Here is a 72,089-nt window from a genome sequence, read left to right on the forward strand (position 1 = left end):
GACAATGTTTGATCACGTCGGCTACAGACTTCAAGGAGTCCTTTCCTATGAGGAATTTGTAGACATCTTCGGCAATCCCTTTCAGAAGATGTCCGACGTTGTCTTGTTCTTTCATGCGAGGATCTACAGACTTGCACAGTTTCAAGACTTCCTCAATGTAAATGGTGCAAGTCTCGCCTGGAACTTGAGCACGCCGCAACAAAGGCTGCTCAACGCGCATCTTCTTCAAAGATGGGTCCCCAAAGCAGCTCTTTATTTCATCCACGGAGTCTTCCCACGGGGCTAGAGTTTCTTCATGGTTTCCAAATGACACGAGCGCCGTGCCTTCTAGAAACAATGGCACGTTGGTCAGCCGTGTGTCCGAATCCCAACGGTTATATCGACTCGCCCAACTGCAGTCGTACGGCCACTATTTAACGTCTTCTCCGACCTTTCCAGCGAATATCTCTGGTGCTATATGATGTTGCCGCGTAGCACCAGACGAAGATTGCATGTTGTCGCCGTCAGGAATCGTCTCCATTGAAAGCGGTGGTAGTCCGGCCAGGCGGCGGCGTTGGCGTCGGCCTAGTTCCAGGTGTTGCGCATCCGTGATCGTGCATCCTGGGTTCCTCTCCTCGTTACCCAGCACCTCGACTAAGACTGTTACGGTGAGATGCGGTCATCAATGAAAATGATGAATGCGAGAGGCCTAGGGACGGAGGAGATCACAGTCCAAACTCACGTCGTCTTCCTTCACTTCAAAGCGTCCCCCGTATCGTAGCTATCGATCGTAGCCCTCGAGCCCTTCGCCGCCAAGCCATCCATTTTGTGCTGCGGAACGCCATCTTGTACCGCCGGAACTATCAGCCAGACGGTCGCAAATGGCTGCTCGTCACCCCTCGCCATTTGCGTTCCGACATATGCACTTATTTCCACGCCGACCCACAACAAGCACATGCTGGCGTCCTGAAAACGTACGAGCGGCTCCGCCAGCGGTACTACTGGAGAGGCATGTATTCTTATGTGCGCAAATACATTCGGTCATGTGCAGCCTGTCAGCGACGCAAGACAACTCCTCATACGACAGGCCCACTGCAACCTTTACCGTGTCCTGCACGTCCTTTTGACCGAGTCGGGATCTACCTTTATGGGCCCCTTCTATGCACTGCTCACGGCAATCGTTGGATAATTGTCGCAGTAGACCACCTAACAAGATACGCCGAAACTGCTGCTCTTGCTTCGGCTGCTGCTCGCGATGTCGCAGCGTTCCTCTTACGGAATTTCATTTTACGGCACGGCGCACCGCGAGAGCTGCTCAGCGACCGAAGCCGCGTCTTCTTGTCGGACGTTATTAATGAGCTACTGGCAGCGTGCCGCACTATTCACCGCTCCACTAAGGCGTATCACCCACAGACTAACGGTCTAACGGAACGGTTCAACCGCACTCTTGGTGACATGCTCACAATGTACGTTGCGTCGGATCATTCCAATTGGGACGACGTCCTCCCTTTTGTGACTTACGCGTACAATACCGCCACTCAGGCTACCACAGGCTTCTCACCATTTTTTCTTCTTTATGGACGTGAACCATCCTCTACCCTTGACACCGTACTTCCGTATCACCCGGACGCCTCTGAATTCACCCCACTTTCAGAAGTTGCTCGACATGCTGAGAGTGCCGTCAACTGGCTCGCTCATTCACATCGGATACCCAAGGCATCCAAAAAGATCGCCGCGACCACGATCAGCCAACACAGTCCTTCGCCGTGGATTCTCACGTTTGGCTTCGGCTGCCATTCCAATCTCCAGGCCTTAGCCCAAAGCTTGCTCCAAAATACCAGGGTCCGTACCGGATCGTCGAATGTACATTGCCTGTCAACTACGTGGTCGAACCGGTGACACCGTCTTCGGACAAGCGCCGCCGCGGCCGCGAGACGGTTCACATCAGCCGCCTGAAGCCGTACCACGACCCCCTCATCGTGTCATCACCTTAGGTCGCCAGGATGGCTCACCTTTGCAGCGGGGGCAATTGTAGTGGGGAATATGCATGTAGGCGCCGTGGGCATTGCCATCGCTTCGGCGCGAGACCCGAGCTCGAGCTACGGATGCCAACAGCTAGGACTGTGCCTACAAAGCTACTTGCGATCCCTCGGACGAGTCTCAATAAATCCCCCTTCCAATATATATATATATAGCCAATAAAGTCAGTTGCGCCCGAAAGGCGAAGCATTGATGGCGATATCAAATTATCAGTCAGCTATATGAAGTAAAGTTAATCGTTTTATCAGCTACGTACACTGCTATAAACATTCACTTACTAACTAAATCAACAAGCACGTTGTCACGCGCCAAAGTGAGTGAGTGAGTGCATAAACTTTTATTGGGTCCACCAAAACGCGATAAAACGCGCACCCGGCTAATCCCACGTCGGGACCGACAGTTCTAGCTTGCCGGCCTGATCACGGGCACGCTGGATGGCCAGGATTTGGTCTTCAAAGGTGGAACTAAGCAGGAGCGCGTCCCACTCTTCCTTGGTGAACTTCGGGCCCAACGATCCGCACTCTCAGAGGATGTGAAACAAAGTAGCAGCCGCACCACAGGCCGCACGAGAACAATTCGGGTAAATATCAGGATATATGCTGTTAAGGGACACCAGATTTGGGTAGGAGTTAGTTTGCAGGAGTCTGAGCGTGACCGCCTGCTGCCTGCTTAGCTTGGAATGAGGCGGCGGGAAGACCCTTCTCATTTAGTAAAGAATATAGTAATTTCATTGCGCGTTGTAGGAGCGTCCATGCGTCCCGATGCCACGCAGAGCCTCGTGGGCAGACTCGGTGAGGTTCAGAGGCCCCGACTTGGGCAGAGAACCTAAGGATGGACTGTGTACTTTCAGAATTTGAACTACCTGCCGGGCTACCTGGAGTTTCTAGAATGTCCTGATGGCCGCTTTATAATCGCTATACACCCTGTCTCTCCGACCGTCTTGCATGGCGAGTGCAATGGCCACTTCCTCGGCCACCTTGGGGTCCGTCGTCCCAACCAAGGCACAGTTGATGAGTTTGCCCAGCGTGTCCACGATGGAAACAGCAAAAGCCTTGCCGTCTCGTTACGCGGCGGCATCAACGAAGCTTGCTTCGATCTTGTCCTTGTAGATTTGCTTTAGTATCGTCAACGCTCTTGCGTTGCGACGACCTGCGTTGTGCACGGGATGAACGTTGCGGGGCAACGGGCCGACGACGAGCTTCTCCCCTATTTGTCTGGGGATCTGGATGTTGCTAGCCAAGTTCTTGGTGGAAGCGAGTCCGATCCCCCTTGTGTATGCCGAGCCGGAGGAGGTCCTCGGTATGCGTTCTAACGGGCAGCACGGGGGCTTTCTTGAAGATTTTTCTAACGAGGGCATTGAGCTTGTCCCGTTTGGCTGTGAGCCAGTTGTGCATGGCCACCGTGTAGGTAAAGTGACACAGCACAACGGCGTTGATGAACTGAAGCAAGTTGTCCTCCTTGAGGCGGCGACGTCTGTTCGTGACCCTTCGCATGGGCCGAAAAGCGTTGTTGGTCTTTGCAATGATTTTGCGCAACGCAGTACCATTGCCGCCACCCGATTCGCTGAACATACCCAGAACTCTGATGGCGTCGACCTTGGGTATCTGGTCGCCTCTCCGAGAAAACAGGTGAATGTCACTTTCGCAGACCGGTTTGCAGCCCTTCAGTCTGCCCCCTCTTTCTTTTCTGTAAAGCAGAAGCTCGAATTTTGTCGGGGAACACCTGAGTCCGGTGGGTAGCAGGTACTGCTTCGTGACGTCTAAGGTCTCTTGCATGGCGCTTTCCACTTGCCCTTCGCAACCACCGGTGCACCAGATCGTGATGTCGTCGGCGTAGATGGTGTGTTTGATACCTTCAACTTAGTTTCAACAAGTCTTTTTTTCCAATGAACCTCCAACACGCCCAAGCTTCCACTCTAAATCACTTCAACTTAGCCCAGCTTCCTTCAGAGGACGACCATGCAGATGTCGAAGAGAGTGGGCGAAATGACCGAGCTTTGCGGCGTGCCCCGTAGACCCAGGAGCACCTCGTCGGAGACAAATTCACCGATCCGCAGCTTCGCTTTCTTCCCCGTCAGGAACGAGCGGACGTAGTTATGCAGTCTGGGGCCCAGCCCGAGGTCCGCGACGGAAGCCAGGATGTATTCGTGGAGAACGTTGTCAAACGTTTTCTCGAGGTCAAGTCCGAGCAGGGCCCTGGTGTCTCTGGTACTACCGTCGATGATTTGATGTTTGATCATCTTCATGGCGTCCTGCATCGAGAGGCCGGCGCGAAAGCCAAACGCGCCAAAGGCCAACACGACAACACATCTAATTCGATGACCGCGGACACTTGCTGGCAGAACGCTGGTGTGAAGAGCGGTAGCAATGGTAAGCGAATTCCCCATCCTGCTGCCTTTCGCTTCAACACGAATGAGGCGCACGGCAACACAGCGCACACGAAGCCGCCAGCTACATCCGGTCGGCTAGCCTTCGAACTCAGCGTAGATTGCCTCCTAAACAGGACGAACGCTCCCGCGTTCAGCCGCCGCAGCCGGAGTAGAAGAGGAGATAGACCCGCAGCTTCGCTTTCATCCCCGTCAGGAACGAACGGACGTAGTTATGCAGTCTGGGGCCCAGCACGAGGTCCGCGACGGAAGCCAGGATGTATTCGTGGAGAACGTTGTCAAACGTTTTCTCGAGGTCAAGTCCGAGCAGGGCCCTGGTGTCTCTGGTACTACCGTTGATTATTTGATGTTTGATCATCTTCATGGCGTCCTGCGTCGAGAGGCCGGCGCGAAAGCCAAACGCGCCAAAGGCCAACACGACAACACATCTAACTCGATGACCGCGGACACCTGCTGGCAGAACGCTGGCGTGAAGAGCGGTAGCAATGGTGAACGAATTCCCCATCATGCTGCCTTTCGCTTCAACACGAATGAGGCGCACGGCAACACAGCGCACACGAAGCCGCCAGCTACATCCGGTCGGCTAGCCTTCGAACTCAGCGTAGATTGCCTCCTAAACATGACGAACGCTCCCGCGTTCAGCCGCCGCAGCCGGAGTAGAAGAGGAGTTGGCACCAAGCTGCCCCCACCCCCCTCTCCCCGTCCCTCACACGTAACGCGTGCACATCTTCCTGCTCCCCGGCAACCGCGCGTGAGAAGATGGCAGGGGAATATCAGTAAAAATACAGTAAAAATACAGCAGGGGAAAATCAGTAAAAAATAACAATCTTGAAAAGAAAAGTGTACAGAGAACAAGGCGCAAAGTGCATATGCAAGATAAAGGAGCAGAAGGGAAGTTGAACAATATGTGAAACTAAGAGGCAGCAACGCAAAGCTCAGAACAGAATAATGACAGCAAGTTGTGAAAAATATTAAGGTCATGAGAGTGAGCGTTATAAAGACTCTGTATTCTGTGGACGGTTGAGTGTTGGTGGTGACAGGCAGCAACATGGAAAGGTCTGTGTTCTGTGGTGATCTTACGCGGAATACGAAACATGATACAACTGAGGAGTTCGGGGCAAATGAGGATACCATAAGGAGTTTGAAAAGAAACAGAAGGACAGCACGATTACGTCGGCAGCGAAGTAAGGGCAATGACATTAACCCGACAATGCTAGAGCAAGGTCCAGCATCCGCGCTAGCAAAGCGGTGATGATATATGCTTAGAAACGTTTTTCTGCATACGATCTATAATGTCACTGTTGGATCTAGAGATGCCGTTCCAGACGATCGACGCGTATTCGAGTTGAGGAAGACAGAATCTTGTGTACAACTTGCGGAACGGTGTAGGAGAATTGCATTCTTTGGATAGTCTGTAAACAGAGCCAACAGTGCGCATACCCCGCATTGCAACGCGTTTAGTGTGAGCTGAAAAGTGTAAGATTGTATCAAAAAGTACACCAAGATCATTGGTCTCACGAACCCTACACAATGGTACAGAATCTACCGAATATGATAAAGAAATGCTTGCTGTTTTGCGGGTGAAAGTCATGACTTTGGTCTTAACAACATTCAAGGATAGGTTCTGTGCACCATAGTATGTGCACCATTTAGAAAATGAAAGCAGGTCAGACTGCAGGATGCGACGTGATCAACAGTGTGAATTGCCTTAAAAATCTTTGTCCTTGGGATATAAAAGGAATGAAGAATGCCGAATGGCAGAAAGAACGTCATTGATAAAAAATTTTAAAAGGAGTAGTCCCAATACTGATCCCTGAGGGATGCCACTAGTTGCCACGTAAGAAGAAGACTTGTACTTAATAGCGCATAAAAAGGGACAAGGAACAGATGGACGACGCGGATTAGCGCTTTGTCCGCGTCGTCCATCTGTGCCTCGTCCCTTTTTATGCGCTATTAGGTACAAGACATGGAATACCAACTCGCCCAATTTTACGCTCGTTCAAGAAGAAGACGTTTGGCCATTGACGTTAACATAACATGATCTATCAATAAGAATACGCCGCAAGAGATTTACAATTGACGATTCAACACCAAAGTGTGTAAGCTTGATCAGAAGCAGTTAGTGGCTGACCACATCAAAAGCTTTGCTGAGGTTACAATAGATGGTGTCAACTTTCCCCCTTTGGAGTACCGGCGAGGAGACCTGGGTCATGAAACTTGTGAGATTTGTGAGAGTGGAGCGGCCGGTGAGGAATCCATGCTGATTCCGGATCAATGCGTTCTTCACAGTAAAAGACGATATGTTGTGAAGAGCAAGCTAAAAAATCATAGACGTGGCACCGAGAAGGGAAATAACAACAACAACAACAACAACAACAACAACAACAACAACAACAACAACAACAACAACAATTATTATTGTTCAGTTGACAAACGTGCCGAATGAAATCAACATCGTGACTTTTGAATATGTGCCATGGGCCCCCGTTCAGAATTTACCACAAACGCATTTCCAAATGAACGTTCACCCTAAGAAGGCTGGTCTTTCTACCTCCCGTGTAGGGACCTGGGTCGGCGGCGCTTTCCTCAACACGACGGCCGAAGCGGTATTCACGAACGGCATCGTCTGGTGCCAGGCTCCTTTCGGCTACGCTCTCAGCCTAATGGTCGGTGAGTTATACAGCCACAGATATAGTGCTCTCTCTTCAAGCGGTTCATTAGAAACCATTGTCTGCTGATTAATGGCATGGAGTTCTTCAGCGCCTTGCTCTGGAGCGTTGCTCTTCCGCACCTGACGGCACACCCTATACCCATGGGTCCGCATTCCCATACTTCTTTTACTTTTACGCAAGATCCTTCCACGATTGGCGGCCTTCAACACCAGCCGTCTTGTTGCCAAGTCGATCGCTACACTAGGTGGCGTATCGGCGGTCAATCAGGAAACGTTCTTACATGTAAGAGAAGTAGTGCGAATACGGGCTCAAATCTTCGGTCTTCTGGTATACCTAAACTATATTGTACCCAAGCCGGTGCCCTTAAATATATGTCGTATTAAACCGCGCTGGTCGTCTTAATACGAACAGAACGCTTTTCTACCATCTTACGTACTGCTAGCTACACTGCGATAATACTGGAATTTTAAGGTGAAAAAATTCTGCGCAAACACCCAGGACAAAGCACAAAGAAGAGACGATACAAGCACTGGCGCTGACTGACAGCTGCTTTATTGTTCTTACGACAACGCAAATATTTACCCTTAACCACGCATACACACTCAAAACAAGAGATATAAATACGCACGTCACACCAGAGCCAATTATACCGAAAACGCGAGCGCAAGAAATTATATTCGGCTGAGTATAGGGACAAGCAAGTATCACTGATACAGTCATCTGCTTTTTTCTTTATGTGGTAAGCTTCCAAGGCAAGCCGCGCGCGTTCATTTATGCTTCTGCCGAGAATCGACGACTTGTCAAATCGCGGTGCACAAGTGCGGCAAGAATTAGGTTGCGCAACAGGATGTGCACCTTTGTCTGCGTTATTATTATTATTATTATTATTATTATTATTATTATTATTATTATTATTATTCTTGCAGAAAAAATTGAAGTTGCTAGCAGGGAACGACCCGTTCCGGACCAAGAAATCGGATGAACTAGTACAGGTTTTGCATGGCAATGAAGATGTTGGTTATGCTTTTTTGGTTGATATAGAATATTTATTCTATTCAGTGCCACAGCATGCACTTTTGACTTCTGGGAATTCATGCATTGAGAAAAACAGTACGATTCTGTTCCATAATGATGTCGGACTGTCAGTGGGGAACTTCCTAAATATATTGGAATATTAAATTAAGATAACTATTGTTTTTAATGACCAACCGTTTTTACAGCGGAATGACATTTGTATTGGGTGCTGTGTTTCTCCAGTTCCCTGCGATATTTTTTACCTAGCGTAGACCGGTCTTTATACCATGTTTTTATGGAGAGGAAAATTTGAAAGGTTTTCAGGTATGTCGATCATTTTTTTAACCTTTGTTAACGTCTGACTCATCCTACTGGGATAAGATTCATCATCATCATCAGCCTATATTTATGTCCACTGCAGGACGAAGGCCTCTGAGCCTTGCGATCTCCAATTAGCCCTGTCTTGCGCTAGCGTATTCCAACTTGCGCCTGCGAATTTCCTAACCTCATCATCCCACCTGACTTTCTGCCGTCCTCGACTGCGCTTCCCTTCTCTTGGTATCCATTCTGTAACCCTAATGGTCCACCGGTTATCCATCCTACGCATTACATGGCCTGCCCAGCTCCATTTCTTCCGCTTAATGTCAGCTAGAATATCGTCTACCCCCGTTTGTTCTCTGATCCACACCGCTCTCTTCCAGTCTCTTAACGTTACTCCTAAGATTTTTCGTTCCATTGCTCTTTGTGCGGTCCTTAACTTGTTCTCGAGCTTCTTTGTTAACCTCCAAGTTTCTGCCCCGTATGTTAGCACCGGTAGAATGCAATGATTGTACACTTTTCTTTTCAACGACAGTGGTAAGCTCCCAGTCAGGATTTGGCAATGCCTGCCGTATGCACTCCAACCCAATTTTATTCTTCTGTAAATTTCTTTCTCATGATCAGGGTCCCCTGTGAGTAATTGACCTAGATAAACATATTCCTTTACAGATTCTAGAGGCTGACGGGCGATCCTGAATTCTTGTTCCCTTGCCAGGCTATTGAACATTATCTTTGTCTTCTGCATATTCATCTTCAACCCAATTCTTGCACTTTCTCGATGAAGGTCCTCAATCATTTGTTGTAATTCCTCTCCATTGTTGCTCAATAGGACAATGTCATCTGCAAACCGAAGGTTGCTGAGATATTCGCCATCGATCCTCACTCCTAATCCTTCCCGGTCTAAGAGCTTGAATACTTCTTCTAAGCATGCAGTGAATAGCATTGGAGAGATTGTGTCTCCTTGCCTGACCCCTTTCTTGATAGGTATCTTTCTACTTTTCTTGTGGAGAACCAAGGTAGCTGTGGAATCCTTGTAGATATTTGCCAAGATATTCACGTATGCCTCCTCCACTCCTTCATTACGCAATGCCTCTACGACTGCTGATATCTCTACTGAATCGAATGCCTTTTCATAATCTATGAAAGCCATATAGAGAGGTTGATTGTACTCCGCAGATTTCTCGATTACCTGATTTATGGCATGGATATGGTCCATCGTAGAATACCCCTTCCTGAAGCCAGCCTGTTCTCTTGGTTGACTGAAGTCAAGTGTTGTCCTGATTCTATATAAGGTTTTAAAGGTTTTAAAGAATTTTAAGCAACATGGACAAGGCCTTGTTTTCACCCACGATCTACTCCTGTATTATGTTTTGCATTTTTGTACCTTAGGCTCGAGGTCCGCAAATGACATGTGTGTTGGCCTTACCAACCACGCGCAATAATGGAACTCGTGGTGTTGAAGTCGGCTTGTTGCAAAGCAGTAAAGAGAGGAATTTCGTACTCATGTATGGAATCGGCCCTCAAAAAATCGTGTGTGCATAAGATGCAGGAAAGCTTTGACAATCACGGGCGCCGACTTTTGGCAGCAGGCTTTCCTATGTCGCTCCTGACAGCAGTTGCCGAGGCCTTGATTCAAAACAGAAAAATCAGAAAGAGGACGGCGGCTGAACGTGAAAGGTTAAGGCCTGCATTATCTTCATAAGGTCACTCATCAACTCAATTTAGTTGCTAGCAGGCATGGTGTCCGTTTGGCGATTTTTTCACCGAACAGGCTTGCTAAGCTGTGCTCCCGCTGTTGCGGTGACGGCAAGCGTGGATGTCAAATCAGGCACAGAATCTCCGACATCCCACGCACCACCGGTAGAGTTTATGCCTTCCCTTTCTCATGTAAAAATACTTGCATCGGGCAGACAGGGCGATGTTTAAAGAAGCGACTCAGGAAACGTGTGAAAAAGTAACTAATCATGCTAACAAAGGTGCAAATCTTGTTGCCGATTTTAATTCTTGCCGCACTTGTGCACGGCGATTTGATGAGACGTCGATTCTCGGCAGAAGCACAAATGAACACGTGCAGCTGGCCCTGGAAGCTTTCCACATATAGAAAAACAAAGCAGATTACTGCATCAGTGATGCCTCCTTCTCCATATACTCAGCCGAATATAATTTTTTGTGCTCGCGTCTTCGGTAATTGGCTCTGGTGTGACATGCTTATTTCTATGTCTTGTTTTGCGCCAGCATGTGTGGTTAAGGTTAAATATATGCGTTGTCGTGAGAAGAATAAAGCAGCTGTTAGCGTCAGCGCTTGTCTAGTCTCTCCTTTTTTGGTTTCACCTGGGTGTTTGCGCAGAATTTTTTCACCTTAAGATACTATGTACCAGCCCCAGCCGAAGTCTTATTGATAATATTGGAGATTTCTTTTGAGTGTATAGTATAACAAACCGCACACTTGCAATTGCAAAAAAAAGAGAACGATTGACGTTTTGGTCCCCAATACGATTGTCTTATTTTGTTTTCTACATGTAATTTTTGGGTAAACACTTGAGAACGTTTTTCACGGTAAGTTTAATGGACCGCTAGAAGTTCTAGATGTTAAATAAAGCATTAAATTGAATTGAATTGGCTGGGGATGGCGAAGAATGAGACACTTGCCCACCTGGCGGAGCATCTGCAGTGGCCATCTACGGGGCAAGAACTATTGCAGCACCTTTCCCGATCCTTTCCCTCTTGCAATGGCAATATATAGCTGGAACTTGTTTGCTATTGACATCTTACTGACGCGGCGCAATGCAATGATCCGACGCACACACACACACACACACACACATACACACAGACACGCACTACATGCATACTTACGTACATACATACGTACATGCATACATACATGCATACAAAACCCCCGTGTCGGCGTTGTAGGGCACGTAAAGCACCCCAGGTCGTAAGAATTAATCCGGAGCCCTCCACTACAGCGTGCCTCCTAATCAGAACTGCTTTGCACACGTAAAACCCATAAATAAGAAGAGCATACATACATGCATTTTTACATACATACATACATATATATATACATACATACATGAGTTTATCAGTTTATTCGTGCACGTTGGAACATGGCTAGGAGATGTGAAAAAAGGGGACAAGCTCTGCTAAAGGCCAACATGCCGGGGTCTAGATTGGACAGTCAACGGTTAAGCAACGCAGAAATATAAAAAAAAACATTGCTTTATAACAAGTGCATACTGTTCAGTTAAATAATAAAACTAGATGAGATAGATGCATAGCACCACTACAATTGGATGACATGCTTTGTCAGAAATTAAGAGCTGCATACCTCCGGAGTATAGAGGATTTGCAGGAGCCGGTTTATGCAACTGAAATCAGATGGCGCCACCGGAGCGCCGCGCGTGTTGGACATCTCTGGCATTGGGCGCGCAAACGAAACTACCATTGCTCAGTCGCGAAAGCGTAGCCAGCGGCGTTTAACAAGCGCAGTTTGTCAAACGTCGAACAATATTCTGCTCCATGTGGAGATTAAGAGGGAAAACGTGTGCTGTGGTCGGATGCAATAACTGTGATGGCGACATTAAGCTGTGGAACACGTCGGTGTGTGAAATACACGCGCCACAGCTGCATCAAGACTGCCCGTGCCCGAGGCCGTTTTCCATGCGCCGATTTCTTCAAGGAGAGAAAAACAAGCTCACCCGACAATGCTGGATAGCGAACCTACAGAGAAAGAACTTCAATTAAGGCACATCGGCAAGAGTAAGTGGCAGATCATAGTACCGAATAAGCGAACGCGCTCGGCTTGCGGAATAGTGTATAAACTGTTCCCATCTTGCGCTTGCTGTGCATTAAGGTCACCGTGCGGTGTTTCCGTGGCAGAACACAAGTATTAGCGATATCGTATTGGAACAGTCACCTGCTATCAGTGATGTTTATCCTTAAGCGAAATTACACGCCACGTGCGTATATGCGCCGGGATCGGTGTCAATTAAGGCGTACTAGTTGTCGCGGTGAGAACTCCTGCTGAAAAGATTGGAAAAGTGCAATCTGAATCGCATTTTTAAATCGTTAAGCCTGACGAATTCCTGCCTGCGGGTCTGATTTTACATATGTTGGTTTCGCTGCTGTATCGGATGCACGGTGTGATCAGAACGTAGACCTGGCGTTGTTTGTGGCCAGCAACAGGTGCGCGAAAGCTAGCTGTGTTGACGCTGTAGCACAAAGTTATTGTTTCAAACAACGCTAGAAGCGTTGGTTGCGTGTTTATCGTAAAGTGATATACAATAACGTCACAATTTCGTGATGTCAAGAGAAACCAAGAAAATAAAAGTAAATAATTTCAAACTCACCAGTTTGACAATATTTGATTAGCTGCTTTTTAAAGCAGTGGTACCTACAAATCAGCTGTTTCCTTCTGCCTTGTGTCTTTCAGGGTTCCCCCAAAGCGCATGCTGAATATATATATTATTTACTTTAATTTTTAAAGCCTCTTTTGACATCGCGAAATTGTGGCATTATTTGACACAATGAAATTATGACATTATTTGTGATTATGGAAAAGACATTGGCAGCACATTGCTATTGCCTTTTTTGTCACATTTGTGGCAGTTTGCAATAAGAACTACATGCGTTACCCATGTGCGTGCTTTTTATTTATATGGACTCCTTTATTCTTACGTTCAAATAAAAGCAAACCATTGTAAATATTACATGAATCACCCTTTTCTTTCAGGTATGTTCTATTCACTTTGTTGATGGGCGTCCAACCAAGGACTATCCCTACCCAACACTGCAGCTTGGAACACAGCTTTATGCTGCAGATGCCATCCTTGAATTGACACAAAGCTTTCCCAACATTGCCACTGTCAAAAAAATTGATGCCCTCTGCAAACCCCCTGTAGTCCTGTGCAGGCTTCCCATCTTGGTCGATTGCCTTGACCATGTAGTCGTAGACAACTGAAATAGGGGAGAAACATTTGTATGTACAGCGGGAATGAAAAAAATGGCAATGAAAGAAAGCTGATTTTTTATTTACTCCTCAAGACATCTGCAGATGTTTGAAAGAACTAAAATAACACGATAGATACAGTCGGATATTAAACTGATCGTTTGGATTTATAAATTATAGTTCTGGAGTTTCAATAATTCATACATATTTGATTACTAAGCTGGTGTTGCTCTCCTATGAAGAGTTTGAAAAGTTGAAACGGGAGCTCTCATTTATAAAACGCTTGAGTTACAGCTAGCCAAAGTTATGCCCCTGTCACATGGCCACTTTCGATCGCGATCGAGCCTCGATCCGGCTCGGACTTTCGATCGCAATCGAAAATGATCGCTACTACACAGGCCAAGGATCAGGATCGTGTTGTCTGGGCTCTAACGCTTTAAGTGTAACTAAGTCCGAAGCAAATAATAAACGTGCCTAATAGGTAGTAAAGCTACGTACAAATCAATTTTCAGAAAAATCACTTTTTCATTCACTATTTTAGGTAAACGACGTGCCACGTCCGCCGATTCTGATCGTCTGCAAATCTCAGAACTACGTGCATGGCGTCGACGCAGCACACAGAGTTTCAAAATTATACGTGCATAAAAAATAAAACGGCCTTTTTAGAGGGTTATTTCTTCGGTTCTCTTTCTTTATCGTTGTACCTCGTTTTTCTGTCACACTGAGCTAGAAGCTGCTTACGTCGGTCTCCGATCGAAATCGGACACTTCGATTACGATTTGCGGATCACGACCGACTGGATTCGGATCGAGGCTCAATTGCGATCGAACATGCCCGTGTCACAGGGGTTTTACTATGAAACAACACCCGTTCGGGGACATTCAGTTAGTACATCCAACAAACACAATCTGCCGCTCTGAAGTCAACTACGCGAAATTATTGCGTGCCCGCCGCACTGGTGAATTCTGCAGAGATCAGTGCACCAGTATCGAGGCAAACGCTTACCTCAACGTATGTGGGAAGCCAAAATACCAGCGAGCGAGACGTCAACACAAAAGCGGACACGGATTTTTCACTCGGCGCTCAAGCATACACATTCGAGGCCGTCAAGCAAAACGCGAGAGGCTGGGCAACCACTTCAAACAGCTCAGATCGTAGCTTAAGTACACCGCACTAACCACACACACAAAAAAGAACTAGCGAACTGACGTGAACGCCGCACAAGAAGCCTCCATAAGCTCGAATCGCTCGGCGCGAACGAGCAACGCGCATGCACGATGATCGAGCGCCAGAGCGCTCCGGCGCGAGCACATGCAACGTTAAAATGACAAACAATGGTTCACTTACATGATGGTTGAACCATGGGCCAGAGCTTTGTGTCGTCGATCCAGCCGCTGTCCATCGGTGGACCCGAAACAACGCCGCTTGCCGCACCGTCGCCGACGACTACAGCAATACGGCTCCTTCGCTGGCCTTCAACCCAAGGCCAGTCATGCCGGCGCAATCACGTGATCAAACATGGCCGCGCCAGTGCGCCGCTGCTGAAAACCGTCTATAAACTGTATACGAGGGCGGGACAAAAGAAAATGGACTGTCTCTGTATGAAAACATTATTTTCATTTAGGACAAAAAACACCGTATAGACGCGTGTAAGGGCCTCACTTTTTTACAATTTTGACGAGATGCGGCCCTTGCATGGGACCAAACTTTTTGGTCAAAATGGTGCCGGCGCAGTCGGCAAACCCCGGGTTTTGTGCATACCCTGGCTCTCGCCATATAGTAGCGGCACGGGGAAGTACGCAGCGCGCGCAAATTCGCCAATACGCGCGCGCGCGCCGCCGGAGCACCGAACGCAATTGCTTCTCTGTTGGAATTTTTTTCTCCAATTTTGGGCTGCCAAGTTTGGGATGCGGCCCTTACACTAGTCTATACGCTAATTAAAATTAAAATATTCTCAGATGGCTCGGATAAACTTTTCGCATTACTACCATCACCGCGATTCTAGCAATAGCGCTATTGAAAATGAGTGAACATTTTTGAAGCAGCAGAAGCAGTACACCTTGAGAAGAATGAGTAAGGACGTCTTCTCAACAACGGGTAGTTTACGAATGCGTTGCACAGATACGGAGAAATGTTTATGTATCTAGTTAATTAGTGAGAATACCTGTGTCTGCATGGGGCGGGAGGCTTAGCCTACATGCCTTGACAGCAGCATAATTAGTTTATTGTTCTGCTTGATGCAACTACTGCTGAACTGGTGGTGACCAAACTATGGCTCATGATGCAGCTCAAAATCACATTGTATTACATAAAACAACTCTAATTTTAGTATTTAGGAAAGAAAGAGGTCTACAAGTGACTTTTTTGTCAGTTTTCTGCTTCTTAAATAAAAGAAGGTGAGGACATTGATGCTTTTGATCCATGAACAAGCACAGTTTGTGCTAAACAGCGTGACAACATTTCTTACGCAACTACATGTGGCGCGGAGTCTTGCGCTGACTGGGCACTGATAAAAAGCTGAAATCACGCATATTGTGCACGGGGAAAGATTTGCAGAAATGTATGCGCGTTGTAATCTCCTTGGAGGCGCCAAACGTTCATGAAACCACGCCACGTAACAAAAGCACATTTCCCGTGCTATTTACAGCCGTTGGTTCCGCGCACTGAAAAGGTGACGGCATTTATTAGCGAACGAAGCGTTATTCTATGTCATACTTCGAAGAATGAATGCTGATGCGCTAGTTGTTTTTCCAATTTTCTTTTCTAGATGGCACCGCCTTTCTTGCGCTCCGTGTGTCCGGGCGTGTGAGTTTCGCGATGCAACTAGTAATACAGTAGCGATCTGGCTTAACGGCCGGAGTGGACACTTCAACAGAAACGGTCAGTCTGCGGAACCCCTTAAGGAATTACGTTTCGGCGGCGGAACGCAACTGGCACTCGTGCTCAATTCATAAGTGCGAGCGTCTCTGCCGAGGTGGCCCTATGCTTACCAGCACATACCCACCCTCTATCCCCAATGGCGCGGCGGGGTTGGTACATCGCACTAACGAAAAGACGCATGCACGCAGGCGGCTGGTTCTTCGCGGGGAAGATGCGAGTCACCAAGGCGCTGACGATGCTTGACCCGTTCCAGCAGCACTACGGCAAGTGGATATCCATCATCCTCACTGTGCCCGCCGTCTTTTCAGAGGTCTTCTGGTCCGCCTCCGTACTTACTGCTCTGGGTAAGCGCAAAGCGTGAGTGAACAACAAAAAATGGGCAAAACTCATTTACGATGACTATCCAAGTATGCGAATAGCCGAAGCGCGTATGTATGAGGCACGCACTGCAGCTGGGCTTCTCTCTCGCACTTGCAGCTGAACATGCTGCTGAACATGCTGTTGAACATGCTGCTGAACAGCTCCACTGCTGCGAAGTCCGTGCATACGGCGCGGCCCCAGTGGCACATACCCGAGTTATGGTCACAAAAATTCATCGAAGAGCGGCATATATCCAGTGGCACATACTCAGGGCAACTGCCCACATTTTTGGAGTGCACTGCTTTCGGAATCGTCGCGTGTATTTACACTTAACTATCTTTGTGATCGGGCCATATTTTTGTTAAGGTAAAATGACCGAAAGAAGCTGGTCTGGAAATGCCAAGAATGCTATTCGCATTAAAATGTTCGCAATCTATACCAGAGTGATAGCGAGAACAACAAAAAATGCCTTGTCAAATTTAGAAGCGGCGACAGGCAGTGCGAGTAAGCGATTTCACTAAGTTTTCGTGTACCAGCATCAGCTGAGCTGCACGTCACCGGACGCCCTCTTCTTCGCAATAAACTTTAGGTTGACATTATTGTAACAAGATCAAATCGATTATTCGGGGGAATCCAACCTTCCGACGCCTCTCCCATTGGCAGTGCACCACAAAACTTGTATCCGTTCCATGTGCCCAAGATTTAATGCCGTATTCCGGAACGAAATAAATGAGGCATAAGCTAGGTTCTTCTTTTATGCCATATACATGTCAAATAAAAGAGCGGATGGTGATATCTGCGTGGCGCATGCGCTCATCTTTCCATGTAGCTTCAGCATCTCCTTGCATGTTATGCAAACTCTCAATTTTTAGTCTGTGCATGTGTCCTTCCTACAAATGACCGCGTTTAACACCATCGGCACCTGCACCTAGTAAACAAGTTTATTATCTCCTCCTCTAGTCTCCGTCAGTCTTTTGTTACTTCCTAATTTATTCAACCCAAAACATAAAGTTGGATAATGGAAGCAGCAGAGGGACAACGTCTGTAGGTTTAGTTAAATTGAATATCAATGGAACGAAATCGCGTAGCTAAATTGGCGAAATGATGATTTAACTAGATTTTAAATATTGGAAAATGGAAAAACAAGCTCGCGGCAAATGATGAGTAGATTCAGTAGAACGAATCGAGATTAGCCTCCACATGGGCGTCGCAATAGCGTTGGACGACAATGATATGCTTAGTGGCCTGCCGTACATACGCAGGAATTCGAGTAGTTTCAAGCGTCTTTTATGGTGAATTGAGCTGACCTATCTTTAAAAAAGTCTGCGTTAGCCACATACTTCTGAGTTTTCCAACATGCCCAGTGAAATTATCTAGCAGCTTCAGTATAGCATCCGGGAGCATGCAAAATTTAAAGAGCCTGCGGCTTTTTGGGAAAGGCATCATTTGCACTATTCTAAAAGAGAAGTTTCGACTCCCAACTCAATTTACTTGCTTGCCGGACTACTGCAGGCGGTGGTATCGCGAAATAATGCAAAACTATAATAGATTAGCTGAACAGCCGATTCTGTCAGGGAGCAAGGGCTATCAAAAGAGGCTCACAAAACTTATTTAGTCGTACATTTTGTCATTACGGGAGAACGTGCCTGTTTACGATTTCTTTAAAGCCATAGATAATAGGTTTTGTACAAACTCAAGTTTCTTTGTCGCTGGCGCTTTCATTTCCTATCGTCAGTGGATGGGCGCTGTCGTAGATTCTGTGAGATGACAGTCTCGACGGCCACGTTGTTGCTCAACCAGTCTTTACAGACTGTCTTGTGCCTGTTGTTTCTTGTCGGTGCACATCAGGATGTCTAAAAGGCGAAAGAATGGTGATCAATGGCATGGTTTTTTTTGTCCTCCATTATGCAAAGGAGAGCATTCTGACCTAGCTCTAGCGACAAATCAGTGCGAAAGCCGGAAACAAACAAACACAAACAAACAAGCAAACATAAACAAACAAACAGGAGGTAAGCTTAGGGTTTCTTTAAGAAGCAGCACCGTTATTATATTGAGGCGTATTACCTTACGCTCCACGCTGTGTTACTCATTGGAGCCCGCCGTGGCAGGTGACACTGTGGAGACCATTGTGCACCTGAACAGTCACTTGATCATCATCGCGTCTGCCCTGGTTATCCTCTTCTACACGGCACTGGGTGGCCTCTACTCGGTCATCTACACAGACGTGTTCCAGATGTTCAGCACAGTGATCGGCCTGGTGAGTGTACCATCAAGTACTGGTGCCATTGAACACTTGACAGGCGTTGTTACAATCGTCTCATGACAGATCGCGCACCGTGTATATCTGCACTCACATTGTTTCCTCAAAGTACCTGCTGAACGGGATGGCGCTTCAGTGGGCACCAGTACACAATATTCAAAGCGTTTGTCGACCGCTTGAAGACGCCAACATTTTTTTTATTCTCAGTCGCGGTCTCCCATTATACTCAGTGGTGCGGTAATGAGTCATAAATCTTATTTTGTATTTTTTGCGTTCTTTTTTTCATTTTAACATTTATCCCCCCTAACGATGGCCAATTAGGCGCATCGCTGTAACATGATAGCCATCGAAAACCTTAAAACTGGCGGCCGACATGTCCTAAACAGCTGAGCTCATCTGGGCTGTAAGTGGAAGCCCGAGGGACTGGTAGGGTTGTGGGGGTCGCTTACTTCTTGCCCACAGAGGAGTGTACAGCTTAGGCGAGTGCAAACGAGGACGGCTGAATTGCATTCTGTATTGTTATTTCTCCTTGCTTGTGGGCTAGAATAAAGGGAAAGTACCACAATACAGGTTCTTTCATACTAAAAAACAAAACAAAAAACACACCAGGTACGTATTCGTGCCCCTGCCATATAATCATTGCCTGAAGGTGAATTAAAAAACCTAATTAAATTCTGTAGTTTTAGATGACAAAACCACCATCTCATTATGAGGCACGCCGTATTTGAAGGCTCCGGATTAATTTCAACCGCCTGCGATTATTCACCGTTGTCACCTTGTCTTACTTGGGAGCCGGAGGGTTGCGCACAGGCGTTACCCTCGATGGAGGAGAGATACGACTGGCAGCACAGCAAACGAGGATTTAATATGTACAAGGACGGTAAAAGCACGAGACACGCAGAACTAAAGACACAACTCAATCAAAATGCTGATTCAATACTAAATACAAAACTACCAAAAAATGCTCACGAAAACAAGGAATGACTATACACTCTATCTTGGTTTCGGAGCCTAACTCCGTCTTAGAGTCTCTAAGTCAGTCTTATCCCTGACTCGACAAAGTCTGGCCACCCTGGCCCCGGCCTAACTGCGTCGCAAAGCAGAAACGTGGGCTCTTACGGACCGTCGACTTGAAGTTACTCTCGTCGGGTCCAGGTCGTATTCATTCAGGGTTGGCTGAGGCCGTAAGTCCCGACGACTCGCGGTTCCGTTGACCTGACCGGGTACGTGGCTGGTGCCCCGGTAGCCGCCGCTGACGTGTCACTTGCCGGATTAGGCTTCGCGGAGCGTTCTCCGCCCTACGTCGATCTGCGTGGCGGCCCGGTGTCCCGGTGATTATCGGTTGATCGGGCTCGGCCGAGGAAGTAGGATTCCTGTGAAGAGGACCGGAACCACTGTGAGCAGCCGCTGCCGGTCGCAGGAGCTTCGTCCGGACGTCTCCGAGGTCTACAGCTACGCCTGGGCCTTGCCAGCATCACGAGCTTCGTGGCCGGGTTCTCTGCACTCCCGTCGTCAGAGCATAGCTGACGAAGCGACCTTCCCGCCCAAGAGCCACGTCGATAATGCTGCTTCGCCTCGCTTCTCCCTCAACCACACCTCGGTTCGCGTGCCTCGAGCGCTCGCGCCGTTTCGAATGCTCCGCCAACTTCTTCGTCTGCTTCGTTTTCGTGTACCGCCGGCGTCCGGCTCATGACAACCGTGCACCTCAATCGAAGTAGACGAGTGTTTTTGCATTACAGCCCGCATCGAAATGCGATGGCAGCGGCCGGGATCGAACCGGCGACCTCGAGCACAACAACGCAATGCCATGACCACTAATCTACCGCGGCGGCTCGTATGAAGGCTCGCAAACGCGTAACAATGGCCCTTTGAAACAACCCTGGCTTAACGACAAATATAAAGGGACAACAAAGGAAGACTCGTACAACGTTTAGTCTGGTACAACGTTATTTTATTGCTCTATTTATAATTAGTTGTAGGAGGAAAGTGCGTAATTATAGCGGATATAATTAAGAGAGGACTCATTTTTCTTTAATTTCGCCCTCTAACCATAGGGCGCTGATGGTGTGAGGGTGGCGTCAGGGATTTCACAACTTTCTCGCGTACTTTGACCGTTTTTCTTTTATGAGGTGAAACTTCGCAAAAGTCCCCAGGTTTTAGTACTTGCTTGCTTTCCGGCAAAATGTCGCCGTATTTTTCTTTATGGAGAAGTAATTCTCGACAAACGCTATCAAAACTCGCGAATCAAGGGGAGACGTTCGGCACAGGATTCTGAAGCTGGCGCTGACATCCGTCTTTTTTTGTTTTCGTCCTTTCTGGTTAGCGATGGATCGCGATAAGAATCACCCATTTGGAATTAAAGTCGAATCGACCAACCTAGCTTGATGTTTTTCTCTCGTTTTAGAAGGACACTAATGAAGGAGAAATGGTAAGTCAAGCTGGATTTGAAAATCACTCCTGTGGTCTAGTGCAAACTTCAGTTTTATAATTAAATAGTCAGTTTATTTATTTATTTATTTATTTGTTTGTTTGTTTGTTTCGGCGCAATAATTATGTCAAGGAAAACGAGAAAACTAGATACAATTGAATGGCTCCGGCCGTGGTGGCGTAGTGGCTGTGGTTTTGCGCTGCTAAGCCCGAAGGTGCGCGATCAAATCCCGGCCGTGACGACCAACTTTCCATGGGGGAGGGGGGGGGGAAGCGAATAAACGCCTGTGTACCATGCATTGGGTGCACGTTCAAAAACACCAGGTGGTCAAAATTTTTCAGGAGTCTCCCACTATACGGCTGCCATATAATCATACTGTGGTGATGGCAAGCAAAACCTAAGACTGCTATATATATATATATATATATATATATATATATATATGTGTGTGTGTGTGTGTGTGTGTGTGTGACGCGAGCAGGAGGTTGCGGACGTAGAACAACATGGTCGCCCGAACATTGCCTTTTATTCTTCGTATTCCTCTCCTTTGCACGCTATTGCACCGCACCATCCTTGTGCGCTACGTCACACGCTTCCCCCTCCCCCCGAGAGAGCGCGTGCTGCAAACAACATGAGAGGGAGCAAGGTGATGATAAATCAAAATGTCAAAAGGTGCAGTTATTACAACGTCCTGGCTTTAAACTCATTCCAACTTCCGAGAAATGTGCGGCAGTCCGGCGACGTCCAGCATAGCTCGGGTGGCATATGTATGCCCCGATGAAGGAAGGTTTTGACACATTGCAGCAGTGGGAAATCGGATGTATTGGGTGTCGACTGATTCGTCGTGATTTGTAGACAAGCGGTGTGTCTTGCTCGAACGTTCGATGACTGAGTAGTCGAGGCGAAGTCTTCGTTCGTCCGGTATGCCGAGAAAGTTCCCGTGTCGTTTTCGTCGTTGTGCACAGCGTTGTCGCAGGAATCTTTGGGATGGGAGCATTCCTGATGAGTGGTGCTGAAGGTGTACTCGGTGACGTTTCTTTCTTGCAAAACACAATAGTACTCGTTGAAATCGCCTTGGATTGAGTAGGCTTGTGCGTTGATGTCTTTCTTGTTCTCGCATCTGTGGAAGTTTCGGTGATTGTCTTCGTCGCCGTCTGTTTTGAAGTCGTGGTTGCTGCCGTTGTTCTTGAAGTTGGTGATGATGATGTTGTTGCGACATTTGTTGAGGTAGCGCATCTATAGAAATAGGCCTTTGATTTATTTCACAAATTAAAGTGGGGATCAATTGGTAGCTCGTACATTGCTCCTTTTTGTGAGACTTGTCTGGTGGCGAGGGCACCTTGTCAGGATTCTCAGAAGACTCTCCTGAGGCTGCTGGGACTTCATTCAGAATGGACTCTTCTGTAATAAGACAGTGTGCGATGCTGCTTGGCGCGTGCGAAGCTTCTGAAGTGGCAGCGGCTTGTTGAGGTGTAGTATGCAAAATAAAGCTTGAGAATCGCGAAGCAGCTTGATCTCTAGATTTAAATGGCTCCAAATTGTCTTCGCCTTGAAAGGTACGTGCATTGGTCCTGTTGCTTTTATTCTGATTTCGTGTTGGCGGTAAACAAGTTGGCTTCATTTCACCAGAATTGATTGTTGTTGTATCTTCTCGATTCGTGTTGCGGATACAGAAGTTTGTGTCTATGCAGTTTGGAATTTCTGGTGGCTCATTGCTGGGTGGTGTCGCAGCGGGTGTGGCTTGACCATGTTCTTCCGAAGAAAGGTCGTCTGTCGGCGATGTCCTGACGTCGTGCTCAATTGTGTAGAGCATGCACTGCGGCCAATGTTCATAGAAGAGTTGTGTGACTTGAAAGTGCGTAGTGGCCAGCGCATTCGATATGAGTGATGGAATGCGTCAGAATCTTCAACGCCGACATGAGCACTGCAGCGTGCTGAAGGCGTACGTATGGTTGAATGATGTGCCGTTGTCAAACTTGGTTCAGAGTTGGGTTTCGAAGCAACGAATTCGTGTGCATTTCGCTTAGTGCGCAATGGCTTTTCGTTTACTGGGAGTGTCAAGTTGATGCTATGCATGCGATTGCGCGTCCTCTTCGCGGGAGAATCACGACAAGGAAAACTCGCCGACGATCTTCTGATATGATCCCGTTCATTAGTGCAGCGTTGCGACTGTGCGTAACTGCTTTCGAATTCCTGCAGCTAGCGAATGATGCGGGGGTCTTCATCTTATTCTTTGAAACGACTGATCATTTCATCTTTGATTTCTTTCCATGATTCTTTATATTCAAATATGTGGGTCAGGTAGAACCAAAATGCCTAACCGGTCAGGTATTCATCGAAGCTGGCGACCATCTCCCGTTCTGACCATGATGCAGTGGTTGCGTGGACCTAGTAGAAGCGGAACCAATCTTCCACGGGCCCATCGTCCGCTGATGCAGCGTAACTGGGGGCCTCCAAGGCTTCCGATGGTGTGGTCATGATGCTGATCGGTGTAGGTGGGGGAGCTGTGCGCTCGGGATTCACAGCGTGGCATGGAAGACTTGCATGTTGATGTGTGGCTGATGAGGTGGCTGCAAGGTCTTCATACTGTCGACTTGGGTGACGCGAGCAGGAGGTTGCAGACGTAGAACAACATGGTCGCCCGAACACTGCCTTTTATTCTTCGTCTTGCTCTCCTTTTCACGCTATTGCACCGCACCATCCCTGTGCGCGACGTCACACACACACACACACACACACACACACACACACACGCACACGCACACGCACACACACACACACACACACACACACACACACACACACACACACACACACACACACTGCAATTCATGGACGGGTAACAACGAGTAAATGAGATGTGAATGATATCCAAGAGGTGCCAAATAAAACAATGTAGGAGCGCGATGATTGAATTACCAGCACAAATAAATTTCACAACCAAACACATATAAGCCGATTATATTACACAAAAAGAGTAGGGGAGTGCGATTAGTCGTTTTTTAAACTGAATCAAATATAATTAGAATAGTGTCAGAAGTGCATCGAATCGAATACCGAACACTTTTCGAATAGTTTGCGAGCAATGGAAAGACGTTATCACAATTAATATAAAGCGTGGTTCACATCCCAGAAATATTAGGGTTAGCAAGTTTCTGAAGCTTCATTAAAAGCACAAATGGAGCAATAGGAGCAAACGACTCGTTTTTTTCGCATGCACGTAGCTCTTCAGAAACTGTGAATTATCGCTGTACAGCCTGTAAAGGATGGATGCCTAAGTGACGTAGCCTGCTCCACTACGCAAGCTGTCATGTTTTATGTCTAGGCTATGCTCGTTGGGTGGAAATTTGTCATACTTCTGCCCCAGTTTTATGTTTAATTGGGTGCAGTTGACGTTTAGAAATATTGGATAAGTATTCGAAAAATTGGGAGGACGCTTTGCCTTTAAGAGTGGAACGCGATAGCATTCGAAGATACCTGACCGCTTCTCACGCTTCCCGGCAACTTTAGCTTATGTAACCGTAATTTTTACCGGGAAACGCTGGTGGCGAACGCTATGCACCAAGGCGAACTTTCTGGTAGAAACGCGGCCTCTTGCGTGGGCCGATCTTCTGTTATTGTTTCGCACTTTTAATATTCCTGTCTGAGAAGATTTAACGTAAAAGGCATGCGCTGTAGGTGTTTTGTTTCACGACATTTGTTTGTGGGTGGTCATCGCAAAGTTCCGAGGAATAACTTTGTAAAAAATTTAAGACAATGTTTGAGCAAATTTAGTGATAGAAGACGTATTTAGTGCCATATATGATATTTTTCGCTCACAGGACGCCAACGCCGGCTACGGCGCCAGACGTGGGATGCCGGACGCCAACGCCGGATTTTCTGCGACACAGGGCCCTTAACGCCATCGCGTTAAACAAGTATTCGCATTTAGAAATAGCGACTATTCGATTCGAAGACTGAACCAAGTTGGACACTATTCGATTCGTTATTCGAAAGTTTCGAATATTCGCACACCCCTACAAAAAAATCATATAGATATAACATTTGTGTTGGAAGCATGCGAAGTGGAATAAAACTCACCGAAAGGCCAAACTACAATTGAAAAATGGGGAAGCAATAGATCCGAGAAAGTGTCGTCTCATACAACCTGCACGACGTCGGTTGGCAGCTAATTCCGCGATGTGATTGTGCGTGAAAAAAAAGGCACCCGATATGTCGTGATGCAAGGAAAAATTTCGTTTATCTTAATTAAAAGAGTGGTCGTGGCGTTCATGTAGCGATAGATACATTGGCCGAATTCTCACTGTTTCGCTGTGGTTGGTGACCCCACCACGAGCTGAGCCGTTGCTTAGCAACTGCTGGCGTCACATCGCCGGAGGAGCCGGCGTTGCATCGTATATATAGAAGGCGCGGCTCGGTGGGATTCATCGGCAGATATGGAAAGTGAGTCGGAGAGACTGAAAGAAGCCATGCTTCGTCGTCGGAACGAATCCAAGAGGAGGCAGCGAGCCGAGGAGACGGAGGAAGAACGAGCCGCACGCCTCGAGAAGCGTCCTAAGTACGAAGCGGCCAGGCGAGCGTATTCAGATGAGGATCGTTCGTCGTCTAGTTCGGCATCTCCCGCCAGGGCCGCGGATCAAAGACGGAATGAAACACCAAGCTAAACAATAACATTAACCGTACCTCTCGCTATGCATAGCCAGGCATAACTGAGTTAAGCCACAGCCAATTTTTGCAAGTAACTTGGCGGCGGCAGATATTTATCTTTATAGAGTGCTGAGCGATTAGGCAAAATACATTTAAAAATGTGAAGCGAAAGCGTCGTCGACCTGCGGAGAGCTCAGAATAACTTAGGCGACGTTTAATGTCAGTAATGTTGCTTGGCATAAAATAGTTCCCAGTCACGAAACGTACCGCGCGATATTGAATGGCTTCGTCTTGCCTTGGGAGCAGAGTATCGGTAAGCCAAGCAAAGGCGTCAAAACGAAGTGACGTGCTAGAAGTCTCCCAGCCTAGCTCGCAGTGAGACGTCATGAGATTTGAACAATGTCTGCTGAGAACTAGTTTCTTGTTTATCAATAAACGAGAATCACATTGCGTTCTAATGAAACCAAAGGCCGAGCTAATAGAGAGAGCTGATAACTTTCACTGAAGAAAAGCTAACCAAACATGAGAAAGTACGCCTCAATCGGCGACGTCATATCTACGTACCAGCCCTGAAGGTTCGCGAAGCGAAAGAGGAAAAGTTTTGTCATTCCCTCTCTACGCTAATAACGAAACGTTCGCGAAAAAAAAATGGCGAGCAGGGGTGCTATGCTGGATGCGCCGAGTTTCTCGTTCGCACGAGTTTTACCCGAGTTTGCTCGATGGCAGTCAGTGAACGGAGATAGCAAGCAAAGCGCAAGAACAGCGGGCCAAAAGAAATGTCGATATAAAGCCATTGAGTAACGTATGTTACTCTATGATAAAGCCGCGTATGACAACGTGAGCGCACCCTGCGCGCCGTTTCAAGCATAGAAGACTGCGCAACCATAGAGTAACTGCATAGGCTCCCTTCAGGGAGCCTATACAGTAACTCTACGCAAGCAAACGCGCCAGCGCCGCGTATTGTTATCAATGTATTATCTGAATTTAGCAATACCGTGACTGTCCCGCTATCTATCTGCACTCTTGCCGTGAGCCGCTTGCCACGCCCTTCTCGGGCGCGTCAAGGGCGTGCCTCCTCTTTCGGGTATTATCTTTCTATCCTCCGTCGAATGCGAGCAGGGCACATGCGGCGCATTCTTACACCTACACTTTCCTTCAATCGAATACTTTAAAATACAACAAATAAAATAATGAACAATTTATTTCCTAAAGCATCGGTTTTTTGTTTTGACTGCTATAAATTTCAGATGACAAACGCAGATAGAGCGAATTATTAGATTTTGCACTTTTTTGCCGTGAGTGTCGTCAGTGAGGCGACAGCTTACAACCGGATACATTATAGAGGGTCGCACGCACGAGGGAGTTCATACGGTGAGGAGTCGCCAGGGGCGCTGCAGTGCTGTTCTCGGCTATGTCAGTCATGACAATGATCTCACCATTCCCTGTCTATTAGGGGAAGCGCAACGCATCACCGCGGCATGGCTGTTCACCGCAGGCGCTTCACTGAGGCCTTATAAGGCCGCCGCTTTACCAACGAAAAACGTGACTCTAGCCATGGAGAGGGGAGCAACGCCTGTCGCTGCAAAGTGGCGGTACGGTACCAGTTTATTTCGGTGCGCGAAGCCTCCGTGATGCATTGTAAAGAAGAGCGTGCTGCCCAGCGTCCCAATTAATTGCTTTTCATCGCTTGCCCAGTGAAGGTGCCTCTGTGCGCATATACACAGTATTTTGAGTGTGTCGTGCAATTCAAGGTGCTTGCCGATTCTTTCTGCTGGAGCTAACAGCGATCGCATAAGGATATCGTAACTACACCGCAACAATCGCATTTTGGCAGGTGAGGGCTCTAGTGTGCAGTTATGAAATGAGACTTCGAACGCAGGAAGGTGTTGCAACTGTTTAGTGTGCAGTGCTTGTAATGAAGAAATGTCATCGTAATGGGTCTAGAAAAGCGAGCAATGCCCAACGCTGGCCGTGTTAGCGACACTACCGCTCCATACATAGCCGATGACAGAACAGTCACCTCAAATGACAGCGGCAATACGTTGCCGTTAGAAAAGACTACGCACTCCTCAGCATCGTTATCCACCACGGCGCATCGACACTTTGCAAGTAGCTACAGTGACTTGCCGATAATTATTTGCTGTGTGCTACGTCACCACAATGCAGGCAATGAAACCATGTTGTGGGGCCATCACAGCCTGAGAAGATATACGCGTATGTATAGGCCAGCGATAGTCGGCGCTCTGTCCATCGCCGATGACAGTGCGTTGTGTGTGTTTTATCTCGGCGGCCAAGATTGTTGATGCCTCTCTGCTCAGTACCGCGTCGCTGTTGCCGAACAATACGTTGGGCGTGGCTCAACTGTGGTGGGTGCTCGCACAAGAGTTATATACCTCGCGTAGGGCGTGAGCTATGGTTTTAATTGACAGGCGAACTCGTGCCAAGTTCGAACATCGCGAAACCCCCTTCGAGTTGAACTCGGGAATATGGTAGCGGCAGCAGCAGCCTGTGTCATCGCATCCAGCGACAGCAAGCGTCAATAGACCGTCGGGACCCGTTCAGCTACATTAGCAACGTAGAGTTTCTACGTCATTTTCGCCTTTCCAATACATCAGTGGGCTGGCTGTGTAGCGAGTTAGGCGAAGGCTCTCGTCTGTGGAGACAGCCTGGCGGGCAAATTATGCTTTCGGAGCACATATTGGTGTGACTAGGCTGCAGAGGAAGAGTTCGTGCGATCGCTTCGGCTCTCTCCGGCTTCAAGAGCCGTGCGTCCACCGTGTCCAAGCGCCAGGCCAGGTCCGGCGGCGTCATCGGCGTACTGGGGCACCTGCAAGCACCCAGGGTTCCAACTGGACCAGCCAACCTGTGGTTGGTTGGTCTCATTGTAGTGGTCACATTGTACAGGAAGACTCAGAATAGACGCCAGGCTGCCTTCCGGTACAACAGGTGCCGAAATCAGTTTTTGCAGTTACACGGTACCACTGCACTTAATGGGCAGGTAGGCGAAGGAAGTTATTTTGCCAACACGGACCGCCTCGGCCGTCCGAACCTCCACCTCTTTAGGCGGCAAGTGATTTGGCTCACGTACTGCGTGAGTAATAGCGTAGACGTGTGGCTGTTGAAGGAGATGACCAGCGACTTGATTCCTTTATCGAAGCATGCCATCGCCGACTGGAAGAACTACGCCCGTAAGGTCGTGATGGACGAGCTGCTGGCGTGACCCCCACTCGTGGGCCCCGGGATGATAGCGCAAATTGACGACGCGTTCTTCGCGGCAGGCGAAAGTACAATCGAGGCCACCTGATGAAAAGTGACAACGTTCCACCAAGCCGCCAAAATTACGGCGATGTTAAAAGATCCTGCAATATGGGTCTTCGGCATGGTCTGCGCTACCACAGGAGTGCTGCGACTTTTCAAGGTCGACCGACGAGACGAAGCCAATATTGCAGCCATTGTTTAACCGGTGGCCATTATTCGGAGTGACGCATGGGTCGCATAGAACTGTATTCAAAATTTAGTGGATGCTAACGAGGCGAGCCTCAATCAGCACTGGGAGTTAGTCAACTCAAGCGTGAAGTTTGTGGGCCCCATCACGGGCGTTCAAACACAAAAAATAGAAATTTATTGTCAAAAAGTGAATCGCCACCTCATAATTGGTGGTGACAGGGTAACTGCACCGCTGCTGGAGTCATTCCTGGCATAGATGTGGTGGTGATCAATTAACCGCCACGTACACTGCAAAGACCCTTTATTGCGTTTGTTAGAAGCCATGAATCGCTTTGCGCTATCCAGTATGAAGACTCTTCCCTGCGGTTGTTAGAAGCCATCTCTCGGCGCTAGCCAGTATGAAGGTGCATCACAAAGTAAAAGAAAATAAAGCGTAGTTTTCTGACCCTTGTATGAGTGCTTTCCGGAATTCGTGAGTGCTTACACGGTAAGCGAGTGGCAAACCGCTTCTGCGCTAGCCGACGCTCATTCGTCTCGCAGCCTTACTTTAGCGCGAGAAACGAGAGATCTCTTGAAAGCCCAATGTGAAAACCAGGCGCACACCAACCTTTGCTCGGAAATGGAAGCGCAAGCAGGTAGCGAGCCGCCCCAATTCAATCCAGAGGAAACAGAAGGAGCAACGAGCGATTTGTTGAAAGCCTATTGCGAGAACCAGCGCACACCTATCTGTGCTCGAAAATGCTAGCACAAGCACGTAGCGAGCCGCGCCAATCCAATCCAGAGGAAGAAAGAGGAGGGCGAGCGCCCCCACGTGGTATAAGGCGAAACGTATTAAACGGCAAATTAGACTAATACATATTCAGTGCACATCTTGTAAACTTTAAAATGCTTATAACCCACATTATTGTGACTAATATGATCGTACTAAATACATTTACTTTATAACTTGCTTGTGCCTGTAATGCACTCGGTGGAACGACAAACAAGTGAAAGAAGGCACGACCGTGCACCGACCGTATATATGATTGCATGAGCCCCACTTTGTCGACAGCCCCAACGCCCAAGAGATGATAGCCACCCAAAGTGAATCTAGATAAACCAATGAAACTGGAGGCGTGCCGACGCACAAACTTTGTCTTGTTACCATTAGTTCTTTCATCTTGGGGCGTCGCCAGAGCTCATCAAGATCCCAAGTTTCGCCAAACTCGGCGCATCCTGCATAGCACCCCAGTAGCTTGGTACTCTAAAATCTACGTGTTACATATAGTGGACCAAAGGGTCTGTCTGTCGATCCTTCATGAGTTTTAGACCCGGCTATGGTCACGAATCAGTGGCTGATCTGTTATCAAACATGCAGGAGCGGCACTAGCTTCAGGCGCCATTATTTGGTGCTGCAAGGTAACAATGATGCCTACTTGTATTGATTTCAGTGCACTTCACCTTTAACCTGTTTTGTAAGCTTGTCCACTATACCCTGCGCACGTGTTACTTCTGTTTTTTTATTCGATATTTCCTGTTTTTGATTTTATTCAGTGCTTTTACTTTTGTCAAATTTAGGCGGCAGTCAGCGTTTTCGACATCCCTTTCTTGTTTTTTGTCTTTCGTTAGGTTACACACTTTTTTCCGCTTAACACAGACTCAACCACGACTCAACCAATTCACCCTTGATGCCATTTTGTTCATAGGATAATTGCCATTTGTCGAGCTTCCTTTTGTGGGGTATGTGGTAACTTAATGCTTCATATTGTCTAGTGTACCTAGACGACGTTGTTGTGTTTTCCAGCACGTTCCATGAACATCTCACCCGGCTACGAAGTGTCCTTACCGCAATACGCAAGGCAAACTTCCGTCGCTTACGGTCGCTTTTGAGAGGGGAGCAATGACGCGAAATAATTTAGCACGTGGTGACACTGGCCCCTTGAGGCGAGAACGACGAAGTTCGTGGTGGCTCTCCGAGGTCCAGCCATTGCTAAAAGCTGACATGTTTTTAGGCTATTTGTTGCTGGTCAACTATTCTAGCTGTACTAGCTGGGTGACAATATGTCATGCTTGAGAAACCGTGCGTTCGTTAATTATTTTTCTGTATGGCTTTAGGGAGACAATGACATTAGCTTATACGAGACCAAGCTATGCCTAATTTGCCTTTCCTAAAACGTAAATTCAAAATAGCGGGAACTGTACTTTGGGATGAAAGCGCCTTTTTTTATTCGCTGTGAGTGCGGAATTAGCGGTGGAGAATGTTGCCTACATTTGGCCTGGAAACTAGATGCTGGCTGTACAAAGAAAATTAAAATGCGAATGTGACAGCTTTGAAAATGGCTGGTCAGAATTGTGAAAAGCAAAAGAGTTTAGCCACGTTCCTAACCATTTCATACTCGACAGATTTAGTATGGCGTTTCGGCTGTTTATGTCTACACGCTCGCAAGGCGGCTAAGGCTGCGCCGTTCGCATGTTCTCGATGAGTCTTTCAGTAAAGCGTTCCATATTGCTAACAGATGCCCAACTCCTGGTAAAAAGCTGCGCATGTTAACCGAACGTTACAGTAATTTTGTTTAATTTTATTTCTTTTTATTGAACCTCTTCCGTAACACCAAATTGTACCTTACCTTTTTATTATTGCTGTCTATAAACCTGCATGCTAATGGTACGTTGCCGTGCTGTCGAGGGAGCATTCCCCTCATCAAATTATTGAATGTAGTAACTTTCAGTAAGTGCTCCTTCCTTTTACGTAAAGGATCAAGCAAAGAGCATTGAAATAAAGAAAGAACATAGTACAGGGCACGCGAGAGTTTTGCATATGACATACTACAACTTTCTACGAGCATCTGTTCTCGGATCCATACAGCGTAGCTTGCTTATCGTCAGCGAGAAATTGTGCCGTGCGCAGTGGACGTGCGTGCCGTACGTGGTGATGAGCAAGGCCACCGGGAAGATTGGTCCACCCGATAACGACTGGATAGGCGTGATCGACGCCAAAGATGCGAGCCAAGTGGTCGACAAACTGTTTATGAACATCTTTGGAGGCATTCCATGGCAGGTGCGTAACTTCCATGCTAGGCGTGGTGATCGCAGCGTGGCCGTCGTTCAGCATTGCGAAGCCCGTGCTTCGTTTGCATCCGTCATTGTTATTTTAATATTGTCCTGAAACAGTGTTGTTCACTATACTCCTAATGTCACTGGTATTATTAGAATAATCAACAAAGACTGGTGACCTATGGTTTAATGTTCCAAATTAAACACAATCTTCCATAAGTACTACTTCAGCAGGTTACTGAAGGATGCTTGGCAGAAGTTAGGCGGCTGAAACGTCAAGACTGTGAATAGGGTTTGTTTTTATTACTGCATACTAGGTAATTAGTACGCAATTCATAATTTTTAAATTGGTTCTACCTGTGGGACAGTGTCAGCTCTTCTTTCGGGCATATTAAATGTGTTTCAAGTCAAACAGTAGCAATATTCGCTCAAGTAAGGGGCTGCAAACGAGCGTGTGCTTTGAAAAACCGGCATACGTCGCTCAGTATACTGGTACACCTTTACGACCCTAATACTGCGAGACTACCTCCAATGTGATGTCACCACTGTAGATTTAATTATCCGTGATCTGGTAGAGGGGAGGTCGCGGTACCTCAACCTCGACGACCCCAACGCTTTGTGATACTTTTTTTGCCCTTTGATGACAGACCGGGTGTACCAGGGTTCTAAACGATGTTGGGAGTCCTGAAACGTTGATCCGATTCCTGAACACGTGTGACTCTGTAGCAAAACAAATACCTATAAAAGGTTTTTCGCAACGCAGGCGTACTTCCAACGGGTGCTGAGCACAGACTCCATATTTGGTGCCAAGATGCTTTCATACCTCTCTGCCATGTGCTGCCTTTTCGTCACCATTCCGTCGATCGTCGTCGGAGCTGTTGCCAAATCTACGAGTACGACGCCTGTACATTCTTTCGTTTTGTTTTTGTTTCTGTCCGCAGTCGTTGCAGTATTTTCTACGACAAGACACACAGTTCATGAGAGACACTTTTGAGGAATGTTACAGTGTATTTTACCGTACTTATACCTGCATATTCGGGCAGAAAAAATTCGGTTACCATATGCCGCTAGCTGAGACAGCGGGCAGAGCTATCTATCGAACAAAATAAAATAATGAGTGGTTCTGCTGTAGCCTTGTACCTAGAAATAGTAAATTTATTTCGCCGGTTCGCAACAAACAATGTAATCGAAATAATGGTCATGCTCACTTTGAAGAACTAATTACTGGCGAAACGCCGTGGCAGATTATCCGTATTTCAGTGCGCAGGATACTTTGCCAAGCACTCTCTCTCAGCCGTGTAAACTTCTTACGTCCTTTTTTATATTTTTTCTCTAAATTATAAAAGCAATAGAGATATGTGCAAATGTAAGGCTGGTCGGAAAACAGTAACTCTAAAAAAAACAATGATCAATCAAGATCAATGAGCGCGAATGTGACGACGTTTGTGTGTTTGTGTGTTCGTGTGCGTGTGTGTGTGGACATCTTAGGCCTCCAGGATAACTTTTAAGTACTAATTACCTAGCTAGTTATGGAGGACTAATTAATAAGCATTTTAATATTTCTCTAAGGGGTGTGACTTCCAATAGAAAAGCTGGTATTCCACCCTAAAACGTCCTATTCAGTCGGTATTAGCACGGTGTGTCCTGCGTAAGTGCTAATTATTTCCACGCTCTACTCGTACATCGAGCCAATTCCGAAAATCCCGCGTGATTGCATGTCCACACGCCGCAACACCAGCGTCCCCAGAAGTGACTCGAAGAAACTAATTGCGCTCATTGCCAGACTCGTGGCAACCACCTGGAAGGTTACGCGATGACCGTGCGGTCGCCGAGCCGCGCAGTGAGTGCATTTAGTTGCTTCTATACTTACTTCTGGGGCCACTGGTGTCGCGGCGCGCGAGCAGCGCGTAATGACGCAACACTTCTCGATTGTGCTCTACGAGTTAACTGCGGAAAATATAATTACACAGAACATAGCAGGCGCTGAAAACAGCTAAATGAGATGTCTTACAACGCAATAAGAGGCTTCCTATTGGAAGCTGCAACATTATCCCTTACTTCAAACATGAAAAAATATATATAATATTATAATTCTCGAGGCAGTTGGTACACAATAGTTATCCTCGTGGTGGTAGAGGACTGACGGCTGAACACGGTAGGTCTTATCAATCATATGATTCCCCATTTTTCTAACAGCTGTGGTAACGTTAGCTGAAACGCCCTATATATATATATATATATATATATATATATATATATATATAATGTGACGGGGCGTCAAAAAGATAAAAGAGGGACAGGATTTATATACAGGGACTGTTAACAGAGATGGCCAAGATGGCTGAGCACGCGCAGCGCTCCCTGGCGACCGTTGTCGTCTTCCTTAATGCAAGGAGGCGGCCCGTAACATCTAACCGCCCCGGCGGGCTGAGTTCCGTCTCGGCGCAGACTAATTACACGAGGAGGCGACAGAAAAGTACGGCTTTAGTCGAGATACGCGCACGACGTTACGAGATGGCAGGGTAGATGGTGAAGGACCGTTCGGTGGGGTGATTTCATAGTTCACGTCACTAAGTTGCCGTAAAACGTTGTAAGGTCCGGTGTAACGCGATAAAAGCTTTTCGGAGAGACCGACGCGACGTGAAGGCGTCTACAGAGAAGCACAAGAGATCCCGGAGAAAAGCAAAGGTGCCGGTGGCTGCGGTGATAACGGTCCTTTTGGCATAATTGTGAGTCGGATAGTCGCTCATAAGTTATCTTACGTGCCAGATGGGCTCGCTCGGCAGCATCGCGGGTATACTCCGTGGTATGTTGTACAACAGCAGGTAGGAGCGTGTCAAAAGGCAATGCAGGTTCATACAGGAGGTAAAATGGCGAAAAACTGGCTGTGTCGTGACGGGACGAGTTGTACGTGAACGTGACGTATGGCAAAGCGCTGTCCCAGTCCCTATGATCGTCAGACACGTACATTGACAGGATATCGGTTAAGGTGCGGTTCAGCATTTCGGTGAGCCCGTTGGTCTGCGGGTGGTACGCAGTAGTGAGCTTTTGCTCCACAGAACAGGAATGACGGAGGTCATCGGCAACTTTCGACAAGAAGTAGCGGCCTCGGTCTGTGAGCAGTTGCCGAGGAGCACCATGACGAAGGATGACGTCATGAAGGAGGAAATCGGCGACATCAGTGGTGCAACTAGTCGGCAAAGCTCGCGTGATGGCAAAACGGGTAGCGTAGTCGGTCGCAACTGCGATCCACTTGTTCCCTGAAGCAGACGTAGGAAATGGACCGAGGAGGTAGAGACCGACACGGTAGAATGGCTCCTGGGGTATGTGAATAGGATGGCAGAAGCCCTGCAGGCAACCCCGAGGGCCGTTTACGTCGCTGACAAAGGTCGCAAAGCAACGTAGCGTCGAACAGATCGGTACAGACCAGGCCAGAAAAACCGGCACCGCACGCGATCGTATACGCGGGATACGCCAAGATGGCCAGCGATCGGAGCATCGTGGAGTTCTTGGAGAACAGTAGCACGAAGATGCTTGGGGAGAACAAGCGGAAGCTCTGGACCATCGGGAGAGGTTCTACGACGGTAAAGAGTATCGTCGTGAAGCTCAAACCGACGAAGCGATGGGTTGGGCTGACGAGAATGGAGGCGGCCAATTATAGATCGTAACGTGTCGTCACTTTGCTGTTCAGCGCATATGTTGGCCAGATCTGCAATAGCCATGACGAAGTCACCGGTATCGCGTTCGGTGGTGTCGGGAGGGTCGACAGGGTAGCGGGATAAACAGTCAGCATCTTGGTGCCGTTGAATGTTCCAGGGTCTCGGGGTTGGACTACCACAATCGGTGTCCGCGGTGCAGAAGCATATTCCGATTGGTGTGCCATGGTGGTCGCACCGCAGCGCCGACCGCTTCGGAACTCCATCGTCTGACGAGAATACCCCGCGCCTTCCACCAATGTGTGACGGGGCGTCAAATAGATAAGAGAGGGAGAGGATTTATATACAAGGACTGGTAACAGAGATGACCAAGATGGCTGAACACGCGCAGCGTTCCCCGGTGATCGTCGCCGTCTTCCTTAATGCAAGGAGGCGACCCGCACGAATATGTATAAATTACACCCCACGTCAAAATTAAGCTACCACATTTCCACGCATGCGCACTGTTTCAGAGCTTCATCTGCGTTTGTAAAAATCGCTCAGCCAAGGCCTGATTGAGAGGTTTGTCTCACGAGTATTTTTCATGTGTATATACTACGGTTTCTGAATTTGTTTCTACACAAGATCACATAGTTTGAGGACTTCATAGCCATTTCAATGTTCGCTATATCAAGGAACTGAAGTTGGAGTTTAATGTTATTAGAAAACCGTACAAAAATTTGTATTTATTGTTTATATACGCATAGAATAATGTGGACTTTAGCTAGTCCGAGTAGAAAGGGGCAAAATCAAAGGCGTAGAGTTTCCGAAATCGCTTCACTATACGCCGAACCAGCTTTATGGACTCATGGCCAATTTGTTGAATAACAAAACAGAGGCACAGAACCAACGCACTCGTAACCTACGTTAAGCGAAGCTTTGTTGAAACGTTTTAACTGAATGATACAGAATAGGACACATGATGCGTAAAATTTTGTTTTTCCAACTGCCGGCAAGGGACCATGCTCCCATCAAGCAATTTTTGTTTGTTTGTTTGGATTCGTAGTAACGCAGATGTAACAGTAGGTGTTCTGCACCGAGCTTTGTAGGACAACAAATGGCCTGCCCGGCAAGGCACTTGCGCTTTGAGAAAGCACTTCTGTTCCATTACACAGATACAAATGCCACATACTCCCACAATGCGATTGCTCGGCCCACACACCCACAACCCAAGCGCCTACGTGCCCGCGTGACCGCGCGACCACAGAGACCACCCCTCCCCCGTCCCCCAACCGACAAATCGGACTCAGGTGACAGCGGATTGCATCATTTCAGGGATCATCTAAGATTACTGTTACACTGTCTGCGGTATAGACCCCTTTAGTGTGAAACAGACCGAGGAGACATGCCAAGCTCAGGGGAGGAATGCAAAGAAGTCACATCTTTGCTTCTATAAAAGAAAATAATGTTCTTGAAGGCGTATATTTGTTGCATTGGGACATTTAGGTATCGTTTGTTGCTTCACTTCATAATTCTGTTGAGAGAACTGAGCCGGTCACCGGCACATCTGTAGGACTAGTGCAGATGCCTGTATGAGCCGATTCGTTTACCTCGCGAGCACTCTGTTGTATACTCGGCGAGAAACACTCACGCCAATCCCAGCAAAGAAAGCGGCACTTAAAAAGTCACAGGCGTGCGCGGCACACACAGCACATGTCACAGCGTAAGCTGGTGGAGCGGCTTAAGAGTAGCAACTTCGGCACCACGCGCAACAGGGTCTTCGCGGCAAAGGGTCTTCGCGGCAAAGTCTCTTCGCCTCGTTCTGATGAGAGCGATCTCAACTGTCCGCCCGGCGTCGACGGCGAGCTGCGGTTTGTAATTCTCTCTCCACAGCAGTCTGCCGAGCCCGACGATGCTTGGTTGTAGCCGCGCACGTAGCTCTACGAATCGCTTCTTCAGCAGCGGTTCGTACCTTAGGAGGAGACGCCCTAACGTGTACCGAAGAAATACCGGAATACGTGGCGCACGCCTCACATCGGGATTGCGTTTATTGCGCGCCTCGTCTTAATCGCACCTTGTCGTCTGCGCCTGTTCACGCGGCTTTTGCAGGCGCCTTAACTAGAAAGCCCCACCATACTGGCGGAGGCTCAGGTCGTCTGCGCCTGCGCACCTACCTAGGGCGCCTTTATACACTCTTAGCACGGTAACGTTTACGTTAACCTATAATCGCGAGTAACTTATAACTTAAAGGCTACTCGGTGACTAAAAAAACTTTATCTTTGTGTTTTCGTGAATTTCCGCTGCGTCTAGACGTTACATGTGCCGAAGCGTATATTTTAAACGTTACTGCAACGTCAAATGTCTTGTAACCTTTAGATTGTAACCTCTAAACGAGTTGGAATCGTGGCTTAGGGGACCTACTGTATGGATTAGAAGTTTACTTATTATTGTGTCGTATTGCGATCCTGATGTGGTGTTTTTAGCTGGGACTAACCTATAAGATATGTTGTGCGGCCGAGGGAATGAGGCAGGTTGGACTAAATTAATATTTTATTGACACCAGTGGGGATTTTGGTTTCGCAATGTAAAAAAAAAATTAAGCTTGCACGAGCGTATGCTCAAGAGAGACAGCAGCAATTCATTCGTCCCTGATCTCTACTGCATACGTACCATTATAATCTAAAAGGAAGCCACAGAAACAGTGAACATACATCGGAGAATATTGTGGCAAACGATGTTGCAGCATGAATTATCACTACGGTTCAAAGTGATGGAAAGCACCCCGCTACCGCTGCAGGCATTTTAGGCTGTGGTATAAACATAGACTTGTGTACCTGCACAAAAATTAAAGCGGATAAATTATGGGGATTGAATGTGTATTTGTACCCAATATTTTTTTTATTATTTCCTTTTGTATTAATGCTCCCTGTATTTGCGTTTGTTTTATATTTTCCTGAAACGCGACACGTACTAACAGCAGGCGCACACTGAAGGTCGCACGTGGCGCACGCTAGAGTACTGTAAAAGCTCGACGACCGAAAGAATCAAAGCGTAGATCGAATAACTAATCTGCAGGGCGTGAAAGATGCCTTGTAATCAGACTTACTTGTACACTGCAACTGAATGTTTTGCCACCGCGCTTTCTTTTTCTTCTTTTCTTTCTTTTTTTATTTTTCACGTATTAGAGGGAGTGGTTCCTAAATTACAGCAAATTTTGGGTTCATTAGAGAACGCCAGACACGCACCAATTTTGCCCGCTCACTAACACGCGAGAAAGACGCCGGTTCATTTACATGACAGCGGGCGACAGCCGCTCTAGTAAGGTCTCGTAGAGAGATGAGCGTGCGCTCACGGTGGGAGGCCACAATGGCGGCCGGCCAAATGAGCAGGGTGAAAACATACAAATACAAACAAACAGCAACATCCTGAAACATTAAAATATTAGCATCTTGATATATATGGTCCTGTGATACGTTGACGGAACAGCAGTTTGATTACTATATTTAGTTGCGCTAGATGCGGGGCGTAATCAAACGCGCTTCAGCTTCAGCCAAACATGAGCGCTATCATATCTCCTCTGCATTGCGCAGCTCTCGCGATGCATGCCGGGAAGAGTATCGCCGGTGGTGTCATTTTAAAACGGTCGTGTCGCGCTTTGTTTAATCACTTTACCCACGTTTTTCCGGTCTCCGATTTGGTGGCGTGCGCTTACCAAGCGTGTTGTGTGTCTGAGTCACTCGTGACGGGTGGTGCAGTTACTAAAACGACTCCTAAAAGCGCGCGCGCCGCTGAAAAGAAGCCATGACGCCGGGCGTGGAGCAGGGACATGTTTGGCGTGCTGCGTGGACGCTGCGACAAAACGCATTGCCGATGGCCAATGGTAAAAGTTCTTCGCTTAGCTGAGAGTGGTGAGCATCGTTTGTGTTGTGACTGCTGTAATGAATGCCGAAGACAGCAATAAATGTGACCTAGGTAAGCAATGCTTCCTGTTCAACTATTTATTTGCTGGTGTGTGTCTGTCGTAAATTTCACCGTCAATTCATGCTCATGCTCGCACTGTTCACTTTTATTAAGGTGACCGACTTGCTCGCTTCATAAACACTGTTGTTTAAATATTTTTTATTACTATCAGTTACCGTGTTGGTTATTAGTTTATGTTGCACTTTTGTGCGGACCCACAACATTGTCCTCATGTAGGGAACTGGTGTTTTGTGCTGATATTCAGTTTGTAATCACTTGATATTGCGTTTTGACTGTTAAACTGTCACATTATTGTGGTGTTGTCTTTTGTACTTGTACTGGAGGGGAGCACGAACTGACTTGAGAATTCATTTTCGTTCAGTTTTTTTAATCTTAAATTTCTATTGTTACTGACATTTCCTAGACAGAAGAGTATATTCACCTTGGGCGTGTTTAATTATTTGTTCTGTGGCAGTTTTTCATCTGTTTGTGGTTTATTTATGTCTATTTCATTACATGTTAATAGCTGTTGTTTGCAGGGCGACGCTAACAAGTGACTATGAGATTGTAAGATTACTTTTCTGTCATTGTAGGCTCCACTACACAGCAAGGAGATGAGATCGTCCTCCTCGTGGAACTCTAAAACTTATATGTATTTGTATTTGAACATATTGTACACGAACCTTCAACATTTCTCTTTTTTTGTCCCATTTTTTGTGATGATGTAGAAATTTTTGCTGCCAGGCAGCGCTGTACTCAGAGGTTTTTTCATTACTGCTTCATGGCCGTGAAGAAAAAAACAGACCAAGGCAAAATGTAATTTTGCTTGTGAAGGGAAAGCTTTGAGTTACCTCGTTTTGTATATGCAAATAAAGTAATCATGACATTTTCGCTAAATGTTTTGTGTCAGCTTTCCTTCTCAAAGCTGCTACTCACATCATTTCCAGAATGGGGGTGCTGCCGTCTCATACTTCTATGATTTTTTTCGATACAAGAAATGCTGCATGCAGAAATGCGTATTCATTCTGAAATGCGCCGCCTTTTCAGATGTGCTTTCCACTTGTGCAAGATATAATTATTAGAAATCTCACTATCATGGGATGACATGATACTTTTTGCAAAAAAACTTTCAACATTGCCCGCAGCAAAAAAATATGTTGTGGGACGAACCTGTATACGATGCATTCATCTATACAAAAGCAACATACTGTGTATTTCATCAATTATTTTGTGTTTTGCACATTTAATCCAATATTACCAAGTATGTGCCAGCTTATGATGCATCGTGCATTCTATACTAATTCCGGTAAGCTGCCTTGCGTAAATGACCTGCGCTGTAAAATAGCCAGGTGGCAAAGGTTTACACGTTGTTCACCAGTCTGTCCTTGAATAATACAAAACAGAATTTCAGACGAAATGTTGATTTTTGCTGAACAAGTTTTCTAGTCATCGCAACAAAATTTCAGCAATAATCATTAGTACAAATTGCGCCAATAAACTCGAACAATCATCATTAGTACGACAATTACCAATGTTTGACTGATTAACATGTAAATAAACAATCGTGGTTAACGGCAGAACTGGTCAAAATGCACTCCATATCTGGTTTCTCGAAGCAATCTGCCACAGAATAGTCTCAAAAACACATACTGCGAACATGCCATAAAATGCATTGCTGTTCCAGTTGAGATATTTACAGAATTTTGCAGCAAACATCCCATAAAATGCATTGCTGTTCCAGTTGAGATATTTACAGAATTTTGCAGCAAACATCCCATAAAATGCATTGCTGTTCCAGCTGAGATATTTACAGAATTTTGCTGGAGGTTGTGCAGAAAGAATAACTGAAACAGCAACGCACTTCATTGCAGATTCAATTTCTCGAAATTGCTGCTAGGCACAGTCAAGGCAAATCCGTATGCTTTCAGTATTGGCTGCCTTCAATACGCTATTACATGTCCGCAAAGAAAAGAAAATAGCTAATTAGTAAAATTTTGTCCCTAAATGTATTGACTATCGCGCAAATGCTGTCTGTCGTCGCTATGAAGTTTTCACAGCAATAAAATGTCATTTTGTCTTAAGACCTGAATATTTTTTACTTTTCGACACAGAGTCATGTCCAAGAAATTGGGGCATAACCCCTTCGGCCATTTTTAGGAACCTTTTTTTGTAAACTTTCGTATAGGCATCCAGTCTTGTATGTTTTCACCCGCGCGGCCTTCAGCGCATGCACATAAATTTTGTACATTGCTCCTTCGGCCATCCATTGAACTTCACTGCAGGGCACTAGCGTAACTCACTGAGCATTTTCAGAAAAATTGTATTTCGGAAGATCAGCCGAAGTTCAACAACTTCCCGTTAGCTACGTCGAAAGGATAGCTTTTTCCGATAACATAAGCTTTTACGACACTTAGTCGTAATTTCCCTGCTGAGTTATAGCGGTGCTTTAACCTCGACCAAAGCGTTAATATAACGGAGCAGAGAAGCTATGACTTCTAAATTTATTTATTTATTTATTTATTTATTTATGTATTTGTTTATTTTAAATAATAAATAAGTGCCTTAAATGCCTATATTTTCAGAAGCGAGTATCCTCCTGACGTTGGTAACCGAAAGTTGTGGAAATTCGGCCAATCATTTGAAGTAGAATTAGTATGAAGTTCTGCTCAGTAAGTAAAGCTAGTGTATTGTGGTGAAGTTTGGTGGTTGGCCGAAGAATCAATGTCCTAAATTCATGGACAGGCGCAGAAGGACGCACGTGTGAAGCCTTGCAAGACTGTACGTCTACACAAACGGTTACATGCATAAAGGCTACGTGTACCTATACTAAAGGTTACTATATAGTAACCTTTAGTATAGGTACACGTAGTCTTTTATATCATAGGTGTACAAAATTGTGAGAATATGCCCCTTTATCAAAACGTTTCTTGAGTAAAGGTTACAATTTTATTTCCAACTTATAGGTTACAAATTTGTGAGAGTATGCCCTTTATTAAATGTTACTTAAATAAAAGTTACTATGTAACTTTTCTTTATAGGTGCACAAATGTGTGAGAATATACCCCTTTAGTAAACGTTACCGTGCTAAGAGTGTAGGGCATTTTTCTGATGCTGATAGCAAGCGCTTGCGTGGCTCAGTTGTAATGTATCCAACTCCCACGTAGCGGTCCTGGGTTCGATCACGGTAGAGACCGGGTACGTTTTTTTTTGCATTTTGGGCGGTAGCGGTTAGGCTACGTCCACACTTGGTCTCGAACCAGGCGGAAGCGGCAATAACTTCGAAAAATCCGCCCGCCTAGGCGGCGAAGCGGGCAGCAAACCAGGCAGCGAGCAAAATCGGTCTTTACCAATTTTTTCGCAATGGCGAAGCGGAAACGCGGCGGAAAGTCATTTCGCTCGACCGGAAGCTCCACTAGCATGTAAACATCCAGTCGTAAAATTGTACATGGCACCAAAAGTGTAGACTGCGATGGTGATCGACTTGATCTAGATCCACCCCTTGTTCTACGACAAGAGTGGTACTAAAACGTGCTATCGGCAATACTCGCGATAGTATTGAACATCGCGCGACTGGAGGTGCGGCAACGGAGCCTTGGCGCGACCCAACTTCTCGCGCTTTTGCAAAGCCGGGCGAACCCACCACCGCCGCTTCCGAGGTGTCCGCTCCTTCTCTTTATTCATTGTCCATTTCTAGGAAACAAGTAGCTAGAAGTATAAAAAAATTTCTTCTCCCACTTCCATGGTAGAAAAAGGTTGGGCAGATTCCTCGTTGGCGCTCCGTAATTCTCGCATGGGCGCGGTATGTTGCAGAAGTCGCGGGGCGCTTTTTTCGTTGCGGGGTGCTTTTCTCGTCGCGACGATAGATTGGGAGCGTAGGTATCACGTAGGACGCGCCGGATTCGGCGAGCCCCAGCGCAAGGGCCAGCCGGGGTTTAGCTTTGGTGTACTGGAGGCGCCGCCAATAATACGAAATGACGAAATGTTTTTACAACCTGTAAATAAAAGTTATTAAAGAAATATAATCATGCCTAGGCACCAACCTGTGACGCAGCGCTACCGTGCCCGTGTGAGGAGAATTACGGAACGCCAACGAGGAATTTAGTGAAGGTCGCAGATGACACGCGAAGTTGCGCGAAATGATCACTTTTGATGACGGGTGGGTCAATGAAGGAACATACGGCTCGAAATGGTGCGATAATGAGCACCACCACGCCGACAAACGTACGCAGACTGGATGGATGTGGGAGAAAGGGGCAGTGGCGGCCGCGGCGGTAGGAAAACAAATGTGAACAATTTGGACATCCGCGGAAAAGATTTTCCGACCGCTTTGGCCTTTCTTCCCGCTTGCCGCTTCCCAAGTGTGAACGTAGCCTTACGCGGTGGCGGCGGCGGACAACAACGCGAACCGAAACGGCGATTAGAATGAGCCCATAACAGCTTACACTGTAAAGAAGTTGCAGTTTCGCCCGAAAGGTGAAGCATCAATAGGGATAGCACATTAGTAGAGAGCTATCGGAGTAAGGATAGTAGTTTTATCGGCTGTATAAACGTGGACACCTTCGCTTACTAACTGAATTAACAAGCATGGTGTCAGCGTGCACAAGCAAACACTCGCCGATCCCACTCGACGACCGCAAACAACCGCTGTCAAAACGCTGGCGTGAGCAAGCGCAGCAGCAGCAGCGAGCGAAGGTTTGTGGGGTCTATAGCCACGTTTACATGAATACGACAGAAGCGTATCGTAACAACTTTAAAGCGTATCGCGTCTCATGTAAACGAGGTAATTGGCTAGGAAGGCGTATCGCCAAACAAGGGTAGTTTGAGATGGAGAATGCGCATTTCAGCGGCGCATGTAAACAGAAGCGTATCGCATCAGGAATTATGAGAAAGCATTCGCTGCGGGATTACAACCAGCCAACCAACCAGCGGCGCGGCCGTTGCCGCACTGCGAGACATCAAAAGAAACATGGCGGCTCAAGAAGCAGGTGCGTCGCACGGTCCTATTGCTCGCGAGAAAGTGTCAACTCGCGTTTTGTTTACGCGCGAGGAAACAGCATCCCTTTTAGCTATAGTTAGTGAGATGAACATGAGTTAATTGCTGGATTCCCGGCGTCAACGAAATCAGGCACACTTTCAAAAAAGACAAGCCGAGATGGCGGCGCTCGGCTACCATTGGTCTTGGCAGCAACTGCGGACTCACTGGAACAACCTGAAGTCCAGATACAATAAGGTACGTTTCTAATTTTATTTCTTCTCCGTCTCGGCCTGTGTGATAGTGTTGGTTGCTTAGAACACCTTTCTGTTTCTTTTAACATGCCCTAGGAGCTGCTAGAGCAAAGCAAGAGCGGCGCGGGAAAATCCACTTGGCAGTGGTTTTCTGAAATGAATGCTCTACTCGCGCATCGTGCTATGAGCCAAGCGCTGCATTACGGGATCACCAGCAATGAGCCGAACGAAAATGAAGACTCCCGAGCCGGTAAGCGAATTCAACATAACACTCGCGTACTTTTCGGACAGCGCGAAAGCGCGTAAAAGTTCGCGTGTACGTTGCGTATGCACGGCAGCTCGCAGCTGTTACGAGGCGCGTCCAGAAGGTGCGACCAAACAAACTACAGGGGGCAAAGGTTATGTAGACAAGCTTCCCGCGAAAAAGATTACCAACTGCGATTACAGCCGAACAGACCGATATCCCTATGTGTACCGCTCGATGCTACCCGCAGATCCCACTGCGGCGGGCAGCGGGCGAGTTCAGAAACTTCTTTTCCTAATGTTGTAGACTCGCGTTTAGGAGTATGGCCTTTACAAAAAATATGTGGTCATTTGCATGCTTGGCGCTAGCCACTTTGCTGGAGAAGCCTAGCTCTGTTTGCGCCAGTAAATTAAATTGTGCCACTGCGGACATAATCATCATAACTGGGGAATCAAGCATGTTGAATGTAATGGTGCTCTTGTAGGTAATGCCTAATATGCATTTGTTCCGCCTTCTTATTGTAATTAAATGTTAAAACTAGCATTTAGCACCAAGACTGCGCAATGCGCGCTTAGAAGGCTGTTTTTTTCGCAGACACCTGTGCAAGTGAAGCTGATGACGACGCCGAAACGCTCTGAAGTACACAGTCCTGTAAGTCACGGGTTTTTTTCTGTTTAATCACGTACGCCCTTTAAGAAACCTTTTTCGTGCTCACCTGGGCAAGAAATCAAAAACACTTGAAACATTCTGTGAACGTTAACTTGGGCAATGCGATTGTGCTACTAAAAATTCATTCTAGTGCCTTAAGCTGTGCATAGAAAATTTTTGCTATGAAATATGTACAATTTTGAGTGAATTAGCATTACAATTCGACGTCACAAGATCTGCGATGCTGAAATGGCAGAAAATTAGGGAAAACCAAAGCAAACCTTTTTTTTCCTCGCGAGCAAGTCTTACAATTTCCATGACGTGACAAGCGAAAAGAACAAAATGTTCTGTACTAGAACTAGTTTCTTGTGACAAAGGTTAACTATTCAACTGCTTGTGTTTGCGTGCAGCCCCAGAAGCCAGCTGTTCACAGCCACCAAGGAAGCGCACCACACACGGCAAGCACGCGGAGCTGCGTGAACTGTTCGCTGATCAGCAAAGCAGAAGTGCCGAGCTCTTAAGACAGCACACGGATTGATATTTCAACAGCTGCGGCAGCTTTTACAGGAGGAACGGAATAACATGAATCAACTCATGGCAAACATTACAACCTCCTTCCTTCAAGGCACTCAAGCCCTTTTGTCACAAGTGTTCAGCAGACAGATGCAAATGACAGGCCACCAGCCAGCAATGTTCAGCTTTCCTGCACAAGGACCTTTCGTCACAACAGAGGTGGCCTCCAATATCGCAAGCTTCCAACCATGTCAACCATCAAACTCTACGCAAGATATACCAGCGCAACCAAACTTTCCTGGCTCAACCACATCAAGGTCTCCTCGCTCATAGGTGACTCATATGAAGTGTGTTGCATTGAGTGCTAGAAACAGTTGGTGCTCTCTGATGTTCGTTAAAAAAATTGCCCACAGGCACTGTAGTACTCTAGTCACTTTCGTTTTTTTTGGGTGGATCGCACTTAATACAGTGTCAATATTTTTTGTTTGTGGTCTTCATAGTTTAGGCAATCTGTGGTGCTGTCTCACTCACGTTTTGTTTTGCTGTACCCATACTCATTTTTTGCTTGTTTTATCTCAAGTAAGGAAGCTGTGGTGTCTAGCCATTGGTTATTTTTTTCTCTGGGTCGACTCATTTGTAGTTGGCTCATAATGAGTTGGCTCATAATGTACTTGACTCATAATGAAATATGCCACGATCGGCGCTACTGTACAACCTTGCAGCGCGCTCGGCCACGCGCTCGCGTGGTGTAGCTCATACTGAGCGCGATAGTACATATAATTGCTATCGCAAAAAAAACTAAAAAACTTAGAGCGTCGTTTCACTTAGTGAAACCATGTTACGCGCAAGCGTATGGCTGCCAATCCTGTATAATTGCTAGACGAGGGGCCATATTCACAAAGTTTTTCTTTGTAAGTTCGCTTTGCCATTGGCTAGACGTCTTCGCTAATGATATGTCTGGCATCCGCATTGGCTAAAATTGATTCTTACAAAGAATTGTTGCTTAGGATTTTTTTTTAATTCGGGCCCAGTTTCTGCCGTCGTCGGCGCCGCTATGTTCTCTAGAAAGTGCAAGGGCGATAACATTGTTACCGCGTGCCGTACCCTGTATGCGCGAGTGAAAGCGTGCGGTGCTGAGCCGACGATAGCGGCTCAGTCTCGCGCGCGCAAGGGAGGAAAGCGGGGAGGGAGCGCTTCGTCTTCCGTCGCGCACTTGGCTCCGAGGGGGGGGGGGGGGGTGTATTGCGGTAGCAGCTGCGTATACCTAAAACCCCTTGATGTTGGAAAGTAGCGGCACTCTTTGATCTACGCCGCGACACCCTCGCCGGAGCCGTCAACCTCCTCTTTTTCTCCCCCTGTTTCGCTGAGCCAGTGCCTCCGCCACGCTGAATGGCTGCGGCGCGCAATACTACCCCGTCTGGTGACCCTGACCTCACGAAAACGGCGCGATATTTCCTTTCGCGTATTTTTATTTCGTCGTGCCCGCAATGCGCCTTCCAAGCGGTGGTCGCCCTGCCGCTCCGAACGTGTGTTTCCTAGGTTTTCCATCTTTCCGTGGGAACCTGCGCTTCGTTCTCCGTGGAAATGCCTTGCTGCTGCGCGTTTCAATGCATCAGCGGGTCAGAGAAAGGGCTAGCATTATTTTTTTTTGCCCCGAGGAGAAAGGAATGCCGTGCGCCGAAGCAGTGGCTCCATAGCATCGGGAGTAAGGATTTCGCCTCTTCTAAGCACGTCGTTCTTTGCGAGGTGAATCTTACAGCTTTTCTCATATTTGTGGGTGAAGTTGCATGGAGATTTTATTGCTATGTGCAAAACCGGACTCTTCGTTCAGTTGAATACAGAGCACCTATACCTGTACATATATTAGGTCGCTGAACTTTTTTTCTTACTCTTCGTGCCGTGACAAAGCTTTTTTTGTGCTTTTGCGTGCGCTTTAGTTTTCAAATGTATTTAAGTGATACGTTAATGCCTGTAACTCCTATTTTGTAATTGTGTGTATGTGTCTGTGCGTGCGTGTATGTGCGTGCGTGCTTGTGTTCGTGGGTGCGCGTGCGTGTCTGTGCTTGTGTGTCTGTGATCCATGCGCCGGACACTTGTGAAGCCAAGGAACTGTTTTACTTTTATTGCGTGCTGCTTTTATCCTTACAAAGTTTCAATACGGCGAACATTTTTGTTTATTTTTGTTTACGTACACTTGCGAAAGCATGAACCCCAATATATAAATAGATGAGTGGTGTTTCCCTTTACTTACATGTATAATAAAAATGTGCATGCTTGTGCCGTCTTCCTGTCCAAGAGTGCAAACAAATTCAAATGGAAGAAATTTGCTTCTTACCATGCATATACTCAGAGATCACTGTCATGTTTCAGCTCCATTTGACTATCAGGTTTAGCCGAAAGTATTGCAAGCTTATTGAAAGAACAAAATTGAAGCCCGACGCAGTTCCTTATTTGTTCTCGGATCAGCCGGCGCCAATAGAAAGAAACCTCCCGGCAAAGAGATGCGAAGTTCGCAAGAAATGCTGAAAAAAAACGGAAGGCACTCTGCAATGATATTATACTTATAAATTATAGTATTCGTTCACGTACCGTAACTACATAATGAAATTCAATGGACTGCGAAATTTGGTTATAAATGAAACCGTAATGTGGAACAAATATTAAAGAAGGAATAGACATACCGCGCTGAAATACGGAGAAAATTACAGTTTAGTTGCTATATATCCCGTAGTTGACGTGACACTTTTTTTAACCTCCTACCGGTACGGTCCGCAATCTTCGGCGCCGCCTAGATCATTCTGTAGCGATTTTCATCGTGGAAAAAGGGCAAATAATAATTATTTTGTTGAAATAAACTAAACAAATATTTTCTTTCCTGCATATAGGCTTATGAACGTGAGTTGGTTAAGCGAAAGCAAAAAGTCAATTAACAACCGCTTAATAATATTTGTCAGCAGCCGTGAAGTAAATAGCCATACACACAGAAGCGAAGTTACGTATCGGGTGTGTATTATTCGCGGATGCTCATAAGTACAAGGCACGCGCTATTCATAATCTCCCTGAATTCTGATAAACATTACATCTTGACTTCTGTCAGTTCATTATCAAGTGTCATAGTCTTAGAATTTTCCGTTGAGCAAACTTTTTTTCTATTTCTTTTTTGAATTTCTCGTAGTTTTATCGTGCCCGAAGACAGGCGCGTGCGTTAAGTTCTGTATTGGCTCTTTCGCAAACACAGCATGTATTTTGCACAATGGCATTGGTACAAAGGCTTTAGGCCCAATACTTTCGACGAATTCATTTTAAATAAACTAACACTTCTTCTTGCTTACGTTCTTTCAGCTTTTTAGAGCCACGATTATGAAACAAATCCTTTTGTATATTCTGCGCTGCTTACATTATATGCGCTGAATACACCTCCGCGTTACAAACAGCCCAAATGGCGACAGAGGTACACCGCTCAGCCACTGCTTGGTACACATATTTTCGGAGTGCTTCCACTTGTTTTCATCGAAGCGTCTTCAAATAAAAATTGTCACGCCGTTATATCGGAAGCATACTTTCGTCATGACAGTTTCACAAGAGTTAAATTCCCATACAACGCTTCAAAACCCGCCGGGGTTGCTCAGTCAGCTAAGGCGTTGCGCTGCTGAGCACGAGGTCGCGGGATCGAATCCCGGCCACGGCGGCCGCATTTCGATGGAGGCGAAACTCGAAAACGCCAGAGTGCTTGCGTTGTAGTGCACGTTAAAGAACCCCAGGTGGTCAAAATTTATCCGGAGCCCTCCACTAGAGCGTGCCTAATAATCAGAACTGGTTTTGGCACGTAAAACCCCAGAAAGAAGAAACAACGCCTCAAAGGTCCGAATAAACAAGCGCGCGCATTGATTCGAATGCCGCTGCGGCGAGCCACTGGAGGGTTCAGCGTGCCGTGCGCACCGCGCCAGCCGGGGGAGGGGACAAATCCGAGGAGAATTGAGGAGGAAAGCGCGCGCAGAGGAGAGTGTCGTTGCTTTCAAGATCAAGGGGTTTTAAGGTCACTTCTCTCATACCCGCCAACCCTCCTCTCTAGCCACCGTAGCTCCTCCTCCGCGACGCTTCGCCTCCTGTCTCCTTCCCCGTAAGGTCCCTGTATTTTTCAAAAGTAGCGCAAACTCTTCCTTTCCGCGCCGTTTCCTCCTCGCCCCTCCCTCTCGGCCGCCATTAGTGAGCGAAGCGAGCGGCCGCTACTGCCCGCTTCATTTCGTATCGCATGCGGCGCGTTGATGCGCTTGCTTGAAAGGCGACTGTTCTGGGTGCATTTTCACAAGGCTATTCGTAAGTAAGATATCTACGTAAGATGTGTAGTACCTTCAATTATTACTAGAATCTGCGTCACTCAGACGAGGAAAACGCAAGGTAGAACAAGTTGAACGCAATCCTAAGCAGTCTTTACTACTGCTGATCGTTTCACGGAATCGAATGGTGTTCTCTTTACCTGACGCATTTACGAAAACAAAGAGCTACATCAAACTATGCACACATAACACATTGGAGACATTTATCTGCTAAATACCCTCAACGTGTTCTTTTTTCTTTTTCCAAAATGCATCCTTCCGCTTCCTTCGCGGCTTCAAACGTTGCATCGGTGATTTCACCGGCGAGCCATGTACGCTTGCTCATAAAAACAGTAGCACTCATGTATTATGTGCGGTTGAGGTGTATTTTCCAGAGAACTCAGTTTGTAGAATCTTGTATAATTAAGTATTTAGTTACAATACCCCCTCCTCCTGTTACAATGTCGAGGCCACAAGGGACGATGGTTTTTCTTGCGGCATGTCATGCATTTCTGCTCACGCGGCCACATGCATTGAAGCTCTGTTTCGAGTTTATAGAGCTGAACTTGATGCCGTATAGGTGGCTTGAATGTAATTGTCGAGTGTAAGTAGATTCTTGTTTTAGGAATCATTCAGCATGGTTTCCACAATACCGGACCGTTTTCTGTCTGGAAGGTGATGCCTGTGGAATGAAAAAGCTAGCGTGCTTCGTTACAAGCCAGAAATAACTTGCCACTGCTAACAATAGAAGCTCGTAAAGAAAGGCCTTTATGACGCCGCCCACGCCCTTTTTCTGTTTCATTTCTCGCACAATTTGCATAATTTTGGATGTTTATTGTAAATGATAAATCATTTTCCATGATAACTCTGCATTTCATTTTGACATTTTGGATTTCCATTTGCTTGTTTTAATTATGTGGCAGTACATTTTTCATTTTAACATATGAACGACGACGCGGGTCTGCTGCACACGGCCGAACCTAAATTGTTACATGATGAAAACATATTTGCTAATATCAGCTATGTTTTACTAGTATCGGCAAGGTCAACCGGAAAACTTGAAACGTATTTGCCACTAAAAATATCGAATGTGTGACATCAAAAGAAGTTATTTGTTTATCCTTGTTTCCTATTATCCCAAACTGCTTTTTTGCAGTTATGATCAATTTACATTCTCAAGATGGAATATTCTTCATCAGGAGAGAAGTGCTGTTTTGAACAGCACAGTCGCGAAGCAACTTTGTTCTTTGATTGCATGTCATGTCCGACACATTCATATCAACCGTATTGCTTGTTTCCACTCCTCGAGTGCATCACCCAATGATTTGGCTCGGTGAATGAGTAATCAGCAACATTGTCTGTTTTCACGCAGACTTCACGGCCTTGGGCTACAGCGGCGCACACAACCTGTCCAAGGAACTCAGCAAGGACATTCTGCCGCAAGCGATGCACTACATGACGCCATCCGTGGTAGCCATCCTGGGACAGCTCGCCATCACTGCCTCTGTGATGTCTTCGATGGACTCGTCCATGCTCAGTGCTTCGTCGCTCATCACAAGAAACGTCTACCATTTCATCATCAGACCCACGGTGAGCACAAAGCTAAAAAAAAGCCCGCCTTGGTTGCACACTGACAACATAAAGTCACTCACTTCAAAGAGGTTGGCCTTGATCTGTGGCTGGGTTGTTCTGCTGATCAGTACAGACGTGCACACGGCTACACAGAGCGGGCGAGTGGCGTGCTCCGGGTTTGTCAACGACTACTACCGTTGACCACTAGTTTCGATATAACTTATAACTGGGCATGCACTGACTGAGCAGTGCTGAGAGATTGAAACGCGATACTCGGGCGTGTGGCTGCCTGGATTTTTATGCGCCAACTGTGGGAACTGGGGACACCGAGCTGGTGTGTCGCATGAAAGCGAAAGTGTTTGTGATGCAGTGTGACCTGCGTTCGGTCCTTCAGCGCTCACCTGTAACGCAAAAAGCGCCGGCCGCCATGCGCTCTGAGTATCGCGTTTCAATCGATCAGCACTGTACATGCGTGCATCCTTCTGTTTTTTTTTTCTCTCTGCCTCTTTCATTGCGATAGCAACTATATGGACACTCCAGGCGCATTTGTGCCATCGGCGTCGCCGTCGCCGTGATGCTCCGTATAACGTCCAAGGGCGCTAACATCGCCGCCGCGCGCCGTATGCTGTATGCGCGAGTGAAAGCGTGCGAGGGTGAGCCAACAATGGTGGCTCATCCTCGCTCGCGCAAGGTAGGGAACGCGGGGAGGAAGCGCGCTGTCTTTCATCGCGCGCAAGGCACCGGGGGATAGCGAGAGAGGGGCGGGGGCGTGCAGCTCCGGCGGCTGTTGCGTATGGCGTGGCCGCGTGTGCCTTGTCTTGAAAGTGATCTGCGATGGGGACAGATTTCGCCGAGTGCGGATAGATTCGTGTGCGCCGTGTCTTCGCCGCTTAGTTCGCATTGAAGCGAGAGGCAGCACAAAGGTGAAGCGCTGCTGCTGCTGCGCTTCCTTACTCCAGCGTTTTGAGAGTGACTTTCCGCGGCCATCGAGTGAGATGTTTTCATGTTTGCTTGTGAGCGTATATTACCGTGCTCGTTAATTTGGTTAGTAAGCGAATGTACAATTTTATACGGCCGATTAAACTACTATGCTTACTTCGTGTAGCTGTCTACTAATTTGCTGTTGCAATCGATGCTTCGCCTTACGGGCGAAACTGTTTTTTTTTTGTCTTTACTGAGCGCGTGCACAACCGAAAAGGTGACAATGGGGCGCATTATAATTGTTAAACTGTCCGCAACCAGCGAAAGCGTCCACGACGGCGAACTACAGCTGACAAGAGCGCGCGAGCACAATTATCATTGTTATTATTATTATATAACAAAGAAATGTGGGATCTGTGCACGCATGTGTGGCCGTGCATGCCCATCCATAAGCTCTCTCTCTCGAAACCGGTGCCGACGGTATGTAGACGTACACCACTGACGTAGACCAGAGCAAGCCAGTGGCGCGCTTTATAAGGCTGTGTGGATGGCTGTACGAGCGGGTGGGATTCTATAGCCGCCACGCAGATCCCATTCCTTTAGGATGGTTTTCCGGTTGTGGAGTTTAGTGTCCCAATGCAGCACGCGAGCTGCGTAGACGCGGTAGAGGAGTGCGTGAGCAGTGTGTGTACAGGAGGGTGCGCCCTAGAGAATGGTTTAGAGGAGGGCTGCCAAATAATTTTGTCTACCCGTGATTCTTCAAGATGCACTTCAAGCTATGTACACAAGCGTTTTTGACTTACATCTCCACCGAAATGCCACCACGCAGGGGGGGAATTAAACCTGGGAACTCGTGCTCAGCGACAGATTGCTATAGCCACTGTGTTGCTGCGGCAGGTGGGAAAGAATTTTGAAAACATCTGCGTTCCTATACTTGATGCATGCTAAAACAGTTTCAGTTAATTAAAGCAGTCCGAATCTCTGCACTAAGGCGTTCCTGATAGGCCCCAGTGCAGCGATTGAACGTCAAACTTTGACATTTACGGAAACGGGCTCAAAAAATATCGCCGCCAGTATTGATGGCAAGCGCTGCAAAAAACAATATTGCCGGGATCGTTTCGTGAGTTAAATCAATGTGAGCTCAAGTGGTTCTCTGTAAAGCGCAGCCAAGACACTGCTTTTTCTGGTGCCTAACTACCAGGCAACACCACCTTTACCGCGATCACCTTCTTTATAGTTCCAGTTGTAGTTTTAGCCTTCATGGATAATTATGCACTTGGGTGATCTCTGTGAAAACTTTGGCACCAGATAGAGATTGCATATCGAAATCATTGCAGGCATTTGTGCGTACGTACTGAGCTGACGCAGTTATTGATGTTTGCCTAACAGTTTGTACAGACCTGCTGAAGGTTTTTTGAAAGCTAACGAATAAATTATCGCGATGTTCTATTTCATAATAGAAACGAACAGGCATGCTGCATTTGATTTTTGGGGTATTTTGTTATTACTATGTCAAATTTATGTAGTCTGGTAGTTGGCGTAGAGGAATTAGTCCGGCCTGCGTGGCAAACAAAACACTTTGGACACTCATGAACTATATAGATAACCCTAATCTTTTTCGGTCAATATGGAACTTTGAAGCTTAATGTTGCCTAGTGGAAGCACTTTGGGAGTCTACCTTGCCCATGGACAGTTTACCGCTGGTGAGCTGTCCATACCAGCGGCGGCATGCACTTTAAAGAAAGGCATGGTATAATTTTATGTAGGATGGGGGGTGGGGGGTGCACGCAAGGCGGGATTACGTGCAGCACGAGAAACGCAAACACTTTATTTGAAGTTGTACCAGCTGAAGGCAGGGATGTGTGATGCGCGCGGAGTCTGTGCTTGCCGCATCGAATGACTGGTCTGTAGCAACCGGCCACCTATATGTACTGAACGTCCCAAGCCACTTGTGCCAAAATTTTAAGTTATACAAGTGCCATTTAGCTGGAAAAAACCAAGGTAATCTTGTTTGCCATCAATTGGATCCAGTTAGACTACTTTTTGTATTTTGGCTAATTACGAATTAGTTATTTCTCAATAATCAACTGCTCAAGTATTATATTGAGAGGAAAAGGGTCAATGAAAATACGTGATAAATAAAATGTTTTTCTAAGCTTGAAAGAAATACCTGCAAAATGAAAAAAAAAGTTTTTTCCTGAAGTCTGCTGCGCGTCTCTTATCAAGACCTGCCGTTTCGTCTTGCCGGTTTACCAAAGCATTGCTTACATCGATTCCGACAGTGCGTCCGATCTACACGATTTTTCCTTGCTGCCGGGTTCATATAGTGGTGCACATATTTAGTGCTAGTGGATAAAGAAATGGGAGAGTGCATTTCTAAGGCGCGGAGAGGAGAGGAGATGAACGGTGTAAGAGAGACGCTGCAGAAATCTGCGGTTTTGTGCATGTGCGCAAGTAACACAGATCACGCATCTAGTGTGTTGTATGTGTGGGAGAAAGGCCTTCAGAAAGTTCAACCAGCTTAAACACGTACAGTCTGTCTGCGTTCTCGCTCCTGCGTTAACGCCTTTCCGCCCGCGCCTGACCTTGCAGGCTTCCGACACGGAGATCTCGCTGGTGCTGCGCGGCATGATTTGGGTAGTGGGGGTGATAGCAACGGCCACAGCAATCAGCGCGCGCTCGGTGCTCGGGCTGTGGACGCTTTCCTCAGACATGGTCTACGTGCTTCTGTTCCCACAGTTCGTCGCGCTCTTCTACCTAAGGAAACGGAGCAATGCCTACGGCGCTGTCCTCGGTCAGTCCATTCGTCTTGTTTTGTTTCCCGGCAATAATGACGCCTCGCCAAACTAACAAATCCGTTGTTATGCTGGCACTCGGCGCCTTAGAAATGCTTGGACGTTTGCAGTGCCTATACTGTATGCTGGTGCATATACGCTTAGGACGCTAGTATTTCTATTCAAAGGAGAAAATGTTGATTGGTTTTCGGTCAAGAGAAACGCAACGGAGAGTCATCCTATCTGGGTAGCGATTTATTTAAAAATTGATGTCCTTGAGACGCGTTAGGAACTGTCGGAGTCTTAGAGCAAAGCTCGTCTAATATTCTGGCTCATCCACAGATTATCGCACGAAGGGCAAAAACTTTAGAGTTTCAGAGGACAGCACTCACCGACATGCTGTTTGCAGCCAGGAATCGATTTGAATGCTGGTAGTTGAGGTGCCGCGCGGTGTTACCGCTCAAATTAGGGGGAATAGATGGATGTGCGAAAATGGTAAGACCGTTTTGCGGTTACTTCATATCCGGGACATTATTTTGCACGTTGATTTTATGCAAAATCGTAGCTATTTTAGCGCAACACGTATGTGCTGAATGGGACACATCAATCTTAGCCTAAATAATAAGGTTGTGCGAATAGTGATTTTCAGACCGAAACGAATACGAATCGAATAGTGGAAAAAGCGAATCGCATCGAATATCGAATACTTTTCGTATAGTTTTCAAATAATGAATAGCCGTCATCACAATAACATAAACTGACGTTCACATCTCAGTATTTTTAAAATGAGAAACTTTCTGGTAATACATGTTATGAAGCGTTGGTTATTACAATCACAAATGGACCATTTGGAGCAAAGTAGTAGTTCCTTCGTATCCACAGGGCTCTGCAAAGAGTGGAAATGATCGCTGTACAGCCTGTAAAGTATGGCTACCTAAGGGATGCAGCCTGCTCCACTAACAAGTTCTCATGCTTTATGTTCTTGCTCTGCCCGCGGGGACCAATGACTTACCGTATTTTGGTCCAATTTTATCTTTATTTGGGCGCAGCTCACGCTCTTACATATGCGAAAAGTACTCGAAAAATATTCGTATTTACGAATAGTGACTATTCGAGTCGAAGACTAAATCGAATAGGACACTATTTGGTTCGTTATTCGAAAGTTTCGGATATTGATGATGTAACAAAATTGATGGTATATGAGGGCATTTCGTGTCACGAGCATTTTATAGCTTCAAGCGAAAACAGTATCGTTGGTATATATGACCGCGCGACAGACGAAACACAGAGAAAAGAAAACCCCAGGACGAGTGCTGTCCTGTAGTTTTCTTTTCTCTGTGTTTCGTCAGTCGTGCTGTCATATACCAACGGTACCATACCAACCAGCCGAGCTTTCGACCTTGCCGAAGATAGTATGTTGGCTTACATGTTGAATTGCGCCACATTTGGAAGGAACGCACAGAAGAGGAACACACACAACGGAGCACTCCGTTGTGTGTGCAACAGATAGCAGATATCTGTTATCGGGCATAGAGGGGAGTAGAAACGACCGAAGGAAAGGATCAGGAGAGGTTGGCTTGGGAAAAAATGTCGTCGTTGGAGATGTGAAGGGCCTCTACCCTCATGACCCCATAATGAATACAGCGTCGCTGGCACTTGTGATACTGATGATAACCGTTATGATGAATACGCGTCTTGTTAATGTTCAGTGTAACAACGCAACGTGTTTGTCGGAGAAGCATCGGCTACCATCTCTTCGCAGGAGCTTTTGCTTTGTTCACGCACCGCTCGCGCAGGCTTCGTGGTGGGCGTTATATCGCGGACCCTGTGCGGAGAGCCCTTGCTTCAGCTGCCGGCGCTCATCCAGCTGCCCTTTTACGAAGCCGAACGAGGCCAGCAGTTCCCGTTCCGCACCATGTGCATGCTGCTGAGCCTCACCAGCCTCCTGCTTGGCTCGGCGATCGCCAAGACCCTCTTTCGAGCGGGGGTCTTGCCTGACGTGTGCCGCTCGTTTGTCGAGCCCGAGAAACGGCAGCACGACGAAAGCCCCAGCGCCGCTGCTGCTCCAGCCACAGACGCGGTCCCAGAGGCCGCCTCCACCACCGTCGCCTCCCCACCCTCACCGGTCCTCAGCCCGTCGAGCGACGCGTTGTCTGGGCCCGCTACATCAGGCGCGACTACTGTGGCACCCGAAGAGTTAGCGGAGCAGAAGCACTGGCCAGTGGCACCAGAAACAGCGGCGACATCGCCAACGAGAGAGGCCCATGCGAGCAGCAGCGTGATCGGCAACCACGGAAACCACAAAAAGGGCAAGGGTCAGAAGTCGAAGAAGAAGCGGAAGTAGCCGCTTAATTACTGTGCATCTTTCCACTACGACAGCTGGGGCCCAGCTTGTAGTTTCTTTATTACCCCGCACGCACGCGCTTAACTGTCGGCGCTCACTAAGGCGACGGGATACATATTGACGCAAATTATTAAACTCGTACCATCACGGAAACTTTCTTGCGCTTACCTTCGGACTTGCGCTGTTAAACCTTTGCCAACTAACAGCGAGAAGTATCAAAACATGCATATGCCTCTCAGTCAAGGCTATACCGGTGGAAATTTCTACGCCCAAAGACAATAAGAGTACCGCATAATACAATAAAAGATAAGTTCGTCGTTGTCCTTTCACTTAACTCTTTCCAGCACAAAAACTGTCTTTCTTTTAAATCGTTAGAAAAGGTTACAGACAGCATACCGCACACATCAAAGAATTATTACAACTTTTCATAAAGTTCCTACGAGGCGGTCAGTGCTTGTGACCACGATGCCGGAAGGGTCTCTGCGTAGAACATATTTATCATGTGGTCATTTCTGATGTAGCGGCATACTTGGCGCTTTCCACATTCAAAATTACCTTGTAATTACCGTCATGTTACCAAATATTATATATATATATATATATATATATATACATACACACACAGTCAAACCCAGACATATTGAACCTGAAGAGGATCCGAAAAAAAGTTTGATATATAGGGAATTCAATATCAATCAATCAATCAAATCTTTATTTCCAACATTTTGTTGCAATTTGTTGGGGGTCCTTCAGGCGAAAAGCTGTGTAAACAGCTTGAAAGTGCCTGAAGACCCTTTCTGACAGCACTACAGGCAGCGTACAACAAAATAAAGTATGTAAGCGTACATGGGTTGGATTAATCAAAACATATTAGATATCAGTTTGTGCACAACAGTGGTCATTTGACAGAGTTATTGAAAAGTAAAAAGCAGAAAAACAACGCAACTTCATGTCATAATGAAAACTAAAGTAAATACCATAAGTATACAAAGAAAGATAGCGATACATTAACAACAGTTTATTAGATCTGCGCGCTTGTTTTCACACACAGGCGTCATGGATCACTGGACAACAAAAAATGCCGTCTCATTTCTTTCCGGGTTAAGGCATGAACGTCAATACCTTCGTTTTCATATTTATTGAAAAGAGAAGGGGCATTAGGTAAATAGTACGCCTTTTCGGGACAAGCCATTTGTCCTGGCCACGGGTGCGTTGGTCACTTAACTGCCGTTGTAGTCCTGACAGCGATTTCAGAAGTGAGGAGAACTTTTCAGAGGAAAATAAGTATGAATACAGCAAACGAAAGTAATACACCTCAGTAACTCTGATTATGTTAAATTTGGTGAAAAGGTGTAATGTTGTGTGGAGATATGGAACATTGGCTATAATTCGAAGTGCACGTTTCTGAAGAACAAGAAGTTTGTGCATGTTAGTATTTGTAGTGGTGCCCCACACTAGCGTGCAGTAGTTAATGTGTGACGCAAATAGTGCCTGATAAATTTGTAATTTCACGTTTTCCGGAAAGAAATGGCGACATCGTGACAAGGCACCTGTTGCTGATACCAAGGATTTCGACAACATGTCAACATGGGGTGTCCAATACAGTACAGTATTGAAAACGGCACCAAGTACCTTATGTTCGCTAACAATCTCAATTGGTACATTATCAAGCAGCAGTTCTTCGCATAGAGATATCTGTCTACCCCTGGTCCAAACAGGATTGCTTTGGATTTTTTGTTATTAATTTTGAGACCGTTGCGGCTGCACCGTTCTGATAAAGTGGAAAGGAACGCGTTTGCCTTGCGAATGACCTCGTCAGCCACTGGACCAGATACAAGCAGGCTGGTATCATCCGCGTATAGAACGATTGTTGCCTCGTTCAGCGTGTCTATCATGTCGTTAATCTTCAAGCGAATATATCAAATAAAAATTTTATACACACATTATGAAGGAGATTGTACAACTATTCTATACACAATAATTCGTTATATGTGGGTGCGACATATCTGGGTTCGACTATATACAGGGTGTTTCAGCGAACACTTTCAAAATTTATTTAAGGTTTCCTGTGGCAGATATTCCGATTCTAGTTAATGAGCTGGTCTACTCGAAGAGGCGGACACTATTTGCACAAAAAAGTGAAATGCATAATCGACTAATTGAAAAAAAATCACTAATTAAGTTTTTAACTAATTACCTGATGACCCATATTGCAATTAACAAATTGTAGCCATGGAGTACACAAGGCGGATCCACTTGGAATGAATTCTCAGGATGACACCAGTTTCGAGGTATTAATTCCCAAACTTTGCAGAGAAATGCATTGGCGTTCCAGTTAATTTTGTTCTTGAATGCATAAAACGACATTTTGTTAAGAAACTAACTGGAACGTCAATGCATTTCTCCGCAAAGTTCGGGAATTAATAGCTCGAAACTGGTGTCATCCCGAGAATTCGTTCCAAGTGGATCCGCCTTGCCAATTCTACGGCTACAAATTGTAAATTGCAATATGGACCATCAGGTAATTAGTTAAAAACTTAATTAGTGAATTTATGTTAATTATTCGATTATGCATTTCAATTTCTTGTGCAAGTAACGTCTGCCTCTTCGAGTAGGCCAGCTCAGGAACTATAATTGTGCTATCTGCCACAGGAAACCTTGAAGAATTTTTGAAAGTGTTCGCTGAAACACCCTGTATATATATATATATATATATATATATACACAGTGAAGTAGACGCGCGTATGAAGCAGTTTATTGACGTTTCGGCCGGAGTCCGGCCTTCATCAGAATACAATGCATGGCGTCAGTACAGTTTATATACATGTGCATATCAACCGAATGACGATATGTTTACATGAAAAACGCTAAAAATGAGCGAAGAAAATGCGTGTAGATTGTACAAAGGACAGCTGATACGCGTATAAACAGATGGCGTTTGCAAACACGTCGTCTACAAATACAAAGCATAGAAACGCACAGAAATGAAGTCCAATAACCAATCGTCAGGTGACAACAAAAACGTCACCCAATATGTGCTATGTTACCAAGCAAACAGGAAAAAAAGAAGGGGGGGATTAGTGTCGTACTAGTAGAAAGGAGAAACAAGTGAGGGGCTATCAAGACAGGCAACTCAATTTTCCTACACTTTCATTCAAACCACACGCGACGGTATCAAACTTATAGATAAGGAAGGATTCAACGGCTTCTCTATCATAATTTGAACGACATCCAGATTCAAGCAAGGTGACTTTCAGTTTATCGAATGAGTGGTCAGGGAGGTGCACGTGTCTTGAGATGGGCAGGTTGGGCAACATGTTAGCGTGGGATTTATGATTGTTAAAGAGCAATCTAAAAGGCCCTTCTGTTTGTCCGATGTACCGTTTTTTGCACAACGTACATTCAAGCATATATATTACGTTTTTAGTGTTACAGTCAAAATGGCCTTTGATTTTTAAATGAAAATTCAAGCCGTACTAGGGTAACCTGTTGCGATGTGCACATGTAGGGGCATACTTTGCATCGCGGTTTTCGGCAAGGATGGCATCCGATGGCATCAGGGCAGTCAGTCTTAGATGATGATGACAGTATATCTCGAATATTTCTAGCTTCACGGTATACTGCTTTAGGTGGTTCAGCGAAGATGTTTTTGAGGCGTTCACTTTGCATTAAAATATTGTGGTGTTTCTTCAGTACATGCGAAACACATGAGACTGACGCAGTATGGTTTAGGACAAGATTTGTCTGAGGTAAGGGAGTTGGTTTGTTCGCAGTGCAAAGAAGCATCCTTCGGTCATGCACGTCTGCGCGTTTTATTGCATCATCAATTAATTGTGGGGGGGGGGTAATTTTGTATTGGGTGACGTTCTTGTTGTCACCTGACGATTGGTTATTGCACTTCATTTCTGTGCGTTTCTATGCTTTGTACTTGTAGACGACGTGTTTTCAAACGCAATCTGTTTATACACGTATCAGCTGTCCTTTGTACAATCTACACGCATTTTCTTCGCTCATTTTTATCGTTTTTCAAGTAAACACATCTTCATTCGGTTGATATGGACATGTATATAAACTGTACTGACGCCATGCATTGTATTCTGATGAAGGCCGGACCCCGGCCGAAACGTCAATAAACCACTTCATACGCGCGTCTACTTCACTGTGAATATTTAGCCGGATCCAGAATCGCTTTTTTCTCGTATATATATATATATATATATATATATATATATTTAGAGTTGACGCACAGCGTATTTTTGCCAATACAGCCAGTAGAATATACTCCTGCGCTACGTGTTACATTCGAAAAAAGGTTCCGTGTAAGTTCAGATACTTTTGCGGCCGTAGAAACTTTCAGGGTCTAGCGCGGGAAACGGCATGTTGGCTAACAGGCTGTTGCTTGACAATAAAAATTCAGAGCCCTTACACTACTGTGAAGGTGGAAGCCAGCGAAGCTGTGACTATGGTTGGTCTGCTATAGTGAATTTATATTATTATTATTATTATTATTATTATTATTATTATTGACTATATTGAGCGTGTTCGGCATGTTCGTCAAAGACCATTGCAAGGACACCGGCGTCTTGTTTTCACCCGGCGCGATGGCTAATAGTGCGTTTGCTGCACCAAGTTCGTCCCATCGTAATATACTAGCGCATGAGACATAGCGTTCATAGCTGCGGCACACTGCACGGCATCATCAGGATTCTGGAAGATAAGGTTAAACGAGTGTCCGCCTCATAGCGAGTCCAAAGGGCAACTGCTGATAACAGTGCTAGCGCGATCTCTACGTCACGAGACAAAGGGGCCCAACGATTGGTGGGCCCTTTGAAACACCTGTGAAAGAGGCAACGGCGGTGGCGAGGGTTATAACAATCGGCGATCCATCATCCGTTTGGACACCTGTGATAAGGCACAACTGGCGGGAAACCACCACGCACATGTAGTCAAACCACCACGCACATGGATCCAAAGCAAAGACTGATGATATGACAGTTTTTCTACACGCGTACACGAGCTTCTGGAACGGTGCCCTTAAAAGCTTCGCAGTAAAAAAACGCTCCCTAGACAACTAGCGCTATCTGGCGCACTTTCCGAGAAGACTAAAGAGGAAAGTAAACACTTGTTTGCTGGGTAAACAACTAGGTGGCACTGCAAAAAAAATTTGCAGCTGTGCCTGAAAGAGGCAAGCGTAAATACTGCACGTATGCATAAATATATGCTCGTTACCCGTTAATAAAAGTATGCGAACCAGAGGCACGGCCAAAACGCAGTTTCTTGAATTTAAGAAGCCAACCTGCAATTTTAAGTGCACTGGAAAGTTCGTAATTGGAATTTGTAACTGTAGCCCTCATTCAATATTTCGGTAATATGTATAGAAGAAAATTCGCTTTCTCACGGAAGCCCTGGTGCGTATATTTTTGCTCGGGGGAGTCCATGAGTACCTACAGGGGTGCTCAAAAGTTTCCAGGCCACAGCTTGCGCGAACACAGTCACTCTCGAGCAAGTGGCGGGGCTCTTGACAGTCGGAAGCTATGGGTGATGAGAAAGAGTGTCCCTTATCCTCTTCACAAAATCCTTTCAGCTCCTATAAACCGATACATGACACGCACAGGGCCCCAAGTCAACCTGTTCGCTCAAGCTGTAGCCTGGAAACTTGACCACCCCTCTACGCACGGACGGACGAAGCTACGGATGGACTGACCGACGGATAGATGGACGGATTTAAGTGGGACTATTTGGGTATTGTAGTGTTTTTCCATGGAGAAATTAAAACTTTCAGAAGCCATAATGCGAACCATCATAAAAAAATGATATCCGTGTCCTCACACGGTCCATGCCGAATAAGTGTGAAAAAAAGTTGACTCGATGCTGTACGACGGCTTCTCGGCCCGACTTGCTAATTGTTCCCACGAACCAGAAAACAAAAATTCGATCCAAAAGGAAACTCGACTCGCATTTGTCAAATTACTGTAAACGCCTCCCGTGTAAGAAATAACGTTAATTAGACGCGTTGTTTAATTCCACTGCAGACATCGTCACTGCACTCCGTTATGAAGTACCGGGAAGCTTGTGCACTTTTGGGGTGACCACACGAGCGCGTTGTCAAGCTCCGCGAAGCACCAGTGCTGCCAGCGCAGCCATGCGTCGAATAAATTCTGCGCAGGTGCAGTGGGATTAGAGGCGTGGATTGGTGTTGTCTGCTACAGTGCTCGAGCATTGCCAGGCTCATATTGCGTCGCGTTCACTTCGCGTTCTGGCGAAGCGAACTTCCCTCGCATGACAATATGAGGTGCATATATACGCTTGTCTGTTTAGCCTACAAGGTACCATGCAAAATGTTTTTATCTGCTTCGCCACTAGAGCTTTAGCTCTTCGAAAGCGCAGGTAAGGGTTTTGAAGTACACACGCGCACCAGATAATTAGGACACAATTTCGACAAAGAATTGTTTTCTAGAGACTTCAGACAATTACATACACTTCGAAAGCGACTATTGTAAAAGAGAATGATGCCGATCAATTGGAAGTACGTAATACAATCCAAGCAACACCTACTCCCGCATGGCAGCGCCAACACCTTAAATTTGGTGTGTCACCAGCAGGGTACGGCGCACGCAGTGAACAAACGGTGCGATAGGGATCAACTGGTGTAATAATGGTGTGTAAAGATGTGGCCCGCCAGTTGTGGCAAGATTTATAAATCGTGCTGCAATACTCGGGATTTTGCACTCGTCTCGTGGACGTTTTGATCAGCACCACGCTGCGCTCACCATCGGATGCAACAGAAATTGAAAAATTAATTCAGCCATGGGAGCGGCCCAAACCTCCTTTTGTTGTGCTCACAAGGACTTCTACGGGAATTTAGAGCGCACGCTCCTTTCCCAAGCCGAAGCTGAAGGGAGGCGATCACCAGGCCGGGGTACACTTGTGCACATTTGAACCAGTGGCTGGGAATGGAACCCACTACCACCGCAGCCAAGGTAGGCGCTCTACAACTAGGATATAAAATTGCATATACAACATCCAACTTAGGCACGCCAGCGTATAGCCCCCCCCCCCACACACACACGCACAGACACAGAGGAATCCGCTGTTCCCTATTATATGCATCTAATATGATATATAGTATTGTTAAGCGCGAAGCATTTACTTCAATGATACAAAACGTATCACTCGGTATAGTTGGCGTTTTCCAGAACTGGTATAGAGGTAGCCAGCTGGACGTCGTCTACTTTCACTACCCTCTGTCTCCATGGTCATTCGAGCTATTTCTGCACTGTTGCGAGCGCAGGTAACATTTTCATGTTGGCAGACGAAGCCAACATGGAAGCTCGGGAAACCCCGATCACCGTGATCTGGTTCCCCGCCCACATGGGCACAGTCTGTCCTAAACTTACCAGCCTTAACGAGACGGCAAACTCCGCTGCACGCTACATAATTGATTGTGACGGAACAGCTCTCGTGGTTGACGCAGACAAGGACAGGCTAACCAGCTACAATGAAAAAATTTGCCGCGTATCTGCGTGCTTCGCTGCAAATGTCGTCGAAAGACGATAGTCTTCTGCCGGCCGTACTACGTGAGTGCTGGTCTGATCCGCGGCCACCCATGATGCTGTTCTCGTACCATTTCCGTCCTGGCATGAAGGTTTGTTTGAACAGATTTCATTTTACCGCATTATTTCATCAAGCGGCCATTTATGTTTTGCCCTGCCTCAGACAGCGCTTCCTTTATGTTGAATCGGCCGCATCTGGCTGGCATTAATAAAATTGAGGAGGCGCTGCGTGAGACATGGACGCCATCTGGCAATACATCGGGAAACATGAGCTTGTGCAGAGGGTTTCCTTCCTCCAGGGCAGAGGGCGCTCGTCGGCGCGCAGTCGGGGAACGTCGTTCGTCGGCGCGCATAGCATGGCATTTTCAGCGCAGCTTAAGAAACTAGGGTCTTTAGAGTTACGTATCTATGTATTTTCTATTAAAGGAACACACCTCCTAATACTTACCTAGTGATGTTGCGCCTCAGATATGCGTAATATTTACTTTGTGATCGATAACGTTCACAAGTATGAACAGCCGTACCAGTTTAAGTAGTGTGGGCGGTAAGCAAGTGGTCCAACTTTGGCCGGGTGGCTGAATCGGGTGACAGACAGACAAACAGACAGACAGACCAAATTTTCAGCGTTTAAGTTCCCCAAGAAAGACTACCGTCTTTAATAACTAAGGAATTCTATCTGGCGCGACGAAGTTTCACTCCTAACAAGTTATGCAGAGCCCAAGCTACCACCTGGCGGCCGCTACAGACTGACACTTATCCAAACCTGCTAGCGTATCATAGATTCTACCCTGAGATCTATGCCGACAGCACCTGCATGGTCTGCGGCATAGAACCTGCTACACGAAAACACAAGCTCTGGGAATGTGAAGCAAAGACTAAAGGCAATAATCCCGATGTTCTCTCGGCTAGGTGGGCCGATGCCCTGCACAGCTCAAAGACTAAAGGCATTAATCCCGATGTTCTCTCGGCTAGGTGCGCCGATGCCCTGCACTGCTCCAAGCTCGCCGACGAAATCTGGGCCGTCCAGCAGGCCCGCGAAGCGGCGACAAGGCAAGGCCTGGACGTCCCGACGTGGGAGACCTGAGCCCGGGTCATCGATCTGCAGGACATTTAATAAAACTTTTAGCAACCAACCAACGAAGCCCGCGGGGCAAGTCAGTCAGTCATTCGGGGACTGTAAAGCTTTAGGGGGACAACGTGTGTAACTTCAGTTTTGGCAGAGTGTCTTCCGCTGTTTTTGAGGGGTGCTATGCGATAGTTTACCTCGCTGATGCGTTTGAGAATAACGTAGGGTCCAGTACAGTGGGCCAGGAACTTCTGGCACAAGCTGCGCTTCTTTAAAGACCTTCAGAGCCACGCAAGGTCACAATGATTGAAGCGCACATGTAGGCGTCGGCTGTCGTTGCGGGTCTCTGACCGGTCCTGCAGCCAGGGTGCGTAGCCGACCAAGGCGTCGCGTTTTTAGGGGCGAAGCTCCTTAGGGTGTGGGTCGTTCCCTCCTCTGTAATAGTAGTAGTAGTAGTGGTAGTATGTAGCCATCTATAGTTTATGAATTGCTCAATAGATGGCGTAGTGTGTCCGTACGTGAAAGAGACGCCGAAGCGTGTCGTCAGGCTGCTACCTCTCGTTTATGAATTGCTCAATAGATGGCGTTGTGTGTACACTGTAAACACAAATTAGCCCATATGGGCGTTTTAGCAGCTGACATGCCCTTTTTCCTCCCAAGCTCAAAACAGGTACTCCCACGAGATGGATTAAAACAAGCTAGAACCTTTATTTTACCCCCGACCTCATTCACATGAACATAAAGGGGACGTTGCGGTTGTAAAATGGGGGTTTTCAAAAAATAAACGGCGTTGGGTAGATAGGGAGTGCTGAAATACGCCCATAGGCTCCGCGCAGTCAAGTTTTCGGCGATCGCAGTGCCATCTGTCGCAGCGCTTCCGTAACAATGAGACGGCCAAAACACAGGAGGACGGTATCGGAGGCACGAAATCGGTGGTGGTGTTGGGTGTCGGTGGTGGTGAAAGTCCCCGCGAAAGGAGAGCAATAACTGCCGATCATCATCATCAGCCTATATTTATGTCCACTGCAGGACGAAGGCCTCTCCCTGCGATCTCCAATTACCCCTGTCTTGCGCTAGCGTATTCCAACTTGCGCCTGCGAATTTCCTAACCTCATCATCCCACCTGACTTTCTGCCGTCCTCGACTGCGCTTCCCTTCTCTTGGTATCCATTCTGTAACCCTAATGGTCCACCGGTTATCCATCCTACGCATTACATGGCCTGCCCAGCTCCATTTCTTCCGCTTAATGTCAACTAGAATATCGTCTACCCCCGTTTGTTCTCTGATCCACACCGCTCTCTTCCTGTCTCTTAACGTTACTCCTAAGATTTTTCGTTCCATTGCTCTTTGTGCGGTCCTTAACTTGTTCTCGAGCTTCTTTGTTAACCTCCAAGTTTCTGCCCCGTATGTTAGCACCGGTAGAATGCAATGATTGTACACTTTTCTTTTCAACGACAGTGGTAAGCTCCCAGTCAGGATTTGGCAATGCCTGCCGTATGCACTCCAACCTAATTTTATTCTTCTGTAAATTTCTTTCTCATGATCAGGGTCCCCTGTGAGTAATTGACCTAGATAAACATATTCCTTTACAGATTCTAGAGGCTGACTGGCGATTCTGAATTCTTGTTCGCTTGCCAGGCTATTGAACATTATCTTTGTCTTCTGCATATTCATCTTCAACCCAATTCTTGCACTTTCTCGATGAAGGTCCTCAATCATTTGTTGTAATTCCTCTCCATTGTTGCTCAATAGGACAATGTCATCTGCAAACCGAAGGTTGTTGAGATATTCGCCATCGATCCTCACTCCTAATTCTTCCCAGTCTAAGAGCTTGAATACTTCTTCTAAGCATGCAGTGAATAGCATTGGAGAGATTGTGTCTCCTTGCCTGACCCCTTTCTTGATAGGTATCTTTCTACTTTTCTTGTGGAGAACCAAGGTAGCTGTGGAATCCTTGTAGATATTTGCCAAGATATTCACGTATGCCTCCTCCACTCCTTGATTACGCAATGCCTCTATGACTGCTGATATCTCTACTGAATCGAATGCCTTTTCATAATCTATGAAAGCCATATAGAGAGGTTGATTGTACTCCGCAGATTTCTCGATTACCTGATTGATGGCATGGATATGGTCCATCGTAGAATATCCCTTCCTGAAGCCAGCCTGTTCTCTTGGTTGACTGAAGTCAAGTGTTGTCCTGATTCTATTGGAAATTATCTTGGTGAATATTTTATACAATACTGAAAGCAAGCTAATGGGTCTGTAATTCTTCAATTCTTTAACGTCTCCCTTCTTATGGATAAGTATAATGTTGGCGTTCTTCCAGCTCTCTGGTACACTTGAAGTTGTGAGGCATTTCGTATAAAGGGCCGCAAGCTTTTCAAGCATGATATCTCCTCCATCTTTGATTAAATCTACTGTTATTCCATCTTCTCCAGGCGCTTTTCCCCTGGTCATGTCTTTCAAGGCCCTTCTAACTTCATCGCTAGTTATAGAAGGAGCTTCTGTATCCGGTTCATCACTATTTCGAATGGAAGAAGCTTGGTTGTTTTGGCTACTGTACAGGTCAGTATAGAATTCTTCTGCTGCTTTTACTATGTCATCGAAATTGCTGATGATATTACTATGCTTATCTTTCAGTGCATACATCTTGCCTTGTCCTATGCCTAGTTTTCTTCTTACTGATTTCATGCTGCGTCCATATTTTACGGCTTCCTCAATTTTTCCCACGTTATAATTTCGAATATCCCTTACTTTCTTCTTGTTGATCAGTTTTGACAGTTCAGCGAATTCTATCTGATCTCTTGAGTTGGACACTTTCATGTTTTGTCGTTTCTTTATTAGGTCCTTTGTTTCTTGGGAGAGCTTCCCTACAGGTTGCTTTGGTGCTTTACCTCCCACTTCAATTGCTGCTTCTGAGATCAGCCTAGTTACGGTTTCGTTCATTATCTCTATGTTATCTTCATCTTCCTGTTCTAAAGCTGCATATTTGTTTGCGAGCACCAGCCTGAATTGGTCTGCTTTTACCCTTACTGTCTCTAGGTTGGCCTGTTTCCTCTTGACTAATTTCACTCTCTCTCTCTTCAAATTAAGAGAAATCCTAGACCTCACTAACCTATGGTCACTGCACTTAACCTTACCTAACACTTCTACATCCTGCACTATGCTTGGATCGGCAGAGAGTATGAAATCTATTTCATTCCTTGTTTCTCCATTAGCGCTTTTCCAGGTCCACTTCCTGTTGCTGCGCTTACTGAAGAAGGTATTCATTATTCGGAGCCTATTCCTTTCCGCGAATTCTACTAACATCTCTCCTCTTGCATTCCTAGAATCGATGCCGCAGTTGCCAATGGCTTGCTCACCAAACTGCTTTTTCCCCACTTTTGCATTGCATAACTGCCGATATGGGTGCGTTAAAAAATGCCAGAGCCACGAAGGTCAGCCGGGCGTCGAACTGTGTTAGGAGTAGCCACGCTAGCGCTGCAGGCGCTGCAGGGAATGCCGCGCCAAACCCGAAACCATCGAAACGCCGCGCCGACGGGTCTTCGGAGTGCGCGCGCTCGAAGCGACCAAGCGGCAGCCATTACCACCAGCGTCGGCGCATTGTTCTGCCGCCGCTGGTGTCTCTCGCAGTTTTGAACAGCCAAGACTCCACGGTAAGTGATTTTCAATGACCACTGCACGTTCTGTGTATACATATGTGTTCTACGTGAGCAGAGGCGCTGATGAGTTATTGAAGGCCTCAGTGCAACAGTTGGCCGTCCCGAACCATTTTGCTAACTTTGCCTTGCACGATCACCGTGTTTGTGCGAGCTTTGTCGTATTCAAGGCGAGTGCTTAGAGTGGAGCGAGAGTACTTAGAAAACATGATTTTAGATGATGAGGAACTTTGCCATGGTTTTGGGGTCTGTTAATTAGATGGCTGTGAGCGTTCTTGATGTTTCCCCAAGCGCAAGCACTACCAGAGAAGTTACGTGCAGTGCGGGGTGAGCTAAGCCGCCAAGCTTCGCCGCCTAACCGCGGCCTTAAAATGTGTCAACTCGTTGCTGCGATGCGCGTGTGTGCGGCTTTCGGCGCTTCTTTGTGCGCGGTATCTGTTAGCTGCCGCGTACGTGGTGTCAATGCCCTCGTACGGTTGTATGCAGTAGGTCGCCTACTAAGCGCGCACTGTGTAGATTTGCCGGTACACTCCGGGCCATCGTCTGTCTCTCTGCGCCCACGCCGCTGATTGTGCAGGCAGTGCGCGATTGCTGCGTGTAGCGGCGCAGCTTGGTGAGCCAGCACCCGTCGACTTTTGTCTTTAATAAACTCTTTAGATTACCGTTCAGATTACCGGATATGCCGTCACTTGAGCCTCGGCGGGCAGAAAACGATGCGGTTGGCTTGACGAAACATAAATTTACGCGATAGCGTTGACGGTGATAGGTCACGGGAGTGTAGCTCGGTGGCTGTGTTATTTGCTGAGGCAGCGACTACGCTTCCCATGCATGTACTATGCAATATCTATATAGTCGGCGCTTGTACACTGTTATTATTCGACTGGCGGCTCTGTGCACTGGACGCCTCGACTTGTTTAATGTTTGTATTGCTGCTGCGCCATTGTGTAGAAATATTCAGTTTTGATTTCTAGATTCCAAATTCATACAAAGTTGCGCTTTCAAACTCAGGATCTTATCACACTTGACAGTGTGATCCTACCGTGCACGAGTATTATTAACTCATTTCCCACTGCTGGTAAAAAATGGCGGGCTGATCAACCCAAATCTGAGAAAAATGTGCTTTAGGTCTGCCATTGTCTATTGCAAAAAGAAATACTACCTTGGTATTCAATGTCAGTGACACTCATTAATTGTGCATCTTCCTGACTGAAATAATTTGTCTTAGAAGCCATTCACTTTA

The 72,089-nt window shown here is 46.6% G+C and overlaps 1 protein-coding gene across 1 annotated transcript; it reads left to right on the top strand.

Moving 5' to 3' along the window:
- Nucleotides 1-16,451: 16,451 nt before the first annotated feature.
- Nucleotides 16,452-58,568, top strand: LOC119443113 (high-affinity choline transporter 1-like). Its single transcript, XM_037708267.2, has 7 exons — nt 16,452-16,584; nt 18,709-18,857; nt 32,270-32,419; nt 33,179-33,308; nt 52,330-52,547; nt 56,043-56,244; nt 58,021-58,568. The coding sequence occupies exons 1-7, from the start codon at nt 16,452-16,454 to the stop codon at nt 58,566-58,568; spliced, it is 1,530 nt and encodes a 509-aa protein (XP_037564195.2).
- Nucleotides 58,569-72,089: the final 13,521 nt, after the last annotated feature.

Source organism: Dermacentor silvarum, chromosome 1 (assembly GCF_013339745.2).
Source record: "Dermacentor silvarum isolate Dsil-2018 chromosome 1, BIME_Dsil_1.4, whole genome shotgun sequence".
Taxonomy (NCBI): domain Eukaryota; kingdom Metazoa; phylum Arthropoda; class Arachnida; order Ixodida; family Ixodidae; genus Dermacentor; species Dermacentor silvarum.

Bases quoted from the DNA above. Each gene is read 5' to 3' on its own strand.
- LOC119443113 (XM_037708267.2), top strand. From the start codon at position 16,452: ATGCGAGTCACCAAGGCGCTGACGATGCTTGACCCGTTCCAGCAGCAC. The intron at 33,309-52,329 runs GTACGACGCCTG...GTTTTCACGCAG, and splicing joins AGCTGTTGCCAAATCTACGA to ACTTCACGGCCTTGGGCTAC. The intron at 52,548-56,042 runs GTGAGCACAAAG...CTGACCTTGCAG, and splicing joins ATTTCATCATCAGACCCACG to GCTTCCGACACGGAGATCTC.